This window comes from Antechinus flavipes, chromosome 4 (assembly GCF_016432865.1).
Source record: "Antechinus flavipes isolate AdamAnt ecotype Samford, QLD, Australia chromosome 4, AdamAnt_v2, whole genome shotgun sequence".
Classification (NCBI taxonomy): Eukaryota; Metazoa; Chordata; class Mammalia; order Dasyuromorphia; family Dasyuridae; genus Antechinus; species Antechinus flavipes.
Window position 1 is genome coordinate 364,480,156 of NC_067401.1, and position 68,878 is coordinate 364,549,033.

At 43.3% G+C, this 68,878-nt stretch overlaps 6 protein-coding genes across 7 annotated transcripts; 3 read left to right on the plus strand and 3 right to left on the minus strand.

The window, feature by feature from the left end:
* Positions 1-1,592: 1,592 nt before the first annotated feature.
* On the minus strand, positions 1,593-10,964 carry ADAMTS4 (ADAM metallopeptidase with thrombospondin type 1 motif 4). Its single transcript, XM_051998241.1, has 9 exons — positions 9,028-10,964; positions 7,542-7,865; positions 7,262-7,394; positions 5,817-5,987; positions 5,294-5,580; positions 4,733-4,919; positions 4,218-4,393; positions 3,447-3,622; positions 1,593-3,318 (listed from the first exon to the last, which is right to left on the minus strand). Exons 1-9 carry the CDS (start codon positions 9,649-9,651, stop codon positions 2,892-2,894), a joined length of 2,505 nt encoding a protein of 834 aa, XP_051854201.1. The 5' UTR covers positions 9,652-10,964; the 3' UTR covers positions 1,593-2,891.
* A 3,022-nt stretch (positions 10,965-13,986) lies between these two features.
* On the plus strand, positions 13,987-21,653 carry NDUFS2 (NADH:ubiquinone oxidoreductase core subunit S2). The gene is made up of 14 exons (XM_051998242.1): positions 13,987-14,111; positions 14,903-15,009; positions 15,968-16,158; positions 17,360-17,480; positions 17,706-17,818; positions 18,020-18,094; positions 18,317-18,394; positions 18,547-18,632; positions 18,875-18,994; positions 20,342-20,471; positions 20,794-20,889; positions 21,079-21,162; positions 21,322-21,379; positions 21,505-21,653. Exons 1-14 carry the CDS (start codon positions 14,017-14,019, stop codon positions 21,540-21,542), a joined length of 1,392 nt encoding a protein of 463 aa, XP_051854202.1. The 5' UTR covers positions 13,987-14,016; the 3' UTR covers positions 21,543-21,653.
* A 791-nt stretch (positions 21,654-22,444) lies between these two features.
* FCER1G (Fc epsilon receptor Ig) lies at positions 22,445-47,264 on the plus strand. Its single transcript, XM_051998244.1, has 5 exons — positions 22,445-22,570; positions 45,442-45,533; positions 45,676-45,708; positions 46,497-46,517; positions 46,782-47,264. Exons 1-5 carry the CDS (start codon positions 22,522-22,524, stop codon positions 46,842-46,844), a joined length of 258 nt encoding a protein of 85 aa, XP_051854204.1. The 5' UTR covers positions 22,445-22,521; the 3' UTR covers positions 46,845-47,264.
* A 1,985-nt stretch (positions 47,265-49,249) lies between these two features.
* Positions 49,250-50,603, minus strand: APOA2 (apolipoprotein A2). Its single transcript, XM_051998245.1, has 4 exons — positions 50,588-50,603; positions 50,341-50,419; positions 49,964-50,096; positions 49,250-49,519 (listed from the first exon to the last, which is right to left on the minus strand). The coding sequence occupies exons 2-4, from the start codon at positions 50,390-50,392 to the stop codon at positions 49,402-49,404; spliced, it is 303 nt and encodes a 100-aa protein (XP_051854205.1). The 5' UTR covers positions 50,393-50,419; positions 50,588-50,603; the 3' UTR covers positions 49,250-49,401.
* Positions 50,604-53,530: 2,927 nt separating this feature from the next.
* Positions 53,531-59,389, plus strand: TOMM40L (translocase of outer mitochondrial membrane 40 like). Of its 2 annotated transcripts, none has more exons than XM_051998247.1 (10): positions 53,531-53,669; positions 53,925-54,171; positions 55,845-55,912; positions 56,250-56,342; positions 57,300-57,401; positions 57,590-57,695; positions 57,968-58,090; positions 58,209-58,285; positions 58,418-58,520; positions 58,727-59,389. In XM_051998247.1, the coding sequence occupies exons 2-10, from the start codon at positions 54,057-54,059 to the stop codon at positions 58,864-58,866; spliced, it is 927 nt and encodes a 308-aa protein (XP_051854207.1). In that variant the 5' UTR covers positions 53,531-53,669; positions 53,925-54,056; the 3' UTR covers positions 58,867-59,389. The 2 variants fall into 2 exon arrangements, with proteins under 2 accessions (XP_051854207.1, XP_051854208.1); XM_051998248.1 differs by having other exon boundaries at positions 53,532-53,669; positions 54,051-54,171.
* An 82-nt stretch (positions 59,390-59,471) lies between these two features.
* Positions 59,472-67,250, minus strand: NR1I3 (nuclear receptor subfamily 1 group I member 3). Its single transcript, XM_051998246.1, is given in 10 exon segments — positions 59,472-59,772; positions 62,175-62,256; positions 62,259-62,279; positions 62,413-62,529; positions 62,641-62,786; positions 63,001-63,140; positions 63,391-63,569; positions 64,122-64,252; positions 64,875-64,908; positions 64,911-67,250. Coding segments are annotated over 10 exon segments (1,050 nt in total). The 5' UTR covers positions 64,981-67,250; the 3' UTR covers positions 59,472-59,642.
* Between the last annotated feature and the right edge of the window lie 1,628 nt (positions 67,251-68,878).

Consider the following 68,878-nt stretch of genomic DNA (forward strand, 5'->3'; position numbering starts at 1 on the left):
AGCCCAGGAAGAGGGATGGGAAGCAAGATTGAAGATACTTCCAGAGATGAGACTTACTTTCTTTGCAAAACTTATATGGCTGTGGCTTGATAGGGTCCCAGTATCATATCCTGACATTCTTTCCTATTCCTCTTGTTTCACTTGTTGCTTCTGGAGTTTCATCCAAAGAAACTCCTTTTCCTCAAGGCAGTTTATAGATTTGACCTTCATCTCCTTTCCTGGATAAGACCTTCTTCTTTTCCTAAATTTTTCAAATCTTCAAGACAAGTTCAAGACTTATTTCTTCCGAAAAGCCTTTCCTGACCACAGTAGGCTACAGTGATCTCTCCCTGTTTTCTGAATTCTAATGTTTATTTAGTACTCATTTATTGAGGACCCACTATGTGCAAGGGTTGCTTTGGATGCTGTAGTAGGTAAGAGAGCAATACAATATGGTCTCTGCCTTCATGGAATTTACAGATCTGGGAGATCAGATAAAATGTGCAGCAATATAATGAAATGTACATGCGATAAGTAATTGAGAGATATACAAGATGCTCTGAAAAGATCATTCATCATGTAGCAGTCATATGGATGGTCCTCAACTTTTCAAGTGCTAACTACGTACCAGCCACCAGGCTAAGTGCTAGGGATACAAAGAAAAGCCAAAATAATAATAATAATCCCTGTGTATTATTAGTATATTCTCATGAGGGAAACAACATGTAAATAAATAGGTATGTGTACATGATCTGTACAGAATAGATGAAAGGCAATCTGAACAGGGAAGGCATCATCAGCTGTAGGGAATGGGACAGGATGCCTGCAGCAGATGGACTTTGGGTTGAGGCTTGAAGCCAGACAAACGAGCTGGAGGCGGGGGTACGGGTGGGGCAGAGTATTCTAGGCATTTGGAAGAGCCTGTGGAAAGGCACGGAGACATGTCTGGATCATAGAGTGTGTGAAAGGCAGGAAGATAAAAGAGGAATGAAAAGATAAGGAAGCTGGGAACACAAGTCCACTGTTTACAGGACTGCCTTCTGGTGTAATCATGAGAACATCAAACCTCATTCTGCAAGTTTGATTATTATAATATTAGTATTTATCGTTGTATGCAAACATTATATCACCTCTGGTTCCTTTGGAGCAAGGTAACTGTTTGGGCTTCTGATGTTTACTGGCTGTGTGACCTTGTAAATAAGTCACTTGAATCCAATTGCCCCCACTCCCACACAAATAAATAATTTCTTTATTTCTCCTTCCTCCACTCATCATGTGCACAGTACCATCCAACCAATTTATATTACCATGCATCAAAGAGCCTCAGATTGAATATATTTCTGTTCTGTTTCTGTTTCTATTTCTGTTTTCATTTGTATCAGATGAGTGATACTCGTTGATTCTGATACAAGAAAACTTGCTATTAGGTTGCTGCCTCTTCTGAAATCTCTCCAGTCAGTCTTCCCTATCCCCAGGTCTAGAGGACAGCACCTTGATTCCCTTTGGGCAACAGGTCTTACTCTTTGGTGTGTCATGAGCCCTTTTGGCAGTCTGGGAAAGCCTTTGGTCTTCTCAGAATAATATTTTAAAATGTACAAAATAAAATACACCCATTACAAAGGAAACCAGTTATATTGAAATACAGTTATCAAAATATTAAAATAAAAACAAAATAAGTTCACAGATTCCAGGTTAAGAACCCCTGCCCTAGAATCATAGTCTGAGTACTACTAACCCATTTCTTTCACTCCGTATCTTCTTGAATTTACTATGTCCTGGCCAATTTATTTCTCCACTCCTATTTCATCCTTTCTTCTCTAATTCCTCCACTGCCTCCTGAATGCTGGTTTTTCTAATTTCATGCTTATAAATTACTGAGGAAGCCTTCTTTCAACTCCCCTGAGTCAATTCTTTTTAACCCCTGTGTGTATCTTTGTATTGTTGGTATCAATCTTTACGAGTAAATTGGCATTTCCCATAAGCTATGTTTATCATCATGTTTTTGTACCAAATGTTGAGTCCCTTCCTACTCTAAATCTATACACAGATTCTGCTCCCTCTGGATTCATCCTCAGCATCCAGGACAGGGCTTTTCCCCACAGGAGGAGCTGGGGAGTAGCAAGGATGGGGTAATAATTAGTGGTAACTAAAGGGAAGCATCGTGGAATACTAGGATTCTGGGGCCTTGTAGTCCCCTGGGAGGAGAAGAGGGCAAGAAAGGGGCCAGAAACCTAGACCTTGCCAGCCTTAAGTCCTAGTCCCCCTGAATGCCAGACATAATAGGGGAAGGGGTGGTAGCCCTCAGCTCCCAAAAGGAGCCGCCCAGTGAATAAATAATGAAGTTAAATTTATTAGAAAACATGATAATTCATGCCACATATTCCTGTCATCCCCTTTAGGAGACAGGAAGTGTGGTTCAGGAATACACACAAACATACAGACACACAGACACACACAAATACAAACACACCTCTCATACCTGTCACCGCTAACACTTGGACCCCCGGCTAGGGCAAGTGTTGTGTGTAGAGGGACAAATTTCTACCCTCCCTCCCTACTGTCCCTTGGTGCCAACCCTTCACAAACCAATGAATAAATATCAAATAAATACAATTGGGGCCCACCCTGCAACTCCCCACCTCCTATGACCAGCTTCGGAGAGGGAACAGGTGGGTACTGAGGGTCTCTTCCATCTTGGACTTACTAGCCCCCAGTCACATAGTAGCCAGGCTACCTCTCTCGGTCAGGTAGCCCAGGGCAGGACCAGCCTGCAAGATGGGGGAAAGGGTAGGTCCTGCCTTAATTACCACTTCCCTATTGTGCCCCGTAGGAGGCAGCTCCTCAGAGCCCCCTCTCTGCAGTCATTTGCGTGCCCCCACTGTGCCCAGGGCTGCTCCCCTGGGAGAGTGAGGTTATTTCTTGCCCACCCAATGGCGCCGCCGGAGAATCTCCAGGATTTGTGCCCGCTGTCGGAGCCAGTCCTTCGGGGTGGGGCGGGGGGCTGGCGGGGCAGGCCGGGGCACAAAAAAGCTGTAACGGAGGCGAGGATTCTGAGGGTTGCCCACCACCAGGGCCTGCAAGGTTAGGGGCTGGGACAGCGGTCCGTGGCCTGTTAGGGTCTCTGAGGCTGCGGTGGCCCCGCTGTAGCGGAGGCTGGCACCTCCGGGCAGAACCACATCACTTGGCGACGGGAGCAGCGTGTAGTCCCCATTGAGGGCATAGGAGCCATCTTGGCGCTTCAGTGCCAGGTAAATGCTGTGGGGACCAGAATCCCCCTGTTGCCGCACTAGAATGTGGGTAGCACCTGAAGGGATGGTGACCACGTCGTTGTAGCCATACCTGGGGGGAGGATGCAAGCGCACAAAGTTAGGGAAAGGGAAGGAACAAAAACGGAGGTCTCGCTTTGACTGTGCCCCCCCCCAAATTAGGAAGTCTGGGGCCAGGGTGGAAAAGGCTCCTTCCTATACCTGAACTTCTTGAAGGAGCCGGATTGCTTGCTGCAGCCTGAGCCGTCACCGCCACATTCCATGCACTTGTCAAACTTTTTCTTAGAGCCAATAATCCGGTCACAGCCAGCGTGGATGCAGCGGCCCTGAACACAGACTGATGTGCTGTCCAGGGAACAGGGGGTCCCATCTACAACCTGAGGAGAGGGAATGGAATGAGGGGAAGGGACCCTGTGCCTGAAGGAGAGGCTGCTGGGGATGGCAAAAGAACAGGAACCTAACAGGACTTCAAGAACATGTTCTAAGGTCTTGGCACTCAGGGAAGGAGCCCAACATGCCAACAAAGTGATAATAGCACCTAGCCTTTATGCAGTGCCTCCTATGTGCCAGGCACTGCGCTAAGAGCTTATAAATAGTAAATTTTGGTGGTAAAGCTTAGTGGGTACTCTACTTGGTACCAGCAACACTAAGATAACTGAGACCAGCCCTCCATATTGTGGAGGCTGTCGAGGAGCCAGGAGCAGAAGAAACAAAGGAAAGATGGGATTCCTCGTCAAAGGCTGGGGCTACAGAGACGGGTAGATATTTGTGAGCAGCATTTCTCAGTACTTTGTGGTTTATTTCTCCAAGCAGCTATAAATAGATAGTACTGGCAAGAGATGGCCTGCCCGTGATGCTGATTTTTCTTTTTAGCTTTCAGGAAAAAGGGCAGGATAACATTTATTAGGGTAGGGTGGGAGGTCAGGGACTTGAGGCTCTCTGTTGCCGGCCCTCACTCCTGCCCTTCCTCACCCGGGGTTCCAGGACATAGTAGTAGCCGAGGGCCCGGGCCTGGCAGGTGAGCTTGCACTGGTCCTGGGGAGCCACGCCATTGTACCGTGGGACCCAATCCATGGGCCCTGGGAAGTTCTTGAAAAGATCAGAGCGGAGGTTGTAAGCAGCACATTGCTCCTCACGGAAGGTCAGGGCTGTAGCGTACCAAGACACAGGACAAATAATCAGTTTTACCCCCATCCTGGCCCCTGCCCATCTCCCACCTGCTTCCCAATACTATTTCCGGCCCTCCCACCCCCCACAAACTGCCAGGGACACTCAGAATTGGAGACTCAGTGGCGTTTGCCACCAGCAGCCCTGGCGCAGGCCTCGGGACTGCCTTTTCCCCTCCCTCCCACGTCTCTCCCATGTACCTTCCCCCTTTCCCTTCAGAATTCTGTAGGGTAGCCCCACCACCCACCTTCACAGAACGAGGCTGTCCCCGTCTCTGGGGCCCATAGGGCACCCTCTGAGCAGTGTCCGTCACCCCTTACCTGTGCCTGTGGGGCAGTCCTGGGTGTGGCAGGAGCGGAACCGCGTCCGGCGGCCCTCACAGTATTTGCCACCATTCCGGGGGACAGGACTAGTGCAGTCACGGGAGGAGAACTGGACACCCCCTCCACAGGTCCGGGAACAATCCCCCCAGGGCCCCCAGGAGCCCCAGCCCCCTGCCTGCGGGGTCTGTGGAAGAGATCGGAGAAGCAAGGCTCAGCCACGCAGGCCTCCGCCCTCCTGCCAGCCTTAGCCCTCCGGCCTCCCCTTGGCCCTCCTGCCTGCCCCTGGCCCTCCTGCCTGCCCCTGGCCCTCCTACATGCCCTCGGCCCTCCCACCTGCCTCCGGCCGTCCCACCTGCCCCCGGCCCTCCCTCCGGCCTCCCCTTGGCCCTCTCACCTGCCCCCGGCCCTCCCACCTGCCCCCGGCCATCCCGCCTGCCCCCGGCCCTCCCTCCGGCCTCCCCTTGGCCCTCTCACCTGCCCCCGGCCCTCCCGCCTGCCCCCGGCCATCCCGCCTGCCCCCGGCCCTCCCGCCTGCCCCGTTCCCACACCTGCTCTTACATTGAAGTCCTGCAGCTGGGCGCTCTGGAGGCAGCGGCCGCTCATGCAGGCCTGGCTGGGCCCACAGGGGGTGCCGTCGGCCCACGGGGAGTGCTTAGTTTGGCACATGGCGTGGCCATTGAGGCGGCCCGAGCACCACAGGGCGGCACAGGGCGGGGGAAGCTGGGGACAGTGTCTGGAGTCAGGCCCAAAGGTCAGCTGGCATTGCCGGTCGGCGTCGTAGTCCCTGCCAGGGAAGGTCACGGGCAGGCGCAGAGGGGCTGAGGGCTTGTCTAAGAGACAGTGTCCTGGGGAAAGAAGGGGGGAGGAGCGGTCAGGAGCAGCGGGGCCTGGGGGGCCGGGGATGTTCGGCTTCTTGGGGTGGACAAGCACCGCCAACGGGAGCTCAGGCCAGCCCTGCTGGCCGCAGACTGCAAAGGAGGGGGCCTCATTCAGGGAGCAGGGATTACCCAGCAGGGGCTGAGAGGAGATTGGGGGGAACAGATTTTCGCCCATGGAGTCAAGGGTCACGTGGGGTTCTGACCATGGCCGTTGTCGAGGAAGTCGGTGATGAAGCGGGCGCTGCAGGGGGACCAGGGTTCCTCAGGGTCCACGTGTGCCATAACGGGGGCCATGACATGGCGGGAAGAGCTCCCAGGACCGTTCAGACTCACGCAGGGCTTGGAGTTGTCATGAAGCATGTTAAAGACATGGCCTACGGGGACAGAAATGTTGCTGAAGACCCGGTCCCATCCATGCTTTTCCCCTCCATTCCAGGGCGGATGTCCTGACAATGGAGCATCCATCAGCTTACAGACTGAACCATGTAAGTCTAAGGGCTGCCCTTCGGTGTCTCCCTTGCCGCCCCCTCCCCCCCAGCCTCTTTATCTGTAACTCCTGTATCTTCAATTCTTCAGTTTATTAGATGTCAGGTATTTAAAAACATAAAAGAAACAATCCCTAGCCTTGCATCATATTGCAGACTCAGTTATACACAAAATGAAGACAAGATACTTTTTTGGGAAGGGGAGCACTCGCAGTTAGAGGAGAAGACCTTCAGGAAGTGCAAGTAGCATTTGGATGGAACTTTGAAAGGTAACAGCGTCAGTGCTGTAAAATTACCCATGCATATAACTTGTAAATAAAAAACTATTAACATTTTAAAAATTAAATTAAATTAAATTTTAAAAAAAGAAAGATAACGGCGACTCAGTGGTGAAGAGGGAGTGCATCCCAGGCATGAGGCGCAGAAATGGGAGATCACAGAGGAAGAACAGGAAGTAAGTCAATATTTCTGGAGGGAAGAACGTGGGAAAGAGTCATGCGGAAGAAGCCTGGCAAGACAGGCTTGACGTGCCCTCAAAGGAGATTAAATTTGGTCCTAGAGTAATGGGAGTTTGGGGAGTAGAGGAGTGAGATGGTTAGCTCTGCCACTTGGGGAAATCACTCTGTGCAAGATGGATGAGAGAAGGGAGAGCTGAGGCTGGGAGGCCAGGCAAGAAGCCACTAAGTCCAGGTGAGAGGCTCCAGGGGAGGTGGGAACCTGAGGTAGGGCAGGGGCTGTGGGAAAGATGAGAAGGGGACAAGGATGTGAGAGACGGTGAAGAGAATGATTGAAATGCAAGATTTGGGGGCTGACTGGCTACCGGGCTGGTGAGGAAGAGAATGTTCAGGGTGCGCATCGGTGTGACTGGAAAAAGAACGATGCTCTCAGCAGTAAGATGGAAGTTTGGAAGGGGATGGATTGGGGAGGCGAGGTAGAGTAGTTTTGGAGATGTCTCTAGTACAGTTTGAAACGTCTGATAGGCATGTTGATGGTGCTAGAATGGAGCTCCGGAAGGAGAGCAGCTGGGATTTAGCTGCTGGATGATAACCGAACCTCTCAGAACTGACAAGGCATCAAGGAAGCAAGAACGGAAAGGAAAAAGAAGAAGGCCCAAACCAGGGCCAAGGGTGCGCTCCTCAGAGGGGGATCTCTAAATGTCTCACCTAGTTCATGAGCAGCAGTGAAGGCCGACTGGAGTCCGTCGTCTTCCACAATGGCACAACTTCTGGCTGGGTCACACACGGTGCCCACGTCCGCCATGCCAAGCGTGTCGCACGTGGAGACACCGCACAGGTCCTGGGGGAGTACAGCGGGTGCTTAGGAGCCGGGAAACCAAGCGCCATGGCGACGGGCGCCAGTCTAAAACGTTAGGGTACCATATGCTGGAAGCGGAGGGGTAGAATGGGACAGGAGGGCTTGGGGAAATGAGAAGGGGGGGCTCACCTGCCGAGTAAACAGAATGGCCGTATCGAAATGGTCAGGGTGGCTGTCCTCAGGAATGTTGAGTCCCTGCTGCCAGGTACAGAAGCTGCGCAGGGTCTGAGCCGCGCTGGGGTCCACCTGAGGCCCCTCCTCACCGGGCCCCAGGACGACCAGCCGGGTTACCACCAGGCTGACCGGATTCCGGAGACTCGGGTGGCGGAAAGCCTTGGCGGCGGCTGCCATCACAGTCAGGAGGTACCTCTTCAGCCCAGCTCCATGAAATGCCGCCATCTTGTCATCCGCCACTACCAGGGTCTCCACAAAACGACTTACTGAGGCAAAGCGCTATGAAGAAAAGCAGAGCAAAGAAAGGTTTAATCCTGACACACCAGTTTTTCTTCCTCCCCCCTCGCCCCATTCCTACCCCTTTTCCTCTAGGGATTGAAGGTTAGAAGAACTAGCTTGGGACCCATCTGACCCCACTGACCCCTTCTTATCTCGATTTTCTCCTTCCTCCCTTCCTCGACCCAACTCCAAGGGGCTCCTGTAGTTACTCAGAGACATCAGCTGTCGGTTTGGGGAAGGGGGGGGAAGGGGGTGCCACGTCCCCTGCCACGTGGGCCTCAGGGGGAAAGAACAGCTGAGAGTGCCTGGAAGGGGAGATGTGGGGGGGCTCCCCTGTTTGTGAGAAGGCTCTGAAAGCAGTGGAGTAGAAGGTTGAGTTGCAACGTGTCTGTGTTATGTGGTGGTGGGGGAACAAGTCTGTCAGCAGCCAGGGCTGGGGCCAGATATCCGGCAGTGGCTGGGTTTAGAGAAAGCGTCTGGTCTGGATTAGAAGGAGAAAGAGAAAGAGGGAGGGAGGATGGGAGGGAGGGAGGGAGGAAGGGAGGGAGGGAGGGAAAAGGGCAGTTAGGAAGAAAAGAAAGGAAGGAGAAAAAGAAAGGCAGACCAAGTGTCTACCAGGTTGAGAAGGAGACAACCTAAAGAGAGATCATAGATGTCCTTCCAGTTTCTGAAGTGGATTTGCACAGAAGAGCCAGTCTCAGATTCCTCCTCAGTACAAGCAAAAAAACTGCAAAGTTGTGGGACAGGGATAGAGGGCCGAAGTGGGACTGTCCATCTGGGACTCCCCCATGCTGGAGAGAAGGGCCCTGAGGGCCAGTTATAGGGAGGTGTGGTTACTTTCCAGCCCTAGTTTCCATGATCGCTGCAAATTCACCAGCTGGACTCGGCCGCCTTCTAGCCAAGAGTCTGGGGAGGTTTGGAGGGGAGACAAACAAGCCAGCAGACTGACATGAAAAGAATACCAAGGGTCCTCACCCAGGGTCTAGTTGGCAAACTGAAAGACTGGTGAGCCCTAAAAGAAAAGCGAGTAGAAATAGAAAAAATAAAAGGGAGAGGGGAAAATGGAGCAGGCAGGGATGGAGGTGGGTGGGGAAAGGATGAATGGAGGTCAGTGGGACAGACAGAGTGGAGCGGATGCAGCAGGGGCTCTGAAGCTGCCTACCTTGGCTCTTCGAGGGCTGGGGCCTGGGCTCCCAAGCGGGGCCCCAACGTTGCACATGGGGCCTTGGTCTCTGGTGGGGCTCTTTCGGCGTAGGATGTGGGCCCCTTTCCCCCCAGCAGAGTTGGGAGCACCCTCTTCTAGGGGCTGAAGGTGGAGCTCTGTCCCCCGGTACTGTAGGACACCCAGCAGGGCTCCCCCATCCCAATGCAGAGATGCCACAGACTCGGGGTCCCCGTTGATGGTGCCCGTCAGATATGTGCCCATTTCAGCCCCATCTAGCATCGAAGGGGACTGGCCCAGGTACTGCACAGTCAATCCCTCAACCCGAACACCAGGGTCCTGCTCCAGCTCCAACAGCAGCGTCTCCCCAAAGGCTGGCAGCCGATATAACAGGAGCCCCTGAGAACCGGGGCCAGGAAAGATGCTGCCATTGAGTCTCTCGGGAAACACGATCTCCTCCTCCTGAGTGGAGAGACCCATCAGCTGGGCAAGAGACAAGGAGAAATCTAGTAGCAGACACATCAGAAGTAGCAGCCTTGAAAATGGCTGGGATCGAGTGGGAAGCAGAGGGCTGGGCTGAGTTCCCCCTAAGTCCCTCCTGGGACCTGTGTGTGCCTGGGACATGGCACTGCAGCAGGAGCTAGAAGAAAGTGGGGGTTTTCGAGGCTCCAGTTACTCCCTCTGCCTGGTTGTTGGAGGATCCTCTCAGCAGGAATCCCCTGTGGGTTCTGACCTGTGCCAGAGGAGGATGCAGGGTTGGCACAGGAACCAGGGAGCTTCCAAAGAAATAGAGGAAATTCTCCCCAAAGAGTTGAGAGGCAAGTCTGAGAGCCACCTCCCCAAATACACCCCCTCAGCTGAGGACTGACTCCTCGGAGGTTCCCCCTTGTTCTTCGTTCTCCCTCTGCCCTTTCCTATCTCTGTATGCCTTGGCTTCCCTGTCTCTCTCTCTCTCTTTTGTTTCTGTGTCTTTCTTTTGTTTCTATATCTCTTTCTGTCCTCTCTCCCTTTCTCTGACTTTCTGCCTTACTTTCTGACTGTGTGGATTTCCCTGCCTCCCTCCAGCTCTCTCTGGGTCTTTGTCTCTCGTTTCCCTGTCTCTATCTCTCGGTGTCTCCCCAGCCCTCTCCCAGTTGGATTCTCCTTAGCAGGCTCTCCCCGCCAGCGCCTTTAAGTACAGTGAAGAGCAGGGATTGGCTGAGCTGGCAGAGCCACTCAGGCTGGAGCTTGAGGTCTTTGGTGGGAAGGCAGATGGGGTGTCTCATTACTTCCAAAAATCCAGGTTTTCAAAGGAAATTGGGGGTGGGGTAGGGGGAGGGGAATCCCCAGCAGTCAGATTCCCTGGCACTTGACCAGCTGATGACACAGCTCTTTTCCTAAATTTGACTCCAAACTCTTCAGCTGTTTCTTTCCTTTTCTGGGAGTTTATCACAGCTCTGGCTGGGGGTGGGGGAAAGTAGAATTGGGGGATAACAATTCTCCTGACTCTAGTATGAACAAAATAACAACCAAAACCCAGAGAAGAGCTACTCCCCTCATTTAAATCTCTTATTCCTAATCCTGGAGGGGATGAAGGACTCCCTAAAGATGACCCTTGTTCCCAGGAGCTGGGTCTCAGAGCTGAGGGAGATGAATGAGTGGCTAGATGAAGGAGGAGGAACAAAAGAAATACTTGAAGGGAGGAACACACGAGAAGTTCCAGAGAGTTGAGGGCAAGGAAATTTTAAGTGTAGGGATGCTGAATGGTCCACTTGGGATGGTGGAGAGGATGAATGGGATGGGATAGGAGTGGGCAGACCAGGGATTTTAAAATTTGAAGGTAGGGTAATTATGCCTGGAGCAGGGGTTGGGGATGCAGGGCAGTACAAGAGGAGTTAATGACTTTTCCTTTTGTACTAGGAGGATCCAGCCTGGGCCTGGGCAAGGGTTCCTGTGCCAGAAACCACCTCCTCTCCCTTACCATCCCCCCCCTCCCTCAGGCTTTCCTTTCCTTAGCTTCCCTCCTTCCCACAATACATACCCGGAACAGCCATTCCGCCTCCGTTCTCCCCCAGGGCTCCCCCTCCTCAATTCTCGTCCTCCCCCTACTTCCTGGCTCCCCCTTCACTTGGCCTGACTCCCAGTCAATTCCCCTAGGGCTTCTGGCCCCACTCCTGCTCTCTCCCAGAAGCCTGGGTCCCTGTCCTAACCTCCTGAGACTTTCTCATCTTTTTCTGATCCCCACACCCCCAGCCCCAAGCCCAATCACTCTCTAGTTTGCCTGTCTCCTAAAAGAATTAGTTTGAGTCTATTGGAGGGACCTCACAGATCACAAACTGAGGCCCAGAGAGGATGCAATTTCTCTAAGGTCACACAGCTGCTAAGTATCCGAGCAGGGACTCCAACCCAACTTGAGTCTAACGTGACCCCAAGTCCGATATTCTTTCCATATTGCCTTTCTCAGCCATCCCTCAAGAGATCTGTCTATTCTCATACATCCTCAACTCCGCAAGACTCTGCTTCTAACATTTCCATCCTCCCACCCTTACCCTGGGAACTCATGGCCTCATAATCATTATTGGCTTCTCCTTTTTTGCCCTCCAGAGGATATCTCCATTGTACATATGGGGAAATGGACACACAGAGAAAGGCAGGAACTTTGTATAATAGTGGTAGTAAGGGGATGGAGGGCGTGGGGGAGGGGAGTATAGGAGAAGGCTACTTCTAACCTAAGAGCAGGGTCATTGGAAGTCTGGACTTGGGGCAATTCCTACTCTCATTCCCACCCTATGACCACTCCTTTCCCCAGGAAATCCCCAGGAAGGGTTGAGCAGCCAACTGATCCCTCCCCCTTCCCAGGAGCAAGACACTCTCCTCCCTCCCTCCCATTCATACCCCTAATTCACTCTTCCCAGTCATCTCCTGCTCCTCACCTCACATCCTTCCCGGCCATTTCCTTTATCCTCTTCCCTTTCCATCCTATAGGCTACCAGTACCTGCCCATTTTGCCTACCACCCAACCCTGTATCATTGATGAGCCATATTTTCCTTCCTTTGCCTAATATAGCTCTGATGAGATTGGGAATGGGAGACTCTCTGGGGGTAAAAGCAGAAGGAGGGAGCCTGGGTTGAGAGAAGGCTAGGTTCTGAAGCAAAAAGGGGTTGGAGCAAGAGGAGCTATCCCCAGAGGGCCCCCCCACCCCCACCCCTTTAACATGAGAGGACAAAGGGGGTGACAAAGCAGCTGAAGACAAAGGGCCTCAGAATGGCAGGGGGAGCGGGTGGTGGCAGCCTGGGTATGGCACAAAAGATTCAGTGTCCTGGGCAGCCCCCCTAGGAGCCCTGCCCCCGCCTGAGCTCAATCCACCCTCCAGGGCTAGCGAGCACAGATGCTAACCCCCATCTCTCCTGAGCCTAACAAGGACAAGAAACAGAACAATCTCTTTATTTGCAGTTCCTTCCCGCTCCAGTCCCCATTTTCTTTCCCTTCCCTGTGCCCACCCCTCCTATTTTAAAGAGTAAAGTTTCCTTTAGAAGGTGTTGGAGTGGCAGAGATGGGCTCGGTACTACAGATGTCGGGGAAGATCCTCTCTCGGCTCTTGCTCAGTGGAAGCCACCCCTCCCAGCTCAGATCCAAGCCTAGGCCATTTCCCATAGCCACAGGCTCTGGCCCCACCCTTTGGAACGTTTCCGATTAGGTCAGTTCCTAGGCAATAGTCTGGCCTCTCCCCTGCGCCCACCCTTTCCCTCCACTCACACAATTCTGCAACTTGGTAGCTACCTGACTGTACTGTGACCCCCTACAATGAGCCCCCCCCCATGCCTCCAGGCTACCGTGCCTGGGTTTCCCCTCACTCCCCACCCCAAGTGTGCTGCACTGCCGGTGGGCTGCGCCCCAAGATCCCTGTCTGGGGAAACCGCATCTTCCTACTCTCCCACTCCCGTGGGGGCCGGGGATGCAGTTCCAGGCTTAAGGGGTGGCCCGCTCTAGGAGGGAGAGGGCGAGGCTGCGGCCTCCCAGGGTGGCTCGGAAGGAAGTCCCCCGTTTCTCTAGGACCGGGATTGGGAGTAGATTCCCGACAATCTCCCAGCACCGGGCCAGCCGAGCTGAGGCTGCGGGGCCCAGCAATGCCAGAAGCACGAGAGAGGACCAGGTCTAGGGAGGGCGATGGCGGGAGTGCACGAACGGCCCGGACCCCGGGTCACTCAGAGGATGAGCACCCCCCCCCCCCCAGCCTCTCCTCTCCCAGGCTGGGTTAGCTGCTGTCTCAGCCCCAGGTCCCCGCTTCCCTCCCAATGCCGGTGGCCTTGGCTCGCACTCCTGTTTTGATTTGTATTTGGCGGGGAACCCCCAGCCCCTCCCCATTTGGGCTCCCCCGGCCCTATTCAGAACATCTGGGAATCGCGGTGGGGAGGGAGCTTCCCAGGCTCCCGCTGCCTCCGACCCAGCGGTGGGGGAGGGGATGGGGAGTGCCTAGGGCTCCCCCGAATGGGGCCCAGATGTGCAAGGGCTCAGACGCATTTGGGCAGCAGGCCCTCAGCAGGGAAAGCAGCCAGATGGAGGAGAGACTGGGCGGGGGAAGCTTCTGACAACTGTCCGGGATGGGGATCCGCCTCCCCAGCAGCTGTGGCCTAGAAGCAGAAGGGGGCTCCTCCACCATCCCGGTCTATACTATGTACTATGGTACCTATAAGCTAAAGATGCTCCTCCCTTCTCCACCCCCTATTGGCTTGGCTCTTAGAGATAGCGCGCTCGCTGCAACAGCAGGGGGCGTATTTCAAAGACCCAAAATTCTTGCCCACAGTTAAAATGGAAGATGCTCATAGCGGACTCATGCAATGAAGCCAAGTCCCGAAACCCGGATGTACCCGGACGCTCGCCGAAGCTTTTGCCAGCTTTCAAGATGGCGTCTACACAGTGTCCAACTGTGAGAAGAAGCCAAGGGAGTGACGTGTGTAGGGTCTACTTCCGCCCGGTTCTCCTTCCTACGGGCCTGCAGCGGCAGCAAGATGGCGGCACTGAGGGCTCTGGGGCAACTCCGGACCCTGGTGGCCCCCGTGCTGCGGCCCGGCCCTGGGGTCCGGCTGACGCTTCAGCCCAGCAGGTGAGGAGGAGCGGGAAGCCTTGGTCCTGTTTCCCCCCGCCCCCGCCCCAACCTCCGGGGGCCGAGGACTTTGCCCTAGGCCTTCTGACCCTCCCTGGAGTGAGTGACCCAGACTTATGACCTCGTCTTTCCCAGCCCCTCCCCCAGTCTTCCATAAACCCTTGAATTGGGTGATTTCCCCAATTTTAGGGTGGTTGAGAGGGTGCTCTTGGTATACTCCGTGGACTTTCCGCTTCCCTGATCCCTTTCATCTGTTGCCTTGAGATTGCCCCCTCTTCCCCCGAATCTCCCTGGGACAGTCCGGGGGCAGCTGCATCATTATCCCTGCCTTAGCCCAGTGGAGGCAGGGCCGGGGGCTTCCATCCCCTCCCCCCGCCCCCCGGACGGGATGTGCTCCCTGTTCAGCTGGGGTCTGTGTTCCCAGCTCATTTCCCCCAATGACCTTGGACAGCCTCCCTAGGAGCAGAACTGCGCACTCTTTTACCTTCCCTGGTCAAGGAGTCACGTGTGAGCTGCCCGTCGAAATTAGTTATTAATCAGGATCCAACGAGAAAGGCCTTTGCAAACCTCTGAGTATTATTACTTGGAGCCCTTAAATTGTTTCCTTGTCATTGAATTGGAGGTGGGAGGTAGGGAAGGAGTAAAAATGATCAGGTCCTTCCCTCAACAGGCTTGTTCAATTTAATTCCTCAAATGTTTATTAATTGATGAGCAAGTTACTAGGGATACAAAACGACAGGAAAAATCAGAACCTGCAGTTTGACCCTTTGTCCCTGCTTTCTGATCTCTAGAGGTGCACGGCAGTGGCAACCAGATGTGGAATGGGCAGAACAGTTTGGGGGGGCTGTCATGTACCCAAATAAAGAAACAGCCCTCTGGAAGCCCGCACCCTGGAATGGTGAGTCTGAGGATCAATATGCCCCTCTTCCCACCAACTTTGTCATTGACCCAGAATTGTTTGTACCTCAATTGATAGCAAAATAATGTTAAGTTTGTCTCATTTGAGATAAGACTATTCTTTTCTTATTCATGGCACCCTCCTTTATATAATCCCTCTCAGAAATTGTCTAATTTCCATAGCATAAACTAGCTCATGTTTGTTGATTAAAAGCTGACAAAAATTTTATCTTTAAAAATCTCCCCTTGAGCTCTAGTCCTGCAAGTCCAGCTGCCTGCTTGATACTTCTAATTATATATCCAGATGTCATCAGATTCACTTTATTTTCATCCTACTGCCGAGGTTTTCAATGTTAGATATGATTAGCAGAGATTAGCAGACTTCTGTTCTAATCAAGTTGTCATATTCATTATACCCCAAACCACCTTTCCCATTTTTATCCCCATGCCATTTTGTGTCCTGATTCTTTCTGCTCCTTGATGTCCTTGTCTTTCCTCTGCCACATGTCCCATCTAAAGCTTTTCTGACCTTCAAAGCCCAGGTAAAAAACTCTGTCTTTAATGAAACCTTCTTTGATACTTCAGCCTGCAATGACCTCTCCCTCATGTGATTTCCTTTGACAATACTCTGTTTCCCTCATGTTACTTGTTTTCATGGTAATATTTTTGATACCTGGAACTAGATACTTTAGACTTTATACAATATTAGGAAAAGTAAGATTTAGGGTCCCTGCCCTCAAGGAACCAAAGTTTTTCCTTGCTTTTCCATGCTTTTCCTTTCCTTTGACTCCAGAGTGTTTTGAGTATAAGAAGAGGAAGACAACAAAATTGACATGCTAGGGGTTTAATATTGGATAGGACCTCCCTGATAATAGGTTAACCCTTTTAATCCTTGAAAATATCCCAGAGGAGTCACCTTCTAGCCCTATATTTCCTCTTCTTCCTCCCCCTACCTCCAGATGTGGACCCTCCAAAAGACACAAAAGTGGCCAATGTGACTCTAAACTTTGGGCCCCAGCACCCAGCAGCTCATGGAGTTCTTCGACTAGTGATGGAACTAAGTGGAGAAATGGTGCGGAAGTGTGATCCCCACATTGGCCTGCTTCACCGAGGCACTGAAAAGCTCATTGAATACAAGACTTACTTGCAGGTGTGAGGAGTGAATGCAACATGAAGATGCGGGGTAGTCTCGGTTCTGAGATTTATATTTTTCACCACCCAGGACTCTCATGGATGCTATCAGGCAATGAGGGAGCCTGGTGGCTATCCTTTGTGCCTTTTTCCTATTAAGGCATATGGGAAGATTTGGGGATAATGGAAAGCTTTGCCATGGTTGATGGGGTTGGATTCAGAAGTAGAAGCCATGTTTCTGAACTTCCAAAATATTCTATCATTTACTTGATCAACTTTTGGCTGTCATTCTCCCCAATCCTGTGCCTCAGTTTCTTTGGTGTCATATCAAGTCTGGTCAGTGCGTCACAGATGGTTTCCCAGAGCAGGGAACAAAGTAAGAGACGTCATCTTTTTTGTTTAGATATCCCTATATCTTCCAGCTGCCTGTGTTTCCTTTTGAAATGTTCAGTGAGTCAGAATGAGTAGGATAGAGAAGTTATAGCTGTTGCTGGCTTGTGAGATGGAGGAAGGAGTGAAAGGGAACTATGACAACCAAGTGGTAAGAGTCAGGGATTTTTGTTTGAGGCTGGAGCCAGTACTTTTTTATTTATTTCTCTTTAGCCTATGTGAAGGGAGAGGGAAGAGTCCTAAAGTGAAAGATTGTGAAACTGAAACTTAGTGGTTCAGTAATGGGGTCAAATATAGTGACTGTGAGATTCCCCCAGAGGCCTGAGAATGACTGTTTCTGGCCTCTGGATCTGTGGAGTTAAACTCTTTAGCCTAGCTCTACGTCACAGTGATGGCCAAGAAAGAACAGATTGTCCTGAAGGGATCAGCTCAAGCCCCACCTTTTCCTGGAAGCTACAGCTTGGACAGCTAACCTTAGGAAAAAGGCTACTCTAATCAGAACATATTCTGCCTTTCTCAAGACCCTATTCTTGACAATTTCTGTGATCTTTCTTCCTAGTCTCACTTCCAACTTGTTTAATTTATTTTCTTCTGTAGACTTGGGAAAGAAATGATGACTTGAAAGTTTAAGATGTCATGTTATTGCTTCCATGTTTGGGAGGCTATTAGAATATCTTGAAATTTTACTAGGTGGTCAAGGGCTTGGCAGACAAGTGTGGCCTGGTTCCTGGAACCAGTTCAGAAGAGCATTTGCCCCAGGCAGACAGGAAGTCTGTAGTAGGATATGAGACATGGCAAGATTTCCCTTAGTGTCTGTCTTCCTTCTATAGGCCCTTCCATACTTTGATCGACTGGATTATGTGTCCATGATGTGTAATGAACAATGCTATTCCTTGGCTGTAGAGAAGTTACTTAACATCCAGCCTCCCCCCCGGGCTCAGTGGATCCGAGGTATGTCTCAATCTTCTTGGGTATCCAGTCTGGGTGTGATGTATCCTAGGCCTGTTACCTTACCTGTCCTGGAGAGCAGTGAATAGAAGGAATCCAATACTTCCTCAATGTTTAAGAGTTCTTGAGCATCCCAGACTGAAGTAGGCTCCATTGATTTTTCTGAGATAGTTCTGATTCCTTAGTTCTCAAATATTTTTCTGCTCCCTCTTCCCTTTCTCTCCATAGTGCTATTTGGAGAGATTACACGGCTGCTGAACCATATTATGGCACTGACAACACATGCCCTGGATATTGGGGCCATGACTCCCTTCTTCTGGATGTTTGAAGAAAGAGAGAAGGTATGACTAGACACAGATTAGAGGTGGTTTGAAAAAAGTATAGAAAAGGGTTCTGGGTGTGAGGTTGGGAGAATATACCTGACATACAGAATGGCCAGGGGGCCAGCTTTTTAGAAGTTATCTTTTTTTGGTAGTGGAATGCTACAGGTATACTTGGGGGGCCAAGGACTTTATCTCTGATTTTCAGTGTGTCCCCTCTAGATGTTTGAGTTTTATGAACGAGTGTCAGGGGCACGAATGCATGCAGCATACATACGTCCAGGAGGGGTGCACCAGGTAAGAAGAGCCCCTTCCATAGTTTCTACTGTATTCCCATCCCTTTATTCTTATCTTTGTTCTCTCTGGCTACAGTATTTTAAGATTCTCTGACTGGAGACAATGGGAAATTAGATGTAGTCCCAGTATTCCATGGGGTAGGGATGAAGAAGTTTGGAACTTTGTTTCTCTGATGTGTCATTGTCCCTTTCCCTCATTTCATGGCCTCAACCTGACCCTCAGGATCTGCCTCTTGGGCTCATGGATGACATCTATGAATTTGCCAAGAACTTCTCTCTTCGAATTGATGAGCTTGAAGAGGTAAAATAAAGGGGAAAGAGGAAACTTGCCTGGGTACTACTAAAAATTTCTCAAGGTGGGGTGGAAGGATACTAGACTTTGAATCTAAAAATAAGAGATGGCCTAGTATGAAATGAAATGAAATTTTGACACTTCTTTCCTTGGGGTGGCAGATGCTAACTAATAATCGGATTTGGCGGAATCGAACAGTTGACATTGGAGTGGTAACTGCAGAAGATGCCCTTAACTATGGCTTCAGGTCAGTAGTGGAGCAAGGCAGGGCAGGGCAGGGCTGAGGGCAGGGCCCATGTTGTACCCAGAAATGAAGAAACTGGTCTCTTTGGATGGGAGACCAGGGTAGCTCCTTACTCTTGACATTTATGGTCATGTCCCTCTTCTGGTTTCCCTTCACCTTGGATGTGAGCCTGGAGGGAGCGTGAGAGTGGCAGCATTTTTCTTGATTGTACAGAATGTAACCTCCACTTTCCTCCTCTTTGATAGTGGGGTGATGCTTCGAGGCTCTGGGATTCAGTGGGACCTGCGGAAGACTCAGCCTTATGATGTGTATGACCAAGTAGAGTTTGATGTTCCCATTGGTTCCAGAGGAGACTGTTACGACAGGTAGGATAGAGCCACCTTCCAATTCCTGTCCTTTCTCCATTTGTAAATGCAGCAACTGCTACTTGTATAGAATTTTTGAACCCAGTCTGACCTCAATCAAGCACTGCATTCTCTTCTCCATATCATACTTCCTCAAGTAGGTCTGGCTGGTGGAGTTTCATTTTACATTAAGAAAGCTAATGAGTAGACTTTCTTGGGATAGTTAATGGTAACCAAGCAAGAATCAGAGTCTAATTCTTACTCCTTGTCCACTGATCTTTATCACTTCCAGAGTCCTCTTATGTGCATGTTTACTTTTTGGAAGTTTGTCAGGTCTCCATTTCACAAATGAGGAAATAGACCTGAAGAAGTTGTGGCTTCTTCAGAATTCACAGCTGGAGGGGTCCATGTTACAAAATCCAAGTCTTCTACCTCTTAGTTTCTTCTTCCTCTTTTGTCACACAGCCCCCTTCAGTTACCATTTGCCTTCTCCATCCTAGGAAGGGCCATTGGCTGGAGTGTTGGCCAGAGAGTCTGTGTCCAATCTTCCAGTCTCTGTTTTGTATCTGCTCATAGGACACTGAATGTCCTCTAGCACCCTCTGAGAGGATCTTAGGGTAACTCCAGGGATTCAGCCAGTGCCTAGTGAGCAGCTACTTTGTCCCTACCTCCAGAGAACTTATACTCCATTGGCACCATAGAGATCATTCATTGTAGCCAGCACTAGAATACTGGACTGGGAATTCAGAGGGCCTGAAGTGAATCTGCCCCAGATGTTTAGCTAAACTGTGTTTAGCAACTTTGGGCCAAGATGCTTAGCTTCCCTTTGGCTCAGTTTCCTCATCTGTAAAATGGGCTTAATAGCAGCACCTACTTCATTGAGTAGTTGTATGAGGGTCATAGGAGATACTAAATATAAAGCTCTTTGCAAACTATGGAGTATTATATTAGTGTCATCGTTGTTGTTTGTCCTTTTTTCTCTAAGAGAACTATGACATCAGGAGGTGGTACCGTGATATGCTAGTGAGCCGGATTTAGGGGAAGGTGGGCAGGGCACAATCCCCAGGCTCATTGTCTCCTCTGGAGCTGGATCTGGGGCCAGACCTAGATCAGCATGGCTGGAGAGGGCCCTGATAGAAGGGTCCTCTATTTGGTGGATTGGGACTTACAGCTTCCCTAGGATGGAATCAGAGGAAACAAAGAGAAGACCAGTGGGGAGGGGTCTTGGAGGGTGATCGGAATATGTGTCAACTCAGACTAGGAAGAAAATCAGGTAGAAAGCTGGCATGAGGCAGAGAGCAGCTACTGGGTGGAGTCAGCTGGTTTGTCCAGCCAGAGCAGGTCTCTGACCTCTGTTGTGTCTGTTAGGTACCTGTGTCGGGTAGAAGAGATGCGTCAGTCTCTCCGGATCATTCATCAGTGTCTTAACAAGATGCCTCCTGGGGAGATCAAAGTGGATGATGCCAAAGTGTCGCCACCAAAACGGGCAGAGATGAAGGTTGGGGATGGGAAGTGGTCTGGGAGGTGAATGGAGGTCAGAGAAAGGATGGAAATGGGGCAGGCTTCAGAGCCGTCTCGGGCTCTGAAAGCATCAGCTTGGGAAGCAAGACACGGCTTTTTTCTCTGCTGATATCTCATCTGCACACTCTATCTCTGTGTTTACACTTGCACTTTGTTTGTGGGTACTCATTATCCTGTTAGGGCATGGTGGGTCCCTTCCCTGTTTCAGTAGGTCTTATGCATAGGACTCTCCTCAAAGGGTACTCAGCTCTTTGATTATGACTGATTGAGTTTTTCACTGTTCTTTCTTCCTTCTCTAGACTTCCATGGAGTCACTAATCCATCACTTTAAGCTCTATACTGAGGGCTACCAGGTTCCACCAGGTGCTACATATACTGCCATCGAGGCACCGAAGGTGAGGAATGGCCATAGAGGGGAAGACTTAGTGATGGGGACTCTGTAGGCATTTGATGAATGAATGCTGATTATGTTAGAAAACAAACATGAGAGTAACAAAAGATCAGAGGAACATAAAATGAGCAGGAATTTGCTTTCTTTTGGGGAATCAGGGTTATGACCTCTCCCTTGCATTCTCTTTGCCCAGGGAGAGTTTGGAGTATACCTGGTTTCTGATGGCAGTAGCCGCCCTTATCGATGCAAGATCAAAGCCCCTGGCTTCGCTCATTTGGTAAGAACAACAAGCCCCAGGTATTCCCAGATCTCAAGGCCTACCAGGGCTGACTCCCTACAAATTCTCAGTGCTCTTTGTTTCCTTGATTCTACTCCAAGTATTGAATATCTGATGTTCTCTCTCTCTCTCTCTCTCTTTTTTTTCCCACATCCCCAGGCTGGTTTGGATAAGATGTCTAAGGGGCACATGCTGGCAGATGTGGTAGCAATCATAGGTATGGTGCTTTTGGATGGGCGGGCATAATGACCTGCCTTGGCTTGAGAACTAAGATTGAACATAGGAAATGGAAAGGCCTCGTATGGCCCCTGTAGATATTTGTTTCTTTTTTCTACCCTCCAGGTACCCAGGACATTGTATTTGGAGAGGTAGATCGATGAGCAGGAGAGCAACAACTTCTCTCTGCTATATCCTCACTGATTACCATCTCCTGAGAGAAACGGGAGGGCAAGACAGAGGGAGAGAAAAAGTGTGAGATCGAGAGAGAGAGAGAGAGAGAGTGTGTATGTGTGTGTGTGTGTGTTTGTGTGTGTGTGTGTGTGTGTGTGTGTGTGTGTGTGCGTGCGCGCGCACACTGAGTAGGCTGTGCTTCTACTAAGAAAAAGGAAATGACAATAAATTAGCCGCTCTGCGGTCCCTATGTCCAGCTTCCCCTTCTGGCCTATTCTTTACTTTATTTTGCCTATGAAATGAATGGGTTTTTCCAATATGCCAGGGAGGAAGGGCAGAGAGAGGGCTGAGGGGCATTTTCAACCCCTCCTTCCCCCCCATCATCGCCTCAGATCTCTGTTACCACCCTTGCCCCTACCACATGCTCTTTCCACTTCTTCTTTCCCTGTCTCCTCTGTTGTTCCCCTTTTCTCTCCTGTCCTTGCAGAGCTGCTTTAGCGTCCTGCCATGAATTTCCATTCTTGTAACTCCCGTGCCCTAAACCTTTGGTAGGTGCAGGAAATGCAGGGAGAAGGGATGTGGTACACCCTTGGGGACCATCTATAGGCCAAGGGCTGTGTCCCCCTCCTGTACACAGAATTCGATGCTATGCTGGAGTGGACAGTGAAAACTGGGGCCAGTCTTTTCCCTGTGGTTGAGAGGGTTCGCTCCTGGAGTTAGAGGGTTTAGGGTCTTCAAGATCTCAGGGTCACAGATGGACCCCACTCAGATAACCTTTCTGTCCGATTTGGCCCTTCCGGTAGCTGCCCAGCCTTTACCGCAGGAAGGGGAAGGGGCCAAAGCTGGTGGGGGAGGCGGGGCAGGAAGGGGGGAAACTGTGGTCAGAGAGTTGCTGAGCACAGCTGTGGGGAGCCGTCTAACCAAGTGAGCGTCCGGATCCCAGCTCTGGTCCCTGATCCACTGCCTGAGATGATCCCTTTGGTGCTGCTGCTGTTGCTGCTTCTGATTCAAGAAGCCGGTGAGTTAAAGCCTGGTGGGGAGTGCTGAGGGGAAGGGCATGGATCTCTGAAGCCTGGAGAAAATGGATCAATTCACCAAGTCTGTATGGGTGTAGGGTAGAGGACGGCTAATGGACGCAAGTGTCTCTGAGGAGGCAGCACCGGTGCCTCTGAGGGAGGTTTTTGGCCTTTGTTCTGCCCCATCTCAGATCCTTATCTGTGGTTCTCGTGTTTGGTGCCTCCTTCCCCCCTTCCCCCTTTCAGTCCCATTTGACCCACCTTCTGGGTTTCATGACACCAAAATGGACCAAGAGTAATGGTACCTCCCCATGTTGCCCTTCCTTCTTTCCTTTGGTCTGAACACCCCACTGGAGGGGACGAGCCTCCCCGATGTCTGTGACGGAGAGTTACTGGTGCAGCAAGCGAGGTGGTGAGCTCGTGACTTTGTGCTTGGCATTGGAGCAAAGAAGTGGATGGTAAAAGGGCCTCTCACCTCCCGCAGCCTGGTGATCCCCATGGGGCAAAACGGGGAGACAGCAGCCCTTGTTGTTGGAAGCTGGAGCTGGGGAGAACCTTTAGCAGACATCTCAGACTCTTCCCTGCTCAGGAACCCTGAGGATTCTTTGTGATGTTTTACCATCACCGACATGTCTACGGGGAATTGTAGCGTGATAGTAGACTCAACTGCTCCTTCTTTGGTGAGAAGGAAACCAGAAAGCCTCAGGTATCCTAAGTGATTTTTTTAATTTATCGAGGAAAGTGGAAAATAATGGGAGAGTAAGGAAGAAGCTCAGACCAGTACGGTAGCCTCGTTTATGTCAGCAATGGATGTTCGGACACCTGGTCTAGCTTTCCTTCCCTGAGGATCAGCGGAGGCTCCAACCCCTGGGGAAATGGACGCTTTAGCCATGGTACCTTCCATTGCTTTGTAAACTAACGTACTATCTAGCTGAAATGTTGAGGACGTTGTGACACAGAGGAAAGATGCTCTTGGGGTCAGGAAGATGGCTTCAGAAATACTGATGAGCTTAGACAAGTCCCTTATATTCCCACCCTGCTTTCTCATCTACAGAATGGGTATAACATAAGAATAGTCCCTCACAGGCTGGTTTTGAGGTTCAAACCAGATTGGGTATAAATGTTACAAACTTTAAGGCACTCTATGAAATATCAGTAGATTGTTGCAATTTCGTTGCAATTCCACATTTCTCCAAGTCCTGGCTCTGTCATTCACCTAATGGTCATCCATTCTGGTACTGGGGTCTGGGGAGCCCCAGGGATTAGAGACAGGAAATTAGTTTTTGTTCCCCGTTATGATGCCTATTTAGAGCAAAGAGATGAAGTCAAGGATAGAAGATGAACAATAATAGACAAATTGCTCCCTTCCTAGCCCTAGCCCCAGTACAGATATCCTTCCTGTCCAGCCACATCAGCCACAGGTCACAGGACTTAGTAAGAAATACTCCTGTGGTTTCTGAGCTGAAGCTGTCACTGCCTTTCTCTAGCCCTACCCTTCTGAGCTGAGGTTTTGGGTCTCAGCCCAGTGAGCACTGATGAGTCCCTGGGGGAGAATTGTGCTCAATGATGCCTTAGAATTCCACCATTTGTAAGAAGGAAAAGGTCCAGGGGAAAGCCTGGGGATTCAGGAGGGAACTTAAGTTCCCCCTCCCTGTGTAAATTACTTACGTTATCAAGTTTGACAGAAATGGTTTTAGACTTATTTTTCCCCAGTGGGTAAAGAAAAAATAAATTTAGAAAGTAAAATGAATATAAAATACTGATAACAACCCACAAGCAGGAGGCAGAGAGATTATGTATTTCCAAAGCCATGACTGAGGTTCCCAAACTTTGCAACCTGGTAATCAAGCAACTGGAATTTATTAAGGACCGATTCGTGCCAAGCACAGTGCTAAGTATTACGTATAAGAAGACAAAAGTGAAACAATCTCCATCTTAATAACTTATATTCTATCAGGAGACACATGGTACGTGTATGAGGTGCAAAATTTACAAGGAAGGCTTTTGCGGGGAGGGTCGTAGTGTCTGTGAAGGCAAGGGAGGGGCTAGGAATCGGGAAAGGCTTCATGTAGGTGTTCTCATTTAAGATGAGTCTTGAAGGAAAAGCAAGGATTCCAAGAAGTGGAAGTGATGAGAGCTTTCCTGGCAATGGGGACAGCCAGTGCCAAGGCCACGGAAATGGAAAATGGACTATTCATGCGTGAGGAAGAGTTAAAAACCTAATTTGGTTGGAACAAAGAATATGTGAAGGGGAATAATGTGTAAGAAGCCTGGAAATAGGTTGGAAGCAGATTGTGAAAAGCTTTCAGTGGCAAACAGAGAAATTCAAATTTGGTCCTAGATATAATAAGGAGGCTCTGCAATGTTTTGAATTGAAGAGTGACATGATCAGTCCATGTTTTAGGAAAGTTCATTTAGTGGCTGTGTGGAGGATAGATTAGAGTGGGGAGACCTGAAATGGGGAACACAATTAGGAAGCCATTTTAATAGTTAGGTAACAAGGGTCTAAACTGGTAGTGAAAGAGGATGGATGTAAGAAATAGTGTTGATAAGACAACAGAAACAGAAAAGAGTAGTTTGTGGGAAAAAATAAGTTCAGCATTAGATATATTGAGTTTGAAATGCTTATAGAATATCTAATTTGAAATGTTTACTAACCAGTTAGCAATGTGGATTGAAGTTCAGGAAAGAGAATAGAACTAGATAAATGAATATGCTAATTTTATTTAGTGTTTTAAATAAAAGACGATTTTTTAAAAATGGGGATGATTCAGAAGCAGCTTGTGTCATAGTGGATTAGAGTCCAGCTTTTGGCATATCCTAGCTTTGTGACCACGGGCAAGTCAATACTCAGTGATCCAGGCAACTCTCTTAAGACCATATATTACAGAGGAATTACTGACCTGTAATTGATGAGAAAGTTTTACACTGATAAAATCATGGGTATCTAACAAAAATAAAATAAAATCCCTGCTCATTCTTCCTTAGATGATATGTGTAAAAGTGTCTTGAAATAGAATTCAAAGCACAATGTAAATATATAAAAACAATAATTAATAATAATATGACGTAATGAAGTATACACAGAATTTTAAGGGAGACATTGATATAGTCACAGAATTTGAGAGTTGGGAGAGATCTTAGTGATTGATCTGGTCCACCTTACCATCCCCCCCCCAAAAAAAAACCCTCAATTATGAAATACCCCACAAGCCTCTGCTAAGATTATCAAGGAGAAGGAACCCCTCACCTATTGAGAAAGACCATTCCACTTTTGCACAACTCTAATTGTTAAGTATTTCTTCATATCAAGCCTAAATGAGCTTCTTTGTAATTTAGACCCATTGCTCCTGCCTCTACCTTTCCTAATTAAGCCTAATCCCTTTTCTACTAGGCAGCTCTTCAAATTCTAATGGACAGCTATTATGTGCCTTCTGAGCCTTCTCTCAAAGTTAATATACCCAGTTCCTTTAGCAGATGTCATATACTCAAGGTTGTTTGTGGGCTACTTTCTGGATCCTCTCCAGTGCTCATTAGTGAACACAATACTTCATATGAAGTCTAATGAAGGCCGAGCACAATGAAACTATCACAGTCCTTTTTCTGGCAGTAAAAAAAAAATCCTCTTTCTGGAAGAGAAACCTGGAAGTTCCTCCATGAAGCACATCACATCGACCTTTTTGATTGCTCTATTCCATTGTTGATTCATATTAATCCCCTTAAACCTCCCAGATCACAGGTCTCCCCCCATCTTATACTTGTGAAATTGATTTTTTTTGGTACCCAAATCACAGGACTTTACATTTATCTCTGTTGAATTTCATCTTGTTATTTTCAGCCCAATGCTTGAGCCTATGAAAGTTCTGTCAGTGTGCTAGCTCTTTCTCCCAAGTTTATCAGTTGCAAATTTGATGAACCATCTATGCCGTTATTGATAAAAATGTTAACCACATTTTAAGTTCTGCCATCTAACCATTTGTGAATGAATCCATCTGATTATATTATCACAAATCCATCTCTCTCCATCTTTTTAAAAGGGGTAATAAGATACTTTAAACTTTGCTAAAATCTAAGGGAACAGAATTTCCTTCATTTACCTCTGGAAAATTGAAATCTTCATCACTATTGTCTCGTGCCTTTCAACTAGACTTGTGATCTGTTTTTCCCAACTCTTCATTTATTTCCTCTTTCTAAGTGGTTTGTAGTATACTCCAGTGACATCATTTCTCTTTCTCCCTTCCTTGACCTTTACCCAGATATTTTGAGTCACATTTCCCCTCTTTGGCTCTTGAGTTTCCTCATGAGTTTATGTAATTAATATACAAATTTACCTCATTCTTCCCCTGCCCCAATAATAATCCTATTTTCTTTAATATTTCTTTAAATTTCTTTAAATAAGGTATACATACAAGAAGTATGTATTCTAGGACTGAGATTATGTTGATAATGTTGATGATAACTGATAATAATGATAATGACTAATGATAATAACCGGTTGTAGATTTCTGGGATCTGACCACACATACTCATTGGGGTCATCCAATCCCATCCTGCATTTTTTAAATTTAATTTCTTAATCCTTAGCTCCATAGAAATCTAATGATATGTTGGCTAATTTACTTCTCTTCAATAAAATTGAAATCTCTCCTAACTTAATTCAAGTCTCTCATTGATTCATTAAATATTACTTATTCAATGAACTAGAGAAACCTTTCTCTGAATAATTGTTTCTTCATTCATATTTAAATATAGCTTAAAGTATTAAATATATAATTTATTAAGGAATAGAATTGATAAAAATCATAAAGACAGATATATAGCTATACATAAACTATACATATAAGCATGTACATATAATGTATATGTGCACATGTATATATGTGTTCATATTGAGACATTGTATAAACTATGCTATATACATATGTTATAGGATTTAACATAATGATATAGTAAATCAAATAATTATGTAATTTCAAACAATCATATTAACATACTTAATATAATAGTACACTATAATATATGTATTATATATTTAGATAGTTAATTATGAACAGTATATTATATACTATATATCATACTAATAAAAATATTCTAATGTGTTTTATTAACATCATGATATTTATCATAATTATATATTTTATTACATTAGTATATTGTATTGTTATATATATTATATTGTATAAATGTATATGCTATATATATTATATTAAATTGTCTTATACACACACTCCAGACTAATTTCAAACTCTAAAAATATCAATAGTTGACTCCTCTGGAAACTTAGTACTTCTTTACTCAAGGCTTCTCAAGACACACATTCTTTTAAATCCTTTTTGTACGATAAATTGTTAAACTGCTTCTTCATAAAAGATCTCTTCATGTTTTTCTTCCTGGGTGTATTTTCTTCAGCTTCATTCCTACAAGGACAGGAACCATCTTTCCAACTGTCTTCATAATCTTTCCACAGTTTATTAAGAACATATTTCTAAATAAAAATAAACAAATATAAAAAAGCAAAAAAAACTACACACACACACACACACACACACACACACACACACACACACAATTTCTTTGACTTCGTAGGGAAAAACACCTGCAGTACAAACTTTTGAAAGATCCTCAAACATGTTAAACACATACCTCTCTGACTCATTCCAAAAGGGGCTTCCTGTCCAATCACTTCTCACCTACCAATTCAACATGCTAATCTGTTTTTTTCTCAACATTGCATTTGCTTCTACCTTTTCAAAAAGACCACAACCATTTCCCCAGGTTTCAGAGGGGAAACTTTCAAAGCAGAATTTACAAAAGGCAAATTACTACGTGGCCAAAGGAAAGATCCAGAAAGAGTTCTAAGTGAATTTGAGGAGGGTTAGAAATCATTTGTCATCAGGGAGGATTAAGGAAGGCTTCCTATGAATATTATTGTTCTGTAAGAAATGACCAGCAGGATGAATACAGAGAGGACTGGCGAGACTTACATGAACTGATGCTAAGTGAAATGAGCAGAACCAGGAGATCATTATACACTTCGACAACAATAGTGTATGAGGACATATTTTGATGGAAGTGGATTTCTTTGACAAAGAGACCTGAGTTTCAATTGATAAATGACAGACAAAAGCAGCTACACCCAAAGAAAGAACACTGGGAAACGAATGTGAACTATCTGCATTTTTGTTTTTCTTCCCGGGTCATTTATACCTTCTGAATCCAATTCTCCTATGCAACAAGAGAACTGTTCGGTTCTGCAAACATATATTGTATCTAGGATATACTGCAACATATCCAACATATAAAGGACTGCTTGCCATCTAGGGGAGGGGGTGGAGGGAGGGAGGGGAAAAAAAAATCGGAACAGAAACGAGTGTCAATATAAAGTAATTATTAAATAAAAAATTAAAAAAAAAAAAGGAAGGCTTCCTATGAAAGGTTAACACTTAAGTTGAGAAAGAGTGCAACAAGAAATTAGGGTTATATAGCATTTGAGTTTTCAAGTAAAGGGAAACTTAAAATGACAAAACCAGTCTCTGACACCTAAGGTCAAGTTCCTAAATCTTTTATATTTCAATTTCTTCATTTGTAAAATGGAGATGATATCTGTAGCTTTTATCTCATAAATGAATGTGAGTAGCAAATGAGGTAATATATGTACAATGCTTTGCAAACTTTTAAAGTGCTGCATTAATAGCTCCTATTAATGGTCAAACATGAGAAGGAGAGTATCTTGGCATTAGGAGCAAAATGAAATACAGAGGGAAAAGGGTACAATATCAGAGCGAATGAAGTTTTTGAAAGAAAGCTGGAAAGGCAGGTTGAAGCCAGGTTAGGGAGGTTCTCAAATGCCAGGCTTGTATTTCACTGGATGGGCTAAAAAAGGGAAGAAGAGGGGAACCTTTGGAGCTTTTGAAAAAGAAGAGTAATATAATTGACATAAAATATTTGAAAGATCATTTTTAGCACATTTGTGAAAGATGAACCTGGGAAGGAGAAAATCTTAGAGAAAGGGAGACCACTTACAAAGTTACTATAATAGCAAAGGGGAGAGTTAAGAACTTGGCTTGAATAAAGGTAGTTACAGTATCATTTAAATTGAGGAAATGAGTGTGTGGAAGATATTCTCCCTTGTGTATATGGACATTTTAGTGTTGAAAAAAGGTATATATTCTGATTTTTCTTCAGATTGAGAGAGGTATATAAAGAATATTTGTGTGAGGAAACCGATCAAATCAGCTTAAGAAAACACATGACCTTTTTTAGTTAGATAAAATTCTGAGGAGAGAACAGAATACACACACACACACACACACACATATGTATATGTATGTATGTACACAATTTTTTAAACATTCTTTTCATTTAACATTTTGAGTTCCAAATTCTCATCTCTCCCCCAACATCTGAGAAGACAAGCAATCTCATATCAATCATATGTATAAAAGCATGCAAAACCTACTTTGCAGTAGCCCTTTTTTTAAAGTAAGAAAAATAAAGAAAATAAGAAAATTATACTTCATTTTGTATTCAGAATTCATCAGTTCTCTCTCTGATAAAAGTTTTTTTTTTTATCATGAGTTTTTTGGAATTATTTAGCATCATTTTATTGATCAGAATATCCAAGTCTTTCACAGTTGATCATCATTACAACATTGCTGTTACTGTGCATGTTGATCTTATGACTCTTCTCACTTCAGTTTGCATCAGTTCATTTAAGCCTTGTCATGTTTTTACTGAAATCACCTTCATCATTTCTTATGACACAATAATATTTCATCACAATCATATAGTACAAGTTATTCAGCCATTCCCCAAATGATGAGCATCACCTCAATTTCCAATTCTTTGCCATCACAAAAAGAATTGCTATAAATACTTTTGTTCACATAGATCCATTTTCTTTGTTATTTGATCTCTTTAGGATATAGAACTAGTCATGGTAATGTCTAGTCAAAGGGTATGTATGCATAGCTCTTTGGGGCTCCAAATTATTCTCCAGAAAGGCTGGCTACTGTAGAGGACCACAGATATTGGGGAACTCTGAGCAAAACATACTTGAAGCAAAGATACAGCAGGGTGTTGACTCAGTGAGATTGATGAGATAACGGTTCTTTAGTTCATATGTACATAGTACTTAGACTCCAGACTTCAGACTCCAGACACTATCCCTGACCATCCTTTCGATGACTCTCCTGCTAAGACCAAGGCCCATCCAGAGACCCTCAAGAAAGCTAGCCTGGACATTACCAATTCACTATTCTACCAGCAGTTCTTTAGTGTACCTATTTTTCTCTCCTCTTCAACATTTGTCAAAGCTATAAATAGCTTTTATTTCTTCTTTTGAGAACTGTCTATATCTTTTGACTGTTTATCGATTGGAAATGTCTCTTATTTTTATAAATTTGGCTCAGTTCTATACTGAACACATATTTGAGAAACTAGACCCTTAGCAGAGAAACATGCTTTAAAATGTTTTGATATTATTTCATTCTCTATGCTTTTATTTAGCAAAATGTGATTTCTCTGATTCTTTTAATTAGGCCTACTTTTGCTTTTGCTTTGTCTGAAACATATTAGTTTCTCAGTTTCCCTTTAGTTTAACTTTGTGGGTATCTTTCTGTTTCAAGTATGTCTCTTGTAAACAATATATTGCTGGATTCTTGTTTCTAATCAGTTCTGCTATCTACTTCTGTTTTATGGTTGATCTTATCCCATTCACATTCACTATTATGATTATCCTCCTGTTTCTTGTTTCTTCTTTATCTCTTTTATCCTGTCTCTTCTAAAAAGTCAATTTTCCTTTCTAACCATTGCCTCCCTTAATCTGTCCTCCCTTTCATCCTTCTCCTTCTTTATTTTATGCCCTTCACTTCCCATTTCCCTATGGGATAAGCTAAAATTCTCTCTTTCCCCTTTCTTTCTTTCCTTTTTTCTTTTCCTTTCTCTTTGTTTCTTTGTCTTTCCTCCCTCCCTCCCTCTCCCTCCTTCCCTCTCTTCCTTCCTTCCTTCCTTCCTCCTCCTTCCTTCCTTCCTTCCTTCCTTCCTCCTTCCTTCCTTCCTTCCTCCTTCCTCCTTCCTTCCTTCCTCCTTCCTTCCTTCCTCCTTCCTCCTTCCTTCCTTCCTCCTTCCTTCCTTCCTCCTTCCTCCTTCCTTCCTTCCTTCCTTCCTTCCTTCCTTCCTTCCTCCTCCTTCCTTCCTTCCTCCTCCTTCTTCCTTCCTTCCTTCTTCCTTCCTCCTTCCTCCTTCCTCCTTCCTCCTCCTTCCTTCCTCCTTCCTCCTTCCTCCTTCCTCCTTCCTCCTTCCTCCTTCCTCCTTCCTCCTTCCTCCTTCCTCCTTCTCCTTCTCCCTTTCCTTTCCTCTTTCTTTCTGCAGCTCCTAAGTGTTAAGTGATTGAGGCTGGATGTGAATTTAGGTTCAAATCTACTGCCCATATCCAGCTGCCCTAGGGGTAAACTAATATTGAGGAAATTGAAGGGATTAGAATAGCATGTGGTTAATTGTAGATATTAAGTGAGCCACACTGACTCCATCTTGTGATTTAATTCTGGAAATAGTTCAATTCCCTTCCTATTCAATTATGGGTCTAGTTCATATTATGTTTTATGAGAAAACTTTATTCGATTGTGGGAATTGAGAGGAAAACTTTATTGAATTGTTCCACATAACCTTGTGTGATTAGGAAACTTGACCATCTCTATCTGTGTTTAGAGGCGCTTAACTAAGGACACAAGTTGTACTAATCAGAAAACTGGTCAGATCCAAAGACTGATGCAAAGAGTTTTCTCAGGATTGTACATCTCAGTGAGGCAAGTGATCAATCAGTCATTGTTTCCAAGTTCCTTTGTTTACAGATACTCTTTTTCTGAATTCAGGGAACTGCACCTGTTTGCTCTTCTCCTCCCAACTTGGAAAGTCCCTAAATTTTCATCCATTTAGAAATCAGTTTATCTAATGTTGTGTTGTTTTCTTTTAATTAATTGGCCTTATTTGATTAATGTTTCTTTCTTTTTTTTTCTTTTTTTTTGCTGAGGCAGTGAGGTTAAGTGACTTGCCCAGGGTCACACAAATAGCAAGTGTTAAGTGTCTGACATTAGATTTGAACTCAGGTCCTCCTGACTTCAGGGCTGGTGCTCTAATCACTATACCACCTAGCTGCCCCAGATTAATTTTTTTTAAAAAAAACGAGTTAAAGGTTGTTTCCCCCTGTACTGGAAGTCTGGTCCTGCTTTGTTAGATAATCTGCATTGCTAAACAAATTGATATGCTCAGGAGATCAAACTTTTATATTCTTAGTCATCTCATTTTTCACCTGCCACAAGGCTTTTTAAAGATAGCCGTTCCATATTGTCTTCTTTTATGTCTTGCTCTTCTTTGTCATCATAGTAGTTTTTGATGGCCAAATTCTTTTTTTGCATTTTACCTATTTTTCAGCCTATTTCTTGACTTTGAACTTTATTTTAAAGTTGGACTCTGCTCACTAGCAGGTGGTAAGGCACTGTGCGGAATTTCAAGCTTGTTTTGTACTGCTATTTTCAGAGATAGTTCTTGGGGTTTGGAAGTTTTCAAGTATTTACAAAGTAGTGTGAGCCCAGGAGAGATATAGTCCTTGTTCTTAATCCAGCAAGGGCCCGTCATCCTTGGAAGCAACAAGTACTAGTGCTCCTCTTTGTTTTGGAACTGTGACCAGGGCTCCTGTTTCTTTTGAGACCAATTACTAGTACTTCTCTCTGCCTTGGAATTTGCAACCCAGAATTGTATTTGAACAATAGAGTTGCCCGTCAAAACCATATGTATCTAGTACATAGGGTACAGGATACAGGGACAGCAAAGGGTCCTTGTAATCTCTTCTGATCAGTTGTTTAACCACCTTATCATCTGAGCTGAGAGATCTCGAAGCTGTTGCTGCTGATATTTTGCCACTGCCACTTGTGTGGGTTCTGGACAGACTTAGGAAGTTAAAGACTGGATACCTTTTGATTTAGCAGTACTATTTCCCAAAGAAATCATGAAGGAGGGAAAAGAACCCACAAATCAAAAATGTTTGTAGCAGCTCTTTTTGTGATGGTAAAGAACTGGAAAATGAGTAGATGCCCATCAACTGGGGAATGGGGGAATAAGTTATGGTATATGAAAGTAATGGAATATTATTGTTGTGTAAAAATATAAACAAGTTAATTCTAAAAAGACCTGGAAAGATTTATATGAACTGGTGCTGAGCAAACAAGTAGAATCAGGAATATAGTATACACAGTATATACAGCAAGATTGTGTGATGATTAGCTATGATAGATTAGTTCTTCTCAGAGGTTCAATGATCCAAGGCAACTCCAATAAACTCTGGATAGAAAATGCCATCTGCATCCAGAGAGAGAACTATGGAGACTGAATGTAAGTCAACACATGGCATGTTCACTTTCTTTTTCCTTTTTTTTCTGTTTTTTTTTTCCTCTCGTGGTTTTTGTTCTGATTTTTCTCTCCCAACATGATTCATGAAGAAATGTGTATTTAAAACAATTAATGTACATGTATAATCAGAAAAAGAGAAAACAATAAAAAAGGGAAAAAATAACCAAACAAAAAAAAGACTTCTCCTGCCATTCTCTTGAGTTATCACAGGCCAGAAAAAATCTCTCATCTCTACCTTTTGTTGGCTGCACTACTCCTAAATTTTATTTAAGATGTTATTTTAAAGTTGCTTAGAGGGGAATGTTGGGAGAGTCGGATAGAGATGGCTGTCCCTAATCCATCATTTTGGCTCCCCTCAGATTGTTCTGAAGCTTGAAAAAGAACTTCTCAGATAAATATACTGAGGGAATCTGTCTTTACACTGTAAAGAGGGGAAATGAAGATTATGGGTCAGTGTGCTTCATAGACTTCTTCACATATAAAGTGTCAAAGGCCATATAGCTAATAAACTATAAATCAAATAGCTGTTTGAGGACTAATAGGAAATTATATATAAGAATTATTTTGCTCATGCTGACAGAAAAATGGACTTTTTGAGTCTCATACCATAAATTAAAAAATGTCACTGCTTATGAGTAGACCTAATTCAGGTATCAGAAGACAAGAAGAAGAGTAGAATGTTGAAGGAGACTTGATAAAGACAGAAGCAGAAAAAAAGCAAGAACAGGAAGTCATAACATCTATACAACAGATGGCAAAAGGATAATGATAACATATACTCAATAGAAAGCAAAAGCAGCGTAGCAGAATAAAAAGGTAGGAGACTGTCATGTGTGGCTCATAAGGTGGCAGAATAGACATCTCTAGCCTCTTTTTTCCATAACTTTCTCCAAGGGAGACTTTCATTACTGTCAGAAAGGAAAGCAGGAAGTTGGGGCCAGAGATCAGCACTCTGTTCTCTTCAGAGAGAGGAAGTACTAGACTAGAAGTCAATATTGTTAAATATTGTTTGTCTAGGGGAATATGGTCAAGTTTAAGCTGACTTTTGATTGCTTTGTCATTTTGTAGGGAAGGGGAACCCAAGCTCTCTATTCAAGACTAGAATCTTTCTCCACCGAATGCTAGTTCCACATTGAATAATGAACAAATAGCAAAGAAACTCATTTATCCACATCTTAGCAGAATAGAAATCAGGGAGGGAATACTTGGGGGAAAATGCCAGATAACATAGAGTAAAAGAGCTCTCCCATTGGAATCAACTTGACCCATCTCAACCAACCTGTATTTCACCCAAGGAAAAGCTTCCCAAAGTTTCTAGATTATTAGACAGGAAATAGAGAATGAAGGAAACGTGTATCTCTTCTCATGTCTTCTCAAAATCTTTTCTTTCAGCAATCTGAAGTGGAATTGGGATCTTCTATCTTTTCTCTCTAAATTGTAAGGCAGAAACACATGAAATAACTCAGTGCTAGAAAAAGAATTGAAGCTTGATGATTCCTTTGATGGATTCCTAAAGGGAAAAGTTTCTCTTGAAAAGTCTGGAAGATGAATTCAATGGGGACTTTTTCTTGGAGAATCTACTTCCTGAGAACTGAAATTCTTACCTCTTGACAATTCCACCTTACCCCTCACATAATGAAGTGCCTTCATCTCTACCAATAGGGAGAAAGCTTTATATGAATGGGATTTAGGATAGAGATTAGAGCAGGTTTCATACATGAATTTGAGTCCTACATATGGAGGGATGTGCATATATGAGGGGAAGTCAACATTTGCTAATAGAAATCATGAGTAGGAAAATCCATGTCACCAATTCTGTATATTGGGATTTAATGTCCAGGGTCTTTTAGAGAATAATTTGCACCATGAGTCACTTACTGAGCAAAGCTATTTATTTTCTACTCTCACATTGCTAATGTGATGAGAAGTACATTTAGCAAACAGCCACTCTTGGCACAGTGCTAAGAAAAAATTAAGCTCCATCAGTAACAAGTAGTTCTCAAGATAGAGAACTGCCACATTTCTTTTAATCTGGGGTCCTGAATAGTTCCTCACTTTCAAATTGTTGATAATGATAAAAACAAGCAGCCTTTCCCCAGCTAGCTCTTCAAATAGCATTATTCTGTTTTGCCCAATTAGATCTCACTAAAACCATGTTATTGTCACAACAAAAAAGATGCAAAATAGATGTTTTTTTCCTTGCTCAAAGCAAAAAGAGCAGTCAAAGATAACACAGGAAAACCATTAAGAAGCTTGTAATCTGTTCGGCCGGACAATTTTGCCTTCCTCCAGCCAATTAGCTCTCACTAAAACAAACTAAAACTTACTAATTAGCATGGTTTCTGCAACCTGTCAATTTTAATCCTTGACTGTATTCTATCTTCTGCAAGCAGCTTCTTTCATTGTCACCTGTGCCTTCTATCCCAGACTCTTGAAGTCAAATTTCTCCCTTTCTTCTGTCTTCAACCAGTCATGGCTCCTTCAATCTTCTGCTCCTCTTGTCTTCTGATGCTTCAAATAAGGATCTCCTTATAAGCAGAGACCATTTCTTTCTTTCTTTCTTTCTTTCTTTCTTTCTTTCTTTCTTTCTTTCTTTCTTTCTTTCTTTCTTTCTTTCTTTCTTTCTTTCTTTCTTTCTTTTTTTGTATTTGTTTGATGTTTATTTAACTGTATGGCCCTTTTTAAAAATTAAATAACTTTTTATTGACAGAACCCATGCCAGGGTAATTTTTTATAGCATTATCCCTTGCACTCACTTCTGTTCCGATTTTTCCCCTCCCTCCCTCCACCCCCTGCCTCAGATGGCAAGCAGTCCTTTACGTGTTAAATAGGTTACAGTATATAACTAGATACAATAAGAACCGAACAGTTCTCTTGTTGCACAGGGAGAATTGGATTCAGAAGGTATAAATAACCCGGGAAGAAAAACAAAAATGTAAGCAGTTTATATTCATTTCCCAGTGTTCTTTCTTTGGGTGTAGCTGCTTCTGTCCATCTTTGATCTATTGAAACTGAATTAGCTCTCTTTATCGACGAGATCCACTTCCATCAGAATACATCCTCAAACAGTATCGTTGTTGAGGTATATAATGATCTCCTGGTTCTGCTCATTTCACTTAGCATCAGTTCATGTAAGTCTCACCAATCCTCTCTGTATTCCTCCTGCTGGTCATTTCTTACAGAACAATAATATTCCATAACGTTCATATACCACAATTTACTCAACCATTCTCCAATTAATGGGCATCCATTCATTTTCCAGCTTCTAGCCACTACAAACAGAGCTGCCACAAACATTTTGGCACATACAGGTCCCTTTCCCTTCTTTAGTATCTCTTTGGGGTATAAGTCCAGTAGTAGCACGGCTGGATCAAAGGGTATGCACAGTTTGATAACTTTTTGAGCATAGTTCCAAATTGCTCTCCAGAATGGCTGGATGTGTTCACCATTCCACCAACAATGTATCCAGTGTCCCTGTTTTCCCACATTCCCTCCAACATTCCGCATTATCTTTCCCTGTCATTCTAGCCAATCTGACAGGTGTATAGTGGTATCTCAGAGTTGTCTTAATTTGCATTTAGCAGAGACCATTTCTAAGTTATTAACTTAAATCTCAAAAAATTTCATCTTTCTGTTAACAATCCATATGTAATTTTCTTTTAATCCCCAAACAGTTATTTAATTTATAATTTTATCAGCTACATGGTTCAAAACTCTGAAAACAAAGGCATGCTAATGAGCTTATGGACCATAGTTCCCAATTGTCATTGTTTCCTCAGTCAGCTCTCTGCCTTCAAACAGGTTCTTTCAGTACATTTTACTAAGGAGGAGTATAGACATATATCTGGGAAACATACTAATGAACAAATTTGCTTTTTTTGACTATACATTTGTTATAGAGACTGGTTTTTTTTTTTTTTTTTCATTGGGAGGGAGGGAAGGAGGAAAAGAAAATAGATTTCTGTTTAGAAAAGAAATTTCAAAACCATTTTATTAACAAGCTGATTTGATCTGTTTTCCTGCACAAATGTTGTTCTGTTCCTTTCAGCAACCCAAAATCCACATGTGAAAGGGAAACACCTTACAGATACAAGTATAAGGCTGGAGTCAAAATCTTTTTGCCCCACTTAGCTATGTTATATTTCAGTCAGTCAATTAATATTTATTAAGGGCTTACTATGGCACTATATTAAGCACCGGGCATACCAAAAAAGGTAAAAGACAGTGCCTGTCCTCAGAAAGCTCACAACCTAAACAGGATGGAACACATCTTGATTACTAGGTGTGAACACTTCCGTAGGTATGATAGGAGATATTTGACTTGGTTAATAAACTTGGTTATGTTTTGGGATGGAAGCAGGGAGATAAAATCAAGAACTCATTCAGAACTTAGTGTATTTAGATGAACCAGCAAAGAGAATATGTTCTCTTTTTTTTAAAGTAATAGATTTTTATTTTTAAAATACATGCAAAGATAGTTTTCAACATTCACCCTTGCAAAGCCTTGTGTTCCAAATTTTTCTCCCTCCCTTCTCTTTATCTCCTCCCTTAGACAGCAAGGAATCCAATACATGTTAAACATGAATAATTCTTCTATACATATTTCCACAGTTATCGTGATACACAAGAAAAATTAGATCAAAGAGAGGAAAAATGAGAAAGAAAACAAAAAGCAAGCAAACAACAACAACAAAAGTGAAAATACTATGTTGTGATCAACATTCAGTCCCCATAGTCCTCTCTCTGGATGTAGATGGCTCTCTCTACCACAAGTCTTTTGGATTTGGCTTGAATCACCTCATTGTTGAAAAGAACCATATCCATCAGAACTGGTCATCACATAATCTTGTTGATTACCCACACCTAACACCATATATATTTCGATAAGGTCAAATTGGATTCATAATCTAGTCATAAATATAATGATCTCTTGATTCTGCTCATTTCACTCAGCATCAGTTCATGTAAGTCTCTCCAAGCCTTTCTGAAATTATCCTGATGATTGTTTCTTATAGAACAATAATATCACATAAAATTCATATGCCGTAACTTATTCAGCCATTCTCCATCCACTAAGTTTCCAGTTCCTTCCCACTATAAAAAGGGCTGCTACACATCCATTTAAAACTCAGCAAGCATCATATGTAATGGTGATAAACTGCAACTATTTCCAATAAGATCAGGAGTGAAACAAGGTTGCCCTCTATCACCATTACTATTCAATATTGTTTTAGAAATGCTAGCTTCGGCAAAAAGAGAAGAAAAAGAGATTAAAGGAATTAGAGTAAGTAATAAGGAAACCAAATTGTCACTCATTGCAGATGATATAATGGTATACTTAGAGAACCCCAGAGAATCAACTAACAAACTATTAGAAATAATCTACAACTTTAGCAAAGTTGCAGGATACAAAATAAATACACATAAATCATCAGCATTTTTATACTTTCCTAACAAAATCCAACAGCAAGAGATACAAAGAGAAATTCCATTTAAAATAATTGTCGATAGTATAAAATATTTGGGAATCTATCTGCCCAAGGAAAGTCAGGAACTATATAAGCAAAACTACAAAACACTTTCCACACAAATAAAGACAGATCTAAGCAATTGAAAAAATATCAAGTGCTCTTGGATAGGAAAGAGCAAATATAATAAAGATGACAATATTCCCTAAACTAATCTATTTATTTAGTACTATACCAATCAAACTCCCCAAAACTATTTTACTGACCTAGAAAAAATAACAAAATTCATCTGGAAGAACAAAAGGTCAAGAATTTCAAGGGAATTAGTGTGTGTGGGTGGGGAATCAAATGAAGGTGGCCTAGCTGCACCAGATCTAAAACTATATTATAAAGCAGTGGTCATCAAAATGATTTGGTACTGACTAAGAACAAAATAGTCAATGACTATAGTAATCTAGTGTTTGACAAATCTAAAGATCCCTCCTTTAGAGATAAGAACTCACTATTTGACAAAAAACTGCTGGAAAAATTGGAAACTAGTATGGCAGAAACTAGGCACTGATCCACACCTAACACCATATACCAAGATGAGGTCCAAATGGTTTCATGATCTAGTCATAAAGAATGATGATATAAACAAATTAGAAGAACATAGGATAGTTTACCTCTCAGATCTGTGGAGGAGGAAGGAATTTGTGACCAAAGAAGAACTAGAGATCATTATTGATCACAAAATAGAAAATTTTTGACTATACTAAGTTAAAAAGTTTTTGTACAAACAAAACTAATGCAGACAAGATTAGAAGGGAAGCAATAAACTGGGGAAACATTTTTACATCTAATGGACATGATAAAGGCCTCATTTCTAAAATATATAGAGAATTAACTCAAATTTATAAGAATTAAAGCCATTCTCCAACTGATAAATGGTAAAAGAATATGAACAGACAATTTCAGATGTAGAATTGAAACTATTTCTAGTCATACGAAAGTATGTTCCAAATCATTATTGATCAGAGAAATGCAAATTAAGACAACTCTGAGATACCACTGCATATCTGTCAGATTGGCTAAGATGAAGGGAAAAGATAATAATGAATGTTGGAGGGGATGTGGAACTGGGACACTGATAACATTGTTGGTGGAACTGTGAACTGATCCAACAATTCTGGAAAGCAATTTGAAACTATGCTTAAAAAGTTATTAAACTGTGCATACCTTTTGATCCAGCAGTATTTATATTGGGCTTATATCCTAAAGAAATCTTAAAGAAGGGAAAGGGACCCACATGTGTAAAAATGTTTGTGGCAGCTCTCTTTGTAGTGGCTAGAAACTAGAAACTGAATAGGTGCTCATCAAATGGAGAATGGCTGAATAAGATATGGTATATGAATGTTATGGAATATTATTGTTTTGTAAGAAATGACCAACAGGATGATTTCAGAGAATCCTGGAGAGACTTACATGAACTGATGCTAAGTGAAATGAGCAGAACCAAGAGATCATTATACATGGCAACAACAAGACTATACAATGATCAATTCTGATGGACATGGCTCTCTTCAACAATGAAATGATTCAAATCAGTTCCCATTGTTCAGTTATGAAGAAAGCCATATACACCAGAGAGAGACCTCTGGAAACTGAATGTGGACCACAACATAGCATTTTCATGCTTTCATTGATGTGTGCTTGCATTTTGTTTTCTTTCTCAGGTTTTTTTTTCTAGATCTGATTTTTCTTGTGCACCAAGATAACTGTATAAACATGTATACACATATTGGATTTAACATATATTTGAACATATTTAACATGTATTGGACTATCTGCTATCTAGGGGAGAGGGTAAGGGGAAGGAGGGAAAAAATTGGAACAGAAAGTTTTGCAAGGGTCATTGTTGAAAAATTATCCATGCATATGTTTTGTAAATAAAAAAGCTTTAATTAATTTTAAAATTATATATATAGAGGCGGGGAAGGGCTGCTACAAACATTTTTGCATATGTGGGTCCTTTCCTCCCTTTTTTATACAGACCCAGTAGAAACACTGCTGGATCAGGAGGTATATGCAATTTGATAGATCTTTGGGCAGAGTTCCAAATTGCTCTCCAGAATGTTCACAACTCCACAATGTATAAATGCTCCATTTTTCCTATCATTATTTTTTCCTGTCACCTTAGCCACTCTGAGAGATGTTTAGTAGTGCCTCAGAGTAGTCTTAATTTGTAGTTCTCTGATCAATGGTGATTTAGAGCATTTTTCATATGACTAGAAATGGTTTAATTTCTTTATTTGAAAATTATCTGTCCATATACTTTGACCATTTATCAATTGGAGAATGGCTTATATTCTTATAAATTTGAGTCAATTCTCTGTTTATTTTAGAAATGAGGCCTTTATCAGATCCCTTGGATGTAAATATATTTCCCCATTTTTCTGCTTCCCTTCAAATCTTGTCTGCATTGGTTTTGTTTGCATGAAAACTTTTAAATTTAATATAATCAAAATTATCCATTTTGCATTTCATACTGTACTCTAGAACATAAATTCCTTCCTTCAGGGAGAAGATGTTCTAACCAAACCCCTGGGAAAGAATCATTTTGTAGCAGGAGAGCATCTTGGACTCAGTCTCCTCCCTTCAATTCCCATCCCTTTTGGTTGGAGGAAGACCTTGGGAAGTTGAAAAACTGAAGAATTTGAAATTTTTCATTGATAGCCTAGGAATGTTCTTTAAATAGCTAGTGGCAGTGTTTATATGTTGGAAGATATGTGGAATCTTTTGTAAATGATTTAAGGCTCTATAAAGAATCTTTCAGAAAATCTATCTCACACTTAAGGGGAATACTTGACTATTCTATCAAAAGAACTTCTAGAACCTATGTGACTGCCTTGTTATACTTGGATCTCCAGCTTGAGCCTACTTTCTCTTGGACTTGCATGCTTTGGTGAGAAAATGTGTCACAGATTTTTGGGGGATTGTTTTATATTATCTATAGTCTTTTGGTGAATGCATATTTCTTTTTTTATTATAGTTTTTTTTATTTATAAGATATATACATGGGTAATTTTTCAGCATTGACAATTGCAAAACCTTTTGTTCCAATTTTTCCCCTCCTTTCCCTCACTCCCTCCCCCAGATGGCAGATTGACCAATTCATGTTAAACATGTTAAAGCATAAGTTAAATACAACATATGTATACATGTTCATATAGTTATTTTGCTACACAAGAAGAATCAGAGTTTGAAATAATGTATAATTAACCTGTGAAGGAAATAAAAAATGCAAGTGGACAAAAATAGAGGAATTGGGGGAATTCTATGTAGTGGTTCACACTCATTTCCCAGAGTTCTTTTGCTCGGTGTAGCTGGTTCTATTCATTATTGAACAAATAGAACTGATTTGGTTCATCTCATTGTTGAAGAAAGCCATGTCCATCAGAACTGGTCATCATATAGTATTGTTGTTGAAGTATATAATGATTTGGTCCTGCTTACTTCACTCAGCATCAGTTCATGTAAGTCTCTCCAGACCTTTCTGAACTCATCCTGCTGGTCATTTCTTACAGAAAAATAATTGAATGCATATTTCTAAAAAATTAATTGAGAATATCTGATTGATTGTTGTTGTCTGACAACATAATGGGAGGCACATTGATGAAGATATTAGAAAGATACCCTCATGCTACAAGGCTATCCTTGCTATGGGGATCTAACTCTGAGGAAACAAATGTGGGATAAACCTTAGTAGGGAATCCAGCCTGCCAGTGTGAAATAAAATTTGGAATAGAAGTCCCAGAGCATATGCTCATATACTACATGTAGAATTATTTCAGTGGAATAAACATTGAATACTTCACATTTGTAGAGATTTTTTTTTCTCAAGAATTTGATACATTCTTTCTCCTCTCTTGTTTCTTAGTTGAATCTTTATTTTCCATTGGATAAATGGCTTTAAATGGACCCAAGAGGACATGACATAATCAATTTACTTATCACACCTAATAAATGTGTTTTGATTCAAGAAATATACCAAGGTTAAGTGGGTTGGAATCATTGTGAACTTAAACTTATGAAAGAAATATTATGGAAATAAAGTCAATAACATTTGGTAATTGATCATATAAGAGAAAAAATGTCTATAAATTCATAGATTTAGAGCTGAAGAATCTTAGAATCTACTGAGAAGGGAAAAAGAAGAATTAATGATGACTCAGATTTTGAGTTTGGTTGACTGGAAGGATAATGGCATCATAAAGAAATGGGTAAGTTAGGAGTGAGGGTAAATTTTGGGGAAGAAGGCAATAAGTTCAGTTTTGGACATGTTGAGTTCAAAGTGCTAGAAGAACATTCATATAGAGATATCTAGCATTGTCTTAAAAACAAATATTACAAATGTTTTAACTTATATCAGATTGCTTGCTGTCTTGGGGAAGGGAAAGGGAAGAAAATTTGGAACACATGGTTTTGCAAAGGTAAATGTTGAAATGTTGCATGTATTTGGAAAAATAAAATAAAATAAAAATATTAAAATGAAAAAAAAATGTAAAATTAGAATTTGGCAGATAAGTTGGGGATAAATTAATATAGTTTGAAAGCAGCAATTAATTGAAGACAGCTAAGCCAAAGGTAGTCCATAAATATAATAGAAGGCAAGAATATAAGGAATTCAAAGAGATATGGAAAGACAAATGTGTTTTGATGCAGAATGATGTAAATAAATCAAAAGAACAGCATATACAATCACAAAGATATGGAACTCTAATTTTTAAAATCAAAGTTCACTAATCTTGGGATGGAGAACAGATGGAACACATTCTCCTCTGAGGTATAGGATATTGTACATCCTGTCTGTTGAACCAAATCACAGATGTAGAGCTGGAATAGACCTCAGAAGTCATCTAGAGCACAGCTTAAACTTTTTCCACTCATAATCTCTTTTTATCTGAGAAATTTTTATGTGATGCCAGATATATAGTTATATAAAACAGGCATACAAATCAAACATTTATTAATAATAAATCATAATTTCACCAACTTCACATTCAATTATGAGAACCCATATGGGTTCATGAGCCACAGTTTAAGAAGTTGGGATCTAAAAGACCCTTTTATTTTACAGAAGAGGAAGCTGAAGCTCAAAGAGATTTGTCAAAAATCACAGAAGTGTTAAGTGTCAAAACTATGATTTGAATTTAAGCCATCATTCTTTCTGCTTAATTGGTCTTGCTCAATTTTTATGGTGGTGGTTGTTGTTACATTAGGAAATAATTGTAGTGAAAAGATATAAAAAAACTTCAAGAAAAATGTTTATAAAATGAAGCCACGGGAATAAATGAGACTACCAAGACAGAAGGGCAGCTACATGGTGCATGTCTGAAGTCAGGAAGACCTGAGTTCAAATCCAGCCTCACGTACTTATTAGCTGTGTGACCCTAGGCAAGTAACTTAATCCTGTTTGCTTCAGTTTGTAAAATGAGCTGGAGAAGAAAACTGCAAAATCCACAGTATCTTTGTTAAGAAAACCCTATGGACGTTTTGATGTTCTATGGTACACAGGTCATGAAGAATTAATTGGGCACAACTGAACAGCAACTATCACAAGAAAGAAATGAGGACAATAGTAATGATATAGTATAATATAATAACATAGTATAACAACATAATATAATAAGATATAATATAATGATAATAGTAATGAGCACTTATATAATCTATAATGGGAGGAGTATGATGAATTACTGAAGGAGTATTTAGATAAAAGAAATAAGAAGAAGCAGTCTTTCACAAAGCCAAGAATAGAGACTCCTGGATCAAGTCAAAGGCTTGCTCTCCTACCCATTCCCCAACCCATCCTGAGGGATTGTAGAATGATAGTAAGACTTGCACACTATTAGAGAAGGAGCAAGTCTCCCTTCTCTTCCCTCTGCTCCTCCCTCAAGACCCCATTTATTGTCCCTCTGTCCCCTAAGCTCTCTGACTTTCTGACTTTCCCTTTTCAGCGGCTCTATCTGAGCCCCAGCTCTGTTACATTCTGGATGCTGTGCTATTCACCTATGGTATTGTCCTCACCCTACTCTACTGCCGCCTCAAGGTACTGGGGGGCACAGAAAGGGGTGGGATCATAGAGGAGGAAAGGGGAAAGGAAATCAGTTTTACCTAGAAGGAAGTTAGGTGCTATGTGGAGGAGAGCATTGTTTTTCTACAATGATGGCTTTCTTTTTCCCTTCCCTCAGATCCAGGTGCGAAAGACAGCAGCTAGATTTGAGGTATGGACCAACTCTACAATCCTCTACCCCTCAATACCTGGGAACTATTATTGGCTTTATTAATCTTAGCTCCAGTGAAGCTGGAAGCTGCAGAGTTTGAAGACTCAAAAGGGAAGGATGCTTAAGGTCCTGTTAGAAAAATAGTTATCTATAAGTATTGGGATTACAATGTGACTGTAGCTCCTGACATTCTCATGATCAGCAATCAGATGTGGCAAATGAGCATAAGGTGAAGGAAGTTGTGCTTATTGTCCTCAAGGGTCTCAAATAAGCATGGATGTGTGTAATTGAGTGCTAGACATTTGCTGAGCAAACCCATGTCCAACCACCAAGAGCCAATCTGATGCAGCTCTGAGCTGTGAATACTTCCCATTCACAAAGTAAGATCCCTCTCTGCTGAAGCCTTTAGAGTCTATCCTGGTTTAAATATTTTTCCAGTCATGTTAAACTCTTGGCAATTTCCTTCTTTGGCTCATTTTAAACATGGGGAATCTGAGACAAACAGGGTTAAGTGACTTGTTCAGGCTCCCACAGCTAGTAAGTATCTGAGATCATATTTGAACTCATGAAAATGAGTGTTCCTGGCTCCAGACTCAGCCTGTTATCTATTGTGTCACCCTGTCCTGGCTACCCTCTTAGTGAAAGGATTTGAGAGTCCCTAGGGTGGGGGAGAATCTTCTATACCAAGATTCCAGATTTACTGATGAGTCATAAAGGGGTGGGAATAAAAAGTGAGGAGATTTCTAGGATTTGGGATTTCTCATTTTCTATATCCTTTGTTTTCACAGAAATCTGAGGAAGTCTACACAGTAAGTGACACTTAGTGGTCCTTGCCATTATGGTTTGCCATAAGAATGGGTTAAAGGGTTCAGTTCCTTTAAGAAATTGAGACTCTTGAAAATGATCAAGAAAAAGTAAGAGTTGGAGAAGAGTGTGGTTAAAGGTACCTGACTGGATGGCCGTTGGGAGGGCTATGGTCATTTTGGAGGCAAGAGGATTGGGGAATGGGAAGTTCACTTTAGTTTGGAATGATGGTCTTGGTCCTCTGATGAATCCCTAACTCACTGTCCCAGGGCCTGAGTACCCGGAGCCAGGAGACTTATGAGACACTGAAGTATGAAAAGCCACCACAATAGAAGAGGAACTAAGAAGAGAGCCCCCAAGGACACAATGGGCCTCATCTCTCAATCCCAGCTCCCTCTACCACCTGAGCACCCTTCATCGCCCTAACTCCTGCCCAATAAACTCAACACATGAAGTATCCCCATCCTCATTAATATGATATAACGTTACTTCTTGGATAATCATCTGGCTACGTCCCTTTATTAATACATAATCCCACCTGCTCAATTTAATATTCCTGCCCTTCATTAATATGCAGAGATGTCAATGACCCTTGTTAACATTCACATAGTGACCCTTGACCACTCCATGTTATTAAAGGCTCTCCTCCACCTTTTTATATGCCATCTCCATCCCTGCCCTTTCTTTCTTCTGATAATTATGGTGTTTTGAAGGTTGGGGCTCATCCCTCAATAAAGCTGCCATGGGCTGGAGTTTTCTGTTCTGCTGGACACTGAGTATTGACCTTGATCAGGATCTACAGAATGTATCATTCGAACCATATATCAGACTGGGAAATAGGGGCAGTAGAATTGGGTAATATAATATTAAGTCATTTAGGAGATATAAATATCATCCTGAGTCAGTCCCAGAGTCCATCTATCATCCATAGCAATGTGTCTCTCTCAATGGACTGGGCCAGGAGTCTTGGAAAGCCTTGGCGATTCCCCCTGACAACCTTATCTAACATTTAGGGATCTGTAAGAGGAAACAGGATGTAGTGAAGAGAGTTCAGGACTTAGAGGTAAGAAACTTGGGTTCTGTTCCTGACTGACCCTAACTAATTGTATATTCTTGGACAAATGCCTCAGTTTCCTTTCTATAAAATGGGCATAAAAATTCAATGCTACCTCACCAGTTAATGGCAAGGAGAATGAGTTTAAATTGAGCTTTAGCTATGTAACTTTGGGCAAGTCAATTAACTCCTATTTGTCTGTTCCCTTATCTGCAAAACTGGAGATAATCATAGCACCTACCTCCTAGGGTTATTGTGAAGATAAAATAAGATAATATTTGTAAAATAATTTGTACATTGTAACACATAGTAGGCACTATACAAATACCATATATGTATAATTTTATGTGTGTGCATGTATATATTTTATTATATATTTATAGATATATTGTGTATATCTGTAAATATATGCATGTATATATGTACATATGTATTAGATAAATATGTATATAAAACTTTCCCAGGGTCAGACAGCTAGTATCTGAAGCTAGATTAGAGCTAGATTTTTGACTCCAGGCCTATCTCTCTGTCCCACTATACTTATCTAGAGCTCTTCAAGTTCTTCATGTCTTTTGTATTTACAAATAGATACTTTTACTTAGGCCTTCAGTGAACTCCCATTCTGTATCATGAGTATGTCTGGTACAATTTAATTTTGTAAATGAGGAAGCCAAAGTATGAAGCAACTGACTTCTCTTGACAAAGAAGTCAAGTGATTTCCCTAAAGTCACAGTTTCTAATAGATCCAGAACAAGAATACAGAGCACCAACCCAGGCACCCAGATTCCTTTTTTTTTTTTTTTTTTTTAACTCTTTCCCTTCCCCAGTAAGATATCTGCAAAAAAATGAACTTAGTTGGTGAAGGGTCATGAAAGCCACGTAGAGGAGGTTGAGCCTTATTATCTGGGAGATAGTAAGATCTCTGAACAGAGGAAGCAAGGTCATTAGATAAACACGGAAGCTAGTAAAAATAATTGTTTTAAAGGTAAATTGGGATTATTTTAAGAAAAAAAAAAAACTTCATTCTCTCCTGCCCTACATCTCAGGATTTTAAATCTCATCAACTCTGCATTATACCCCGAATATTCTATCACTAATGACCTAGGATAGTAATGGGGTGGAGTTTGGCCTTCCCCAGGAAAGGGGCCTGATTAGTAGATGGTGGTAGGTTCTAAAAGGAGGGGTTAAAGAACTGGGTGAAGTTGGATGAATGGATAGGGAGGAAATATCAGAGTTTTTTTTGGTATGTGTGGGGATTCTGGAGATTGTGTAGGATCTGGATGACACCTTTTGGAACCAATATTTTGACATTTAATGATGGGTAATTTGTGTATCTCCCCCATTCTAGAGAGCTCCTCAAATATATACGCTCACCAAGGCCTCCAAGTAAGCCCTTGTCCTTTACTATGACATTCACCTTCCATCCTGAAGAGGGATTTCCCTGATGTTTTTGTTCTCATTTTGTTCTTTTAGCTCTTAACACTCTTCACTGGGTTAAACTTCCTCCCAACACAGGTCATTAGTTGATTGGGAAAAACAGCCTTGTACCCTAAACACCAAACCCTAATGTTCCATTTCTCTTTGAAAACACTCCTACCTGCCCTCTCCCTTTGTCTTTCTTCCCTCCCCATTATAGGACTCCTTGCCTATTTGAGATTTCAGAAATGCATCAGACACAGAGCATAAATCATATAGCATTTATTGTAGAAAATAGGGGATTTTCAGGGAGTGGGAAGGAAAAGGACAGCTTGAAAACTGGTTTGAAAGGGTATGGGGAGGTTGGGCTGAAGTTTATAATATATATGTTCAAAGACAAGCTGAAGATAGGAAAAATCCTACTGATTGGTAGCTTTCTTGCCTGACTCCACAAGAGAGCTGAAAAAGGTTATTGTGTCTGTTAAGGCCTTCTTGGCCAGTGGGATCACTTGTTCATGTGACTTTTCAAGATAAGCCCTAGGAATAGAAGAAGACAAGAATCAATATGTATGGGTATAGAAACTGAAGGGGGGAAGGAGGGGAGGGGAGGCGGGGAAGAAGGAATGGGGGGAAGAGGGGGTGGGGGACAGGGGTGGGAGGGAAAGGGGAGGTGAGGAAGGAATGTATGAATGTGTTAGGTCAGACTGCTCCAGATTATCAAACTCTAGTCTAGTTTTGGCTGGGAGAAGAGGAAAGAGGGAACCTTCTCAGAAATATATACGTGAACTGCAAGGTTCTCATTATTACTGCTCTTGCCTATGGCCAAGAAATTTGAATGGCAATGGGAATTACTAAAGGATACTGTTTCCCCCCCCCCCCCCCCCCCAGTGCCTCCCAGCTCCATTGTCTCTCTGCCTTAGTCCCTTTATCCCCACTGGCAGGCCTTCCAACCCCAAAGCCATTTCCCTTTTCCATACTTACTGGACTTGGGACTGGACCTCTGGGACTTGAACTTTCTCTGCCACATCCTTGCCTATATCTGCCAGCTTCCGAATGTACTGAGTGAAGAAGTCAGTCACCTCCGGTTCTGTTGCTTGTCTCCGAACCAGGGCTCCTGGACAGACCCACACAACAAGCATAGTCTCAATCCAGGTGTCTGGTTCAGAGACTTTCTCTCCCGATATAGCCCCAAACCAGGTCTCAGGCTCCTTGCTTTTTTAAAGAACCAGATTACTGGATTAGGGGGAATGGGGAAGGACCCAGGGAATCTTCCTCCTAGGACCAAGTCTGTAAAGAGAGAGGACCACTGTGGTGGTCTGCCCCCCCAGGACCTTTTTGCCCTTGTCCCCAACACATACCTTCCAGGGAGCAGATGGTCAGGAGCAGCACAGTCAAGGTAAGCAGCTTCATGATGATGGCAAGTGAGTGTTGAACAGACTAAGGGCAAAAGGGTTAGGTAGGAAATTCAGTAGGCAGTAAGCAGTTAGTTATAGCCCCAGAACCACCTCTCTTGAGTTCCTTTTCAGAACTCTCCAGCCCTCCAATCCATTTCATTCCCTTATCTTCCTAGGATCATAGCTTTAATACTCCCAGATTTCATCCTACCTTATCCCCGTGAGGTTGTTGGCTGTATGAATCTGTGGGACAGAGAAAGACTTTTATACCTATCTATTTCCCTCCCTTCTATCAGGTGACCAAGTTTGTGACAAGACCCAGTGGGTCAGGGATCATGGTTAGGGTAAACATCACAGTGATTGGAGAGGTGAGGAGATTAAGTAATGGTAGAGAGAGATTGATTTGGACCTATTCTCAGAGGAGTTAGGGGTTCTAACAAAAAAGGTACAGAGGACCAAAATCAATCAATCAATAAACATGTATTAAGTATTTGCATTTGCCATTTTATATGGGTATTGTACTAAGAATTAAGGTAGAAAGAAAGAAGGAAAGAAAGAAAAAGGAAAGAGAGGAGGAAGAAAAGAAAGAGAGAGAAAGAAAGAGAGAGAAAGAAAGAGAGAGAAAGAAAGAGAGAGAAAGAAAGAGAGAGAAAGAAAGAGAGACAGGAGAGAGAAAGAGGGAGAGAGGGAGAAAAAGGGAGGGAGAAAGAGAGGAAGAGAAAAGGAAAGAAAGGAAGGAAAAAGTGAGTAAGGAAGAAAAAGAAAGAAAGAAACAGCTTCTGTTCTCTAGGAACTCATTCTAACAGGGTAGATTTTGTGTGTGTGTGTGTGTGTGTGTGTGTGTGTGTGTGTGTGTGTGTGTGCATTAAATAGAAGGTAATCTGAAGGGATGGCCAGAAACAAGAAAGTCCTCCTAGAGAAATTGAGCTGAGTCTTATAAGAAGTTAAGTATTCTAAGAATCAGAGCTTGGAAGGAGAGAACTCCAACATGGGGGAACAACCATTAGTGCAAAGGTGTCATGGAGCATTTAGATGCCAGTAGAATAAGTAGATTGGAAAGATAGAAAGGACTAGAATTCCTGAATCCTTCACTGGAAAGCCTTTCATATATCCCGTTTTGTCATCTCTTGTTGAGGGAACCTTTTCTCCCTCTTCTCTAAATTGTAATTTTGGGGAAACCCTTAAAGACAATGGGGTGGGGGGGGTCTAGGAAGGAAGTCTATAAGCTAAGGTACAGAAATGAGGGTTGGAGGATGGGGATATTTGAGGTTTGGGGTCAGAGGGTAGAGATTGTTGTTTTTGCTTTTTCCCTAGGTTAATATGTAATGGAATTTGGAAGATCAGAATGTGTGTTCTTTGGAGGGATGGATAATCAGTGACTTGCCCAGCCTCCAATCAAAATAATTAGAATTGCTGTACTCGTCCCGCCAACTGAATGGCTCTGGAAACAGAGATTGGGAGAAAGACTGATTGGGGGATTCAGAGTGCTGTAAGGTTAAAGGTCTTCTAGTCATTTGACTATCTAATCTGCTGCAAATTGTAGCTGGTCAGCAGAGCCTGAGTCAGCAAGTTTCACAGAATTGACCATGGGCTGAGAGACTGCTTAGGGCTTAGGGAGCTGAGTGGGGATCAGAATTGTTTTGAGGGGTAGGAGCTTATTTGTTCTGACTCCAGCATATAATCCTGTAAATATATGATATTCATTGGGAAAAACAACTAAAGATTTAGGGAATCTATCCCTATTTTCTTGATCTCTCAAAAGGCACCTTTACTGATACTAACAGGCTTGTGAGTTGAGGAATAGAGAAGAGAATTGGGAGTGAGGACTACTAGATTCTGTTACCCTGCTTTTCTTATGGGTTTTTCTGGAGGAAGAGTTGAACTGTTTAAAAAAAAAAAAAAAAAAAGAATGGCATTCTTGTAAAGGAAATTGCTATATTTTTCTAACTATTTCTATATTCCTTTCCCATCTAATTCCACTCTACCTCCCTCTACACAAACAAGAAAACTAAGTTGATTTTTATGCATTCTGGAAATAGCCCTGCCTTATCCTAGTTATGTGATCCTTGACAGGTCACTTAACCCACATCACCTTGGTTTCCTCCTATGTAAAATGAACTGGAGAAGGAAATGGCAAATAACGTCAATTCCTTTACCAAGAAATTAGCTATCAAGAGTCCTACAGGATTGAAAATGACTGAACAACAGCAATAGCTGTATAGGAAACCCTTCAGTAGGAACTGATACTGTCACCACTTTTTCTACAAGATACTCCAACTCTCAACTTCTGGATCTTCACTGACTGTCCCACATGCTTGGAAATTTCTTCCTTCTCATCTTTATCTCCTGGTTTTCTTCAAGTCCCCCTAAATTGGCACCTTCTGCAAAAAGCCTTTCTAGATTTCCCTTAATGCTTGCACCCTTCTTTGACTGACTCCAAATTATCCTATATATTTTGTTTGTACTAATGCGTTATCTCCCCTTTTAGACTATAAGCTCAAGATACTGTTCCCCTCTTCATCCTCCTTCCTTTTCTTGGTATCCTTAACGCTTTGCAGTGTCTGTACATAGAACTCGCATAATAAATACTTGTTGCAGGTTTGTGAAGTCTAGAGTCATCCTTTATTGGTGGTATCAAGGTCGGGAAGATGCTGTCCTAGAACATAACTACGTTCAAATCGTTCCAATCCCTCGAAGGCCTGGACAACTCTAATTCAGAGAGGGGTTGCCAATGTGCGTGGGGGGGAAGTGTTTCTACACAGTAAGTTCAATGCACTCACGAAATCACAACACTCCTTTACAAAGGGGGGATGAAGTCCCTCAGACACATGCAAACTCCTGGGGAACCATGCACGGCACATTCTGCACTGTGTGGGTGGTGTAGAAGAGGGAAGTTTACGATTAGTAGGTGGGCATCCTCGGGATTCTCCCCGTAGCTTTGGAGGAATTTGGACCCCCGCCTTCTCGCAGCGTAGATCAATTCCCAGGACCCATTCAAGCTCATAGTACTGGAATCTCCCTTCTCCCAGCCCTCCACGCCACGATTTTCTTTCTTCTAATTGGCCGCTGGAACACAGCGATCTCCTCCCTCATTGGTGAAATAAAGATGGGAGGTGGCACCTAATGCCCAGGTGGTATTTTCCACCTCTCGCTGCCAGGGTCCAAGATGGCGCTCGAGGACGCGCTAGGAGGGCACTGTGAAGCCGTGGCTCTGCCCTTACTCAAGATGGCCGCCCCCATCAAGATGACCGGGGTGTGCCGGGGGTAGAAGGGTGGCGCGGTGGCCTGAGCAGGTAAGGGCCGTGGATGCAGAGCCAGGCTGGACTCGGGGCCCTCTGGACGCAGCGGAGAAAGCAAAGGAGGATGGAGGGGTGGGCTTTTTAAGGCTGCAGAATCCGGGGGCGGCGGGCGGGGCGAGGGAGCCCTTTGGAGGGGGCATTTTGGGGCTGGGCATGATTTTGGGGCGACAGGTAGTGTGCAGAGGGGATAAGTTGCCCGTCTGCCCCACTGATATCTCTCTCTTCCTCCACTCCCCTCCTCCGTTCCAGCTGCAGGGTCCGAGCATGTCGAGGCACCCGGGGTTGGGGTGCTGGGTAGCTGGGGGTGGGGTCGGCGGGGGCTGGGGAGGTCAGTAGCGACCCCTCTCCTGGACCCCACCCCCACCCCTCCCCCAGGCTGAGATGGGGAACATGTTGGGTCTGGCTCCTCTGGGAGCTCTGCCCCGCCGAGGCGCCCGTCGGGAGGAGCCGCTGCCCAACCCGGGGAGTTTCGATGAATTGCACCGACTCTGCAAAGGTGGGAATTCTTGCAGAAAACTCTGTTAGTCATTGATTGAGCACCAATTGTTTGCCAAGTCCTGCACGTCTTAGCCAGGAGGGATACCAGTCAGTTTCGTCTAGTTGGAAATTAGAATCCTATCCAGGTAACTTATTAAGTAAGCTCTTATTGTATTCCAAGCACTGGACGAAGTGCTGGGGATTCAAAGAAAGGCAAATGCAGCCCCTGACTTCTGTGAGCTCACATTTAATTGTGTGAACAACAACGTGAAAACGAATGTGTAACATTCAATAGATACAGTGTAAATGGACAACTTGCAAACTATGTAACCTACAATGTAAATAGATAGTGCTAACAACTATGTAACCTACAATCAATACAATGTAAATGGAAGGTTTTCTTAGAGGGCGGGAGGCAGGGGGGAGTGTCTTCTGGAAAAGTTCTTGGGCAGAAGATGGGAATTGAATTGAACTTCAGAGGCCTGAAAATGAAGATGAGAAGGGAGAGTATTCTATGCAATGACAGAGAGATGGAGAATCTTGGGCAAGAGGAAACAAATAGGCCCTCATAGCTGAATTGTAGAGAGAGGTAGAGAGGTGTAAAATGTATGAAGATATATATAAGTGATGATACCTTTTAAGTACATTAGAGAAGTGTAAAGTATCTATGAGGTCTAAAAGGGAAAGGATAAAAAAGGACTCAAATTTTCTTAGAGGAAGCAGGGTTTACCTCAAACTCTACTCCAACTTGAACCTGAACCTCTAAGGTCAGGAATGGAAGAATAAATAATCAAGACTTAATCCAGGGATCAGCTGGGGCAAGCAGATATAATAATAAAAATAAATGTCTTTTGAGTCTGTTTTGGGAAAGGGCCTTATCTGCTCATTTGCCCTGTGCCTTGTGCCTGACTCCTCCTTGGGCTTTTAAGGATAAAGAGAGGGGAGATTTTTCAGGTATACAGAACAATATGACCCTAGGCATGGAGGAAGGTTAGGGTGTATTCTAGGGACAGAGTAGTCCAGTTTGGTTAGAATCTAGACCAGGGGTCCTCAAACTTTTTAAATAGGGGGCCAGTTCACTGTCCCTCAGACTGTTGGAAGGCTGGACTATAGTAAAAACAAAACCTTTGTTTTGTGGACCTTTAAATAAAGAAACTTCATAATCCTGGGTGAGGGGGATAAATGTCCTCACCTGCTGCATCTGGCCTGAGATAAAAAAAAGGGAATTGGCTTGAGATAAAATGGCACTAAATTGTTGAGAGCTTTAAATGACAGGCATTTATGCAATTCTTTATTTAGGTAGTAGGGAATCATTGAAAGAGTTTAGAAGAGGAGCATATGGAAGAATATTTTTATTGTAGCATGAAGGATATATTGGAATGGAAGAGAGAATAGAAATGAGGAACATCTGTTAGGAAACTAGGATGGTAGTGTCACTGAATCATAATGAGAGACCCCATTGAAAGGTGTCAACAGGAACAAAAAAATGACCTGAAGTGACAGAAGTAAAATTGATAAGATAGTTTCCTAAAATCTGAGTGAATATTCTCAGGAGTATTAGGTCACAGTCCAAGGTTTAAGGAGTGAGTAATAGCTCTCTGGAAACAATTTTTTTTCTCTTTGGGAGGAGGTTTCCTTGTGATTAGAGGGCCCATGTCTAGACTTATCCTTTCTTTTATCCCTGTATTTTAGATGTGTTTCCGGCACAGATGGAGGGAGTGAAATTCATTGTCAACAAGGTTCTGAGCAGCCATTTCCAGGTGTTCTCATTTTTCTATAGAGACCCCCAGATCACCACTCCTTTGTTCCAGTCTATTCCTGAATCCCTCCATTCTGCCACCTCTTATTTCTAGCCTCTAGCAAGGCTGTATGATTTGAAATAGAAGGATGAAACCCTGCATGTCCTATATCCTTTTACTTCTCTTCTCTATTCAAAGTGATGCCAGTATCTGCCCAGCGGGGAGGGAGTAGAGGATGGAGAACAAAATTTAGAAATTGCAAATCAGTATGACCCTCATTGATGTGTTATGTTAAGGGATTCCTTGAATGGCAAGAAAGAGCAGAGCTCCCCATTAACCTGCTAACCTACTCTCCTAGGTTACTCACACTGTGCACATGAGTGCCCTCGGCCTGTCAGGTTATCACCTTCATGCTGCTTTTGTTGGTGACCAGCAGCTCAGTTCTACTGAGGTAAGGGGATCAAACAGTTGGCTTATCTCACTAAAAACCTAAGTGAATACCATGAAGATGAGGTTGAAAAGGTTTTCTTCTTTCAGGACCTGAGTTGGGGAAAGTTTGATGAAGGCTGTGGGGAACTTCTTGGGAGAATAACCATTTTGTCTCCATCCCATTAACTTCTTCCACTCAAATTTCTAATCAGATCAGTCATTCAAAAAACATTAAATAGACACCATGTACCAAGCACTGTTGCTAAGTTGTTGCTAAGAGATCATTCCTCTTTATAGGGATATTTACAGTCTTAAAGATAGAATTCAATTTTTTTTTCTGTCATTTACATTATAATCATTTCTGTGTGCATTATCTTACTGGTTCTGCTTATTTTACCTTCCCATAGTTCATAAAAATTTTCCCATGCTTCTCTGAATTCACATTTATTATTTCTTACTAATTTCTTATTAATCATTACATTCATGTACTGTAACTTGTTTAGCTGTTCTCCCGCCAATAAAGCATCTGTTTTGTTTCAGTTTCTTGCCATCATAAAAAGTACTATCATGAATATTTTGGAATATTTGGGCCCTTTCTGTCTTTGATTTCTTTGGAATGGAGACCTAGCAGTGAGACCTATAAAAAAGTCTGGACATTTAAAATCACATTTTAAACATAATTTCAAATTGCTTAAAACAGTGGTTGAATTAATCTACAGTTCCACCAACAGTATTTCACAGATATGTTTGTGCCTATTTTCATAGCTATGTTTTTTAGATGACATTTTTAAGATACCTTATAGCTTTTATGTGTCTGTAGGCAGAAAAGACAGTCTTCCTTTTCTCAGAGGGGGTTGTGTCCATCCTTATGGCTCCACCAGAGGGCGCTGTATACAATTGTGAAAGTTCTGTCCTTGGCTTATGGGATAGGATGTTGATACCTTCTGAGTGCCTCTCTCTTGGCCACCTTCTCCAACAGGTGTTCCCTACTGTTGTGGGGGATATGGACAGCAGTGGCAGCCTCAATGCCCAGGTCCTGCTTCTCTTGGCAGAGCGGCTCCGAGCCAAAGCAGTTTTCCAGGTGAATCATCAGTATAGACCCCCATAACCCAATGCTTTCCTCCAACCAAGAGTATCTCCATTCTAAGATATGGAGAGAAGTGCAATCTGGGATGGTGCTGCAGGTGTGAAAAGGGTTGTGAATTTACTTGGGAGGGGATGTTGGCATGGGATTGAAAGAACTGGAGGGCTTACTTCTTTTCCATCTAGACCCAACAGGCCAAGTTCCTGACATGGCAGTTTGATGGGGAGTATCGAGGGGATGACTACACTGCCACTCTAACACTGGGGAATCCTGACCTGATTGGGGAATCAGGTGAGAAAGCAGAATGGGGAACTGGAGAGGGGTGAGGGCAGAAACCTTCCATATTTAACTCCAGCTGGCCAATGCTGTTGATTGCTTTTCCTTTTCTGTCCCTTTTATGTCTCTGTGGTTTAAGGGTGGAATTAAAGGGGAGGCTTCCTATTAATATTTTTGGGATGTGTAGTTGGGGAAATTCTTCAATGGGTACTGGTCCTGGGCAAAGGGGGTTCCTTGATTATTCCCTGACCCCATGTTTCCCCACCTCCTACCTCCCCCCCACACAGTGATCATGGTCGCTCACTTCCTGCAGAGCCTTACTCAACGTCTGGTGCTGGGGGGAGAGCTGGTATATCACCGGCGCCCAGGAGAGGAGGGGGCTATCCTGACACTGGCTGGGAAGTACTCTGGTATGAAATGAGACAGAATGGGGATGAGGTTGGGATGATTCTGGTCTGCTCTGGGTTCTGTGACCTGTGTTCCATTTATGACCATTAGTGACTTGCCACCCCCTTTTGGTTCTTGCAGCTCTGCACTGGGTAGCTACACTGAATGTGGGCTCAGGCGGGGCCCATGCAAGTTATTACCACAGGGCAAATGAGCAGGTGAGGCCCCCTCCCAAACCAAGCTCACAGACTTTTTATCACATCTGCTTGTCCCAGCTGACCCTTGGAAGTTCTTCCTGATGGACCTCACCAACAGTATTTATCCTTCCACCCCTTCCCTTGGGGGCTCAGGTTCAGGTTGGAGTGGAGTTTGAGGCAAACACTCGGTTGCAGGACACCACCTTCTCTTTCGGATACCACTTGACGCTGCCCCAGGCCAACATGGTGTTCAGAGGTGAGGGGAGTATGGGGGTAGGGCAGAGGATCCTGGTGGAGCAGAGTCATGGCCAGAAGGACATCGCTTAGCACAGTGCTGGGCATATAGTAGGCACTTAATAAATATTTATTGACTAACTGAAGGATGCCTGATCTCTTGGTCTCTCCCCCACCCTTAAGGTATGATGTTGCCTCCCTGTGATAATTGTGTTATTTTTCTTCCAGGCCTTGTGGATAGTAACTGGTGTGTTGCTGCTGTGTTGGAAAAGAAGATGCCCCCTCTGCCTGTCACCCTGGCACTTGGAGCCTTCCTCAATCACTGGCGTAACAGATTTCACTGTGGCTTCAGCATCACTGTGGGATGAAAAAGGTGGAGGAGCCATCTTGAAGCCATTAGAGAGAAAGAGAATCAGGGTCTGGGTCTCTCCCCAGAGACCATTTTGCCCAGTGTGACTCCATTGGATGAATGAGGGCCTGGACAGAGCTTCCCTGTGAACTGGAGTTATCACAATGGGCAGGATGGGGGGGATCTCCTGTTTTCCCCCCAGAACTCTAGCCTGACTGCTTTCTTCTCCAAGCCCTTGAATAGGGCAGGCTCTGAATGAGGGGGAGGGCTATGATTGATTGCTTTCTTCCACCCCTGTGTAATAAAGCCAATCCCTCTCCTCACTGACCCTGAGCAGAACTCAGAAACCTAGGTGGGTACAAATCCCATCCTATAATCAGCTCTGGGCCTAGTGCTGGAGGAGGGAACAGGGCTATGGCTGCTTCAGCCTGTACCCAGTGGGCACTGCTTCACTTGTGAAACCAGCTCTGACCCCTTCCTTGTGCAGACTAGAAAATGAATGAATGAATGAATATATGGCCCTTCCTCGACAGCAGCATGAAGACATGGTGTTGCCTTAGTCGTTCATTGTGCCTTGGGTGGGGTGTGTGGCCCCTGGACCGCTTTTCTCACTACTGGTCTTGACTTCAGTTCTGGACAAGATATTCTCCATGGCCCTGTGGGAACCATGCAAAGGGGAAGGGCAGAGCCAGCTGCTGCTATTGCTAAAGTAGATGTTTGGGGAATCTCTCAGGTGGGTAGGTAAGGACAACTTGTTAGGTGAGGATGTGCTGGGGGATACGGGTGAGCAACATCTCAGCTGTAGATTTCCTGTAGCAGAGGCATCATGGCGGACAGCTCGTGAATGTGCTGGAGCTGGCGTCCATATTCCATGTTGAGACTTCGAAGTTCTGCCAGTAGCCCAAGCATCTTTGCATACAAGAACCTGCAAGGATGAAAATCACTGCCTGAGTCTTCCACTTAGAACTTCTAGGACTCCCCCAGACTCCCAGGGGAAGAAAAAGCAAAGCAAAGTAGCCCCAAATCTCATAGATTTGAAGGTTTAACGCTGGCCCCTGAGTTTTCACTGAGCAGCTGAGAAAATGAAGCTCAGGCTTGTAAATTAAAGAAAACCAGCCCAGCAGGCCCAAAATTCATTGGCCTAGTGGCCTGTTGGGGGCTGACTTTCTGATCTATATATACACAGTATAGGCTGTTGACAGAAGCAGGGGGTCTCTAAACCCTTCATCCTGTGCAGTTGGAGGTGGGAAGAAGAGGACTATATTAAGGAAATGGCAAACCTTTTCAAAGAGGCCAGACCTTTGGTCCAATTATCAAAGGCTGGATTGAAAATAGGTGGCGTGAGGATAGAGCACCAGTCCTGGAGTCAGGAAGACCTGACTAGGACACTTACTAGCTATGTGATCCTGCGAGTCACGTAACTCAATTGCCTTGCCAAAAAAAAAATTTAGTTTTTAAGAGCTCATGCTATTTGGTGGGAAAAAGGAAGGGAAGTCATGGTCAGTTCTAACCTTTTCTTAAGGTAGTGCTCCAGAGAACAGAGAGCAATAGGGAACCTCTATGATTGAGAAAGAATAAATTGAGAACGGCTTGGCCCTTGACTAGGTATGGGTCTTGGGGCCAATTTTTATCCTTAAATTCAAAATTTAATGAGAATCAGGGCAAGTTAATGAATAGAATAGAGGAAGGTGGGGAAAAGGATATAAGGAGGAAAAGTGAAAAGGGGTAGGATTCTTTAGAGAAATGAAGATTGGGATTGTTGAGCTGCAAGGTTAGTTATTTTAAGCTTTGGAAGAACCATAATATAGAACACAGGGTTCAGCTATTTTCAATCACTAATGAATAAAGAACTAGAAAGAAAAAGTAGAATTAAATTGCAGCAGGAGGGATTTAGCTATGAGAATTGAAATATAAAAGATCATTTTTGTCTGACGAAAGGCTAGTTGACTCCTGGAGAAGAACCCGAGTTCAAAAAGAAAAGGGATATTGAAAGGCATTTATCTTGTGCCCAAACATTGTCTCAGTTCAAATCAACAAAAATTAGGCTTTCACTCTATGAAAGGTGCAATACTAGGCCTTGAGGTACAGATATTTTTCTAAAAAAACATTTCCAAGCCTCAAATGGTTTATTTATTTATTTTTTATTGTGGGGATAAAACATACCCATACAAGTGAATGCAAAGTAATTCCAGAAGAGAGAGCACTGACAATAGGTTTATAGGAGATCATCCCAAAGCTAAGGTTTGGGAAAAAAAAATAATGTGCCCCTAGAGCTTCATACCCTTTCTTTTATTTAATGCTCAGAACAATATGGGAAGCAAAAATACTAGAGTGTTGTAAACCTCAAATTTTTTTTTTTTTTTTGATAAACATGCAGAAATCATAGTACTCTCTTGGGATAACAGCTAGTAAGGGTTCAAGGAAGGATTTGAATTTGAGTTTTCCTGCCTCCAAACCTAATTGCTGCTCTATGTTAGCCCACATTTCCTTTTTAGGGTAGGGATTCTGAGGAGATTAAGGAAAAAATGTGGGTCAGGCTTGGGAGAATAGGCAGATAGTGAAAAAGGCTAGGGCTTGATAGAGTGTGAAATATTAGTAACATGAAACGTCTGGAAAGGAGTGGGGCAGTGATTGAAGAATGGTCAAAAGAAGAAATAGGAGAAAGCTTCATGTAAGCCAAAGGAGGACAGAATCATTCAAAGGGGATGGGGAGTCCTTGACCATATTCAAGGTTCTGGAGAATCAAAATGAAAATTGGGATAAGACCATTGGATTTGGTAATTAACATCCTTATTAACTTTGTGTAAATTACTTTTAGTTGATTGGTGGGGTGAGGAATCAAATTGTAAGGGGTAGAGAAGTGAGTGGAAGGTGAAGACATGGAGGCAGAGAGTGTAGATGACTGTTTTGTGACATTAATCTGAGAAAGAGAATAACCAGGAGAAGGGACTAGACAGCTCCTGAGATCCCTCCCAACTCTTCAAATCTGTGATTCTGGACTGTGAGGTGATGGTAAGATCAATTGAAGCTTTTTAAACCTTGTTCCAAGACAGAGAGGGAAATGGTAGACAAGGTGAGGTTGAAGATGAGAGAGGAAAAATGGTATTTATTGATTGGTGGAAACAAGAGATCAATAGCACAAGTAGAAGAGTGGATCTTGACACCTCTTCCTCGGAGACTGGGGCAAAGGAGTGGATGGGAGAAGATGTTAAATATTATGGGAGTGGAACAGAAAAGGAAGCTTGGAATGGATAGCCTCTATTTTCTTCGCAAAAGAGGAGGGGAGATCCTTTGCTGAGAAAACCTAGTTAGGAAGCTTGCTCCTACCGGCCTTGGGGCCGAGCTTGCTGGCCCCTGATGTAACTCTGCAGTGTCAATGCCATCTCCTCTTGTAGCTGGTCAATCTGTTTCGTTGTGTCACACCAGGTCGATCTGGGGGGACAGAAAAGAGAAATGGAGGTGATAGAGTTGTCTCAGACCTTCCTAAAGGATGGGAGATACAAAGCAACGACACTCAAGAACCTAAGTTGGAGAGGTGACAAGTAGCGCTTTGGGGATTTCTCACCTGGAGAGAAGAGAGCCAAGGCTGCCATAAGTGCATACTCAGGCTCCTGCAGCTGCAAACGCCTCAGTGTCACATGGAAACGAAACATCAGCTCCAGAAACTGCTCCTGGAATCCCACTGAAGAACATAGTAGGTTCAAGGGCAAGATGACATCTTCTTGATCTATTTCCCAAGCCCTCCCTGCCACCTTCTATGGGGGGGGGTGCATGGGGAGCAGTGACCCCTCACCATGAGCTGCATCTTGGAGAGTATATCGGAGAGGACCACACAGAAAAGTGTGGCTGTGGGGGCAGAAAGTGGTGTTGAGCTCAATGTGACAGATTTCTAGGGCTGCACCCTTCAATAAGGAGATTTGATCTTCTATGGGCAGAGACCTGTGGAACAGAAGAACAACAAAAAAGCTGACCTGGATTGCTGATAGACTCTCTGTTGAAGGGCAAAATGGCTAAAGGCTAGGTGGGAGCTCTTAACCCTAGGAAAGGTGGGGGGTAATAAGGCTGGGGTCATAAGAATTTGCCATGGAAACATTGGAGAGGAGTAGCAAAGGGTCCTTTCCCAGATTGCCCAGAAGTGGAAGGACTCACTGACCGGAAATGAGGCAGGTCCTTGGTGAACTTGATCACTTGCTGTACCATGAAAGTGCTGATATCTGCTAGATGCATAAGCAGTGGCAGCACAGGTGGTAGAGAGGGTGTGGGCTGGTTATGGATGAACAGATGGGCTGGGGGCTAGAAGAATTGAAAGTCAGAAGCCTTGGCTTATGGATCTACTAGATGCTTTCACCTCTCCCAGGAAGAGAGCTTAGGATAAAGGGGTTAATATCCATTCTTTGGCCATTAAGAAGTTATGTCTCCTGGAGCTGGTATCCCACCCATTAGCCTTCAAACTTCTTCCATGGATCAGCTTTCCCTGGTGTTCTGGCTCTAGGCTCCCCCTTCTTCTGGAACTTTTCATACCTTGACTCCTGCAGATACTCACCCGGAATTGTACAAACTGGTCAAATAATATGGTGCCCACGTGACGGGCATGAGCCCCCAGTAACACCTGGACTAATGCCTCCTGCTTCTCACTCAGCTGTACAGGTTCCTGCTCTGCCTTTTGTGCCTTTTGTGCCTGCCTTGCCCGCCTCTGTGCCAGGGCTTCTGCTGACAGGATCACTGTGCTCCAGAAGAGATAAAAAAGATGCAGAAACTGAGAGAGGGAGAGTCTGAACTATAACAGGTTGCTGGTATAGTTGCTCCTTGGTAGCTGCTTGGGTCCCCCAAACCCAGCTCTGCTAGCTGTAGAGTTGCCCAAGGTTTTCCTCAGTGGTTTCAAGGGTTCCAAAGGTTTCCAAGGCTCCTTAGGGTAAGGACTACTTGCAGGAGCTCTAGCCTGTTTTTATAGTATATGCAGGTTGGTGCAATAGGGAATAAGTCAGGATGGGAGAGTGTTGGAAAGGGTTGTGGGGTCTCTGAAAAAAGATGATATATGGATGTACAAGTGATGTGAGAGGATGGGGACGACAGGTGTGGAGGTGAAAGGAACAGGTGACAATTTATGCCTCCGGGTCTTAATACCTAGAGATGGAAAATGGAAGGTTGGGTCAGGGAAAGTAAGATGGTCCTTGAGTTACATGGAGTAGTGGCAGAATTTGAATGCAGGCCTCCCAAGACTATTGCTCTTTCAACATATTCCCCTTCCCAGGGAATAGATTGGGGCTCACTCACTGTCCTTTCTCATGCCTGCATCCAGGCATTTCTGTAGCCGACAAGCTGGGCAATGGCGTCTCTGGTTTTTGTTAACCTCACAGCATTTTTCAAAAGGACAGATGAATCCCATACCCTTCTTGACAGTTCGCCTGTGAGACACAGAGATAGTTGAGAACTAAAAAAGCTCAAGAAGGGGCCAAAGAGACCTGAAAGTTTGTATGGCTTAATCTGAGGAGTGTCATTAGGGGAATGTGTGTGGAGTGGACACATGGGCCAGTTCAGTGCTTTGCTGTTATCAGCAAATATTATCATTATTTAGCCAATTAAGAATAAATTACACCCAAGTCCACTTGAGAGAAGTCTTAGAACCTCTACAACCTAAGGATCTTGATCCCAATATTTCTAAAGGTTTTCTATAGGAACCAGCATTATACCATTGAATGATATTCTATACAATCACTCAACTCTAGTCATTTTCATATTAAGTTTAGTAATATTCTGAGTGTCGTTTGGCACATGGCAAATGTTTACTACTAGGAGTAGATAAGTTGGCAATAAACCTGAGACAAAAGTTCAGAGTTCTATCTTTTGCTTTCTACTTGTTTGAACAACATTGAGGTTGGCAGGACTAGGGAGTTGTAGCTGTCTGCAAAAACATGGAAATGGGAACTCTGTGACGATATGGCCAGGTCTTTGTTCTGTTGGGACTGAGTAATCAGTTATTTGAAAGTTCCCTTCATGCTGGTGTCTAGATGGGGAAATAGACCTCACCTGAAGAATCCTTTGCAGCCCTCACAGGTTAGGCATGGAAGTGATAGCCAGTGGCCCTGTCCCCACAGACAGCACAGCTCCGTACTTCATCTTCTCTGGTTGCCATTGGCCTTGGACTTCAGATGGGTTCTAAACACCTGAGAATGAGGAAGGAGAAGCATTTTGTTCTTGATAGCTTTTAGCCTTCCCATTTACTCCCTTCTGCAGGACCTATATTCAGGCTTTCCTCTCAGGCACTAGCCTTTTGTAGTTTTTCCACCTTTTTTTTCCCCCCTCTGTTGCCAGGAGCCTCAGTTTCTCAGAGATTCCTTTTCCAATGGTCTGGAATTAGCTGCACTTTTCAGCCCTTTCTCAAAATTCCCATTTTCTCTCTCATCCTGCTCAGCCCACACGAGCCATCACTCTTGCCACACTCAACTTCCACATGAAGGTCATCAGGTTTTCTTTCCTCCCCAAATTGACACTTAATTCTTGCCCCACTTGGACTCCATTCTTAACATTAAGGATTGTGTCCCTCAGTACCTGAGAGGAGGCAGTCGAGCCCAGTGGTGTGAAGCTTCCAGCTGTTCTCGGTTCCTGGGCTTACGGTAAACTTTGGACCTAGGATGGAGGCAGGATAGGTGGTTTTCCCAGCATGCCCAGTGAGTTGGCATAAGCAGCAAAGAGGAGGGGCTTGGTGAAAGTGAGAACCTAAGAACTCACTAACAATGTTTCTGTCCCCAATCACACTTCTCACAAGTCAGGTTTGCTAGCCGTAGTCAGGATGAAAATATCTGTGGCAACTTTAAGGATGTCCAATATCTATTTCCATTTGTGACAGGATGAAATAATCTGGCTTTATTAAAGGGAATTCCTCCCTTAGAAGGAAAAACTGGATAGACAGGACAAAGTGTAGGAATCTGACACATTAATAACTATGTATATTAATAGAGTAGGTGTAGGAGGGTAGAGACTACTCTGGTATTAACATGCTATTGCTTTGTTCTCTGAGCCCCAGATAAAGGAACTGATGATTTTTGATAATGAATTTTAAGATTTCACCAGAGTTAACTGCCTTCCTCTCTCTTCCCCATAAACACACAGTTAACAGGGAAGTAGTGGGCAATTGGTATGGAATAAGACATATGTTTTCAGAGGTAGTCAGTGTGTCATTGGGAAATATGTTGTTCAGTTGTTTCATTCATGTCTGAATCTCTGTGACCCCATTTGGGGTTTTCTTGGCAAAGATATTGGAACGATTTGCCATTTCCTTCTCCAGCTCATTTTACGGATGAACAAACTGAAGCAAACAGGGTTAAGTGACTTGCCCAGGATCATACAACTAGTAAATGTATGAAGCCAGATTTGAACTCAGAAGATGAGTCTGCCTGAGTCCAGCCCTGGTACTGCAGCCCTGCCCTCAATAGAGGGGAAGTAACAGTGACATTTAAAAAAAAAAGTTTTTAAGGACAAGCAAAAGAGCATGATTAAGCATTTAAAAAGAAAATAGGAGAATTCAAGAGACTTCAGGATAGTTCTTCAGTGTACCTTTCACTGATGCATATCACAGACCACAGCCCTTCCACACATTACTAGTTGCTTTAATGAATTGCTGCAGCTAAAAATACATTATTTGGTGACGAACTTAACTAGGCTTGCTCCTTGAAAAAATAGCTATTGCGCCTATAAAAAAATATTGTGCCATGCTCTTAAAGCCTTTCTAGTTTAATCGAACCCACTTGAGCTTGAGAATATAAGGTCATCCCTCTTGCATTTTTGATTTCCTTTTCAGGTTATTTTTACCTTATTTCTAAGTCTAATTTTTCTTGTGCAGCAAAATAACTGTATGGACATATATACATATATTGTATTTAACATATACTTTAACTTATTTAACATGTATTGGTCTACTTGCCATCTAGGGGAGGGGGTGGGGGGAAGGAGGAGAAAAATTGGAGCAAAAGGTTTTGCAATTGTCAATGCTGAAAAATTACCCATGCATATATTTTGTAAATAAAAAGCTATAATAAAAAAAAGAGAGAGAGAATATAGAGATATCTCCATGAGAGATGACCCATCAGAATAAGCCTGTGTAGAGACAATGCCCAGTCATTATTATTGATATCATTAAGTAGAACACCTATACTTCATAGGATGTACCTACCTATGTCTCTCTGCAAATAGGCTTTTCTTTGCATTCCTCTGCAGTATTGTGCTTTTCTTCATTTTTTCCAAGTCAGCCACTGACTTTTAAGGCCATATGATTAAGAGGCCCTGTCTTCCTCTTCATAGTTCTCCCAACTCAATGACAATTTTAAAAATAAGATTCTTTATTCTCAAGCACTTTTTTTTTCAATTTTTATAAACATGGTTTTTTTTCCCCAATTTTTATAAACGTTTTTTTTTTCAATTTTTATAAACATGTTGTTTTTTTTTTTTTTAATTCTCAAGCACTTTTGGGAGATACAAAAGATGACTCCAGGTAAGTCACTTCATTCAATCATTTGGACTGGAGAATCTCTAAAGTTCCTTCTGACACTGATATTCTATGACTCTTTAAGATTTGATCTCTATCCTTCTATATTCAGAATATAGAGAGAGGAGACATATATATATATATATAAAATCAGGTAATACTCAAGGTAATAAATTATAAAGTATTAGATAATAGCTAATAATAATGGTTAACATTTATAAGGTTCTTTTTTTGTTTAAGTTTTTAAATTTTCGAAACATATACAAGGATAATTTTTTCAACACTGACTCTTGAAAAATCTTCCTCCTTTCCCCCCACCCCCTCTCCTAGATGGCATGTAATCCAATATATATAGTTCTTACTATGTGCCAGGAATGTTAAAACTATTAACTCTTTTGATCCTCAAAACAACCCTGAGAGATAAATGCTATTATCCCCATTTTACAGGTGAGGAAAACTGAAGTAGACAGAGGTTAATAACATGCATAGTGTCAGATTTTGAGCTCAGATTTCCTGATTTTAGAGCCAGGCTCTCTCCATTGTACCATCAGCTGTCCATCATGTAAAGTGTTTAATCCTTAAATTTAAGAGACATACAAAAATTCAGTGTGGACTGAGAGTGAGGAAAGCTTTCCTAGATAAGCTAAGTCTTGAACTTTGAAGGAAATGTAAGGTTCAGTCACTCAAGTCGTTCAATAATATTGAACACTTACTATGTGTATCTTCTCATTAAGAAGTATAAAGAATATTCTCCATTTACCTGTACACTGTATTTTGTGTACCTATACTGTATTTCAAGGATCTCTTATTAAGTGCTTAGTATGTGCCTGAGATTGCACAAGGGACTGAAGACAAGACAGATGCAAGGAATCCTACCCTCAAGAAGATTACATTTTATGGGGATTAGGAGAATGGAGAGAAGAGAAAATGTGCAAAAAACCTTGGGGAAAGGGAATGGGGGGATAGGAGGAAAAAAATTGAAACTAAAAATCTTTTGAAAAATGAATATTGAAAATGATATTTACATGTAATTGGAAAAAATAAAATACCATTTACAAAAAAAAAGAAAGAAAATGTGCAAAAATAAGTACGTAGAGAATATATTCAAAGTAAACACAAATTACTTTAAGGAGGGATATGAGGGAAACTGGAGTTGGAGGGAGTACAGAAGTGGGCAGGGAGAATGAAGAATCCAGAAAGGCTTCATGTAGAAGATAATGCCTGAGTTCAATCTCAAAAGCATCATGGGATTCTAAGAACTTGGGGGAGGGAATGGGAGGGAACACATTCCTGACATGGTAGAGATAGCAACATCTTCATGCTTCTTCATCCCATGTAATTCTTGATCATGTCTTCCGTGAAATCCTCCACTGAAGAATTGCCCAGTACACTGGAAACTTTCTTCTGGTTCTTTGGATTCGTTATGGAAATGAATGCAACACTGATTGTCCATCTGTTATTCCTTACTTTAAATGAGAGACAGACACGTTTCTTGTTTCTGTATCATCAGTGCCCTTGATAAGTGATATAAAAGACATCATCAAGGGCA

What these genes read in the sequence shown, in the direction of transcription:
- ADAMTS4 (XM_051998241.1), bottom strand. Translation starts at nt 9,651, where the DNA reads ATGTCCCAGGCACACACAGGTCCCAGGAGGGACTTAGGGGGAACTCAG. An exon ending in CACTGCTGCTCATGAACTAG is followed by an intron (nt 5,988 to 7,261) that starts GTGAGACATTTA and finishes CTGTCCCCGTAG; the next exon opens with GCCATGTCTTTAACATGCTT. An exon ending in GGCTCCTTCAAGAAGTTCAG is followed by an intron (nt 3,319 to 3,446) that starts GTATAGGAAGGA and finishes TCCTCCCCCCAG; the next exon opens with GTATGGCTACAACGACGTGG.
- NDUFS2 (XM_051998242.1), top strand. Translation starts at nt 14,017, where the DNA reads ATGGCGGCACTGAGGGCTCTGGGGCAACTCCGGACCCTGGTGGCCCCC. An exon ending in CCGGGCTCAGTGGATCCGAG is followed by an intron (nt 17,481 to 17,705) that starts GTATGTCTCAAT and finishes TTCTCTCCATAG; the next exon opens with TGCTATTTGGAGAGATTACA. An exon ending in GAATTGATGAGCTTGAAGAG is followed by an intron (nt 18,395 to 18,546) that starts GTAAAATAAAGG and finishes TTGGGGTGGCAG; the next exon opens with ATGCTAACTAATAATCGGAT.
- FCER1G (XM_051998244.1), top strand. Translation starts at nt 22,522, where the DNA reads ATGATCCCTTTGGTGCTGCTGCTGTTGCTGCTTCTGATTCAAGAAGCC. An exon ending in AGACAGCAGCTAGATTTGAG is followed by an intron (nt 45,709 to 46,496) that starts GTATGGACCAAC and finishes TTGTTTTCACAG; the next exon opens with AAATCTGAGGAAGTCTACAC. An exon ending in AATCTGAGGAAGTCTACACA is followed by an intron (nt 46,518 to 46,781) that starts GTAAGTGACACT and finishes TCACTGTCCCAG; the next exon opens with GGCCTGAGTACCCGGAGCCA.
- APOA2 (XM_051998245.1), bottom strand. Translation starts at nt 50,392, where the DNA reads ATGAAGCTGCTTACCTTGACTGTGCTGCTCCTGACCATCTGCTCCCTG. An exon ending in GACCATCTGCTCCCTGGAAG is followed by an intron (nt 50,097 to 50,340) that starts GTATGTGTTGGG and finishes GGGTCTGTCCAG; the next exon opens with GAGCCCTGGTTCGGAGACAA. An exon ending in GAGGTCCAGTCCCAAGTCCA is followed by an intron (nt 49,520 to 49,963) that starts GTAAGTATGGAA and finishes TTCTATTCCTAG; the next exon opens with GGCTTATCTTGAAAAGTCAC.
- TOMM40L (XM_051998247.1), top strand. Translation starts at nt 54,057, where the DNA reads ATGGGGAACATGTTGGGTCTGGCTCCTCTGGGAGCTCTGCCCCGCCGA. An exon ending in GAGCCAAAGCAGTTTTCCAG is followed by an intron (nt 57,402 to 57,589) that starts GTGAATCATCAG and finishes TTTTCCATCTAG; the next exon opens with ACCCAACAGGCCAAGTTCCT. An exon ending in GGCCAACATGGTGTTCAGAG is followed by an intron (nt 58,521 to 58,726) that starts GTGAGGGGAGTA and finishes TTTTTCTTCCAG; the next exon opens with GCCTTGTGGATAGTAACTGG.